Source organism: Macaca thibetana, chromosome 3, assembly GCF_024542745.1.
Source record: "Macaca thibetana thibetana isolate TM-01 chromosome 3, ASM2454274v1, whole genome shotgun sequence".
NCBI lineage: Eukaryota > Metazoa > Chordata > Mammalia > Primates > Cercopithecidae > Macaca > Macaca thibetana.
In genome coordinates this window covers 23,014,416-23,086,504 of record NC_065580.1, presented here as the reverse complement: position 1 = coordinate 23,086,504, position 72,089 = coordinate 23,014,416, and the positions used below count along the sequence as shown (strand labels likewise).

Sequence of the window (72,089 nt, the reverse complement as noted above, 5' to 3'; positions counted from 1 at the left end):
AGGAATTATCTGGGCTGCCCGGACTGTTGGATGCTAATCCCTACAATAATTACCCACAAAGCTTTCAGAGCCACAGAATCCACCAGCTGGGAGGGAGTGCGGCCATTGGTGGATGTCCATTGAGCTGTTTGTGTTGAAGCCGAGTTCTCTCTTTCTCTTTTGTGGACACAAACAGCTGACAGTCTTAAAATAAAGGCACTTTGCCCGCCTCTGATCTGGATGCCTGGAAATAGGCCAGCCCCCCCATCTCCCTTGTTGCAGACCCTGTGTTCCACATCTGTCTCCATTAAACCAGTTTTTACATCTGTTCTTTACTTTGAATCTTCCCAACTTCTGGGACAAAATGAAAGCATTGTTGATGATTTATTTCTTTACTCTCACCACTATTGCGTGGAATGTCATATGAAAGGACATTTAAAAACACTTTTTATTTTGGAATAATATTAGACTTGAGAAAAGTTGCAAAACAGCACAAAGCAGCTGGGTGCAGTAGCTCATGCCTGTAATCCCAGCACTTTAGGAGGCCGAGCTGGGTGGATCACCTGAGGTCAGGAGTGCAAGACTAGCCTGGCCAACATGGTGAAACCCCATCTCTACAAAAAATACAAAAATGAGCCGGGCATGGTGGCATGTACCTTTAATCCCAGCTACTGGGAGGCTGAGGCAGGAGAATCACTTGAACCAGGAGGCAGAGGTTACAGTGAGCTGAGATTGCGCTACTGCACTCCAGCCTGGGCGACAGAGCAAGACTTTAAAAAAACAAAAAACAAAAGAAAACAAAACCAAAATTTCCCCAGAACCAAAACAGCACAAAGCATTTTCCTATACCTTTCACCTGGCTGCCCTAATGTAAACAACATCTTCTAGAACCGTAGTACAATGGTCAAAACCAAGAAATTATCACTGGTACAATATTAGTAACTCAACTATAGACTTTATTTGGAATTCACCTGTTTTCCCATTCATGTCCTTTATCTGTTACAGGATTCCATCCAGCTCCAGTGTTGCATTTAACCGTCAGGTCTCCTCGTCTCCTTCAATCTGTGACAGTTCCTAGGTCTTTCCTTTTCTTTCATGGCCTTGACACTTTTGAAGAGGAATGGTCAGGTGTTCCGCAGACTATCCTTCAATTTGGGTTTGTGTATTGTTTTTCATGATTCGATTGTGGTTGTGTATTTTTGGCAAGAATATCTCAGAAGTGATGTGTCCTTCTCAGAGCGTTATGCCAGGGGGTACGTGGTGTTGATAGGGCTCATTCCTGGTGCTTTTTCCTTGAACACGGGTGAAGGTATGTCTGAAGGGCTTTTCCACTGTAAAGTTATTATGTTTCCTTTTGTAATCAATAAATATGAGGGAGATACTTTCAGATTATATATTTTGTTTTTCCTCAAACTTTTGCCTACTAATTTTGGCATCCTTTTTATTTTTTTTTTTATTTTTTATTTTTTATTTTTTTGCTCAGCCTGGAGTGCAGAGGCACAATCTCAGCTTACTGCAACCTCTGCCTCCCAGGTTCAAACAATTCTTGTGCCTCAGCCTCCTGAGTAGCTTGGACTATACATGTGTGCCACCACACCTGGCTAATTTTTGTATTTTTAGTAGAGATGAAGTTTCACCATGTTGGCCAGGCTGGTCTCCAATTCCTGACCTGAAATGATCTACCCCCCTCGGTCTCCCAAAGTGCTGGGATTACAGGTGTGAGCCACCATGCATGGCCATTACTGTGGAGTTTTAATGGTGATTGTTTATTTCTTTCTTCTATATTTATTAAATGAAGTTCTTTTGTAAGGAGGAGCTATGTCTTATTGCTAATTTTCTTATTCGGTTTCTTATTTATATTGGAGTAGATTCATGTATTCAAAAACCACAATTACTTTTGCACCAACCTAATTTTTTAAAATACTATGTATTATAATTCAGGATTATTGTTATTTATTTTATTGTGAAAATTGTTTTACCTTTGGCCTTTATGGTTTGGCCTTTCAGGTTGGTTTAAATGCCCTTTCAAGAGGGTCTCATCCATTTTTGAGCACTTCTTTACTTTTGGGTGCAAGATACTCCAGGATCGCATTTCAGTTTTCCTGTCCAGACCTAGAATTAACCACTCCTTCAAGGAGCCTTGGTTCTTTTACTGGAGAATGATGTTCAGAAACCAAGATCAGGGTGCTGGGTGTGCTCATAGCCACTGGGGTGCCATTGATCAAGGAACATTTTCCCCTTCTAAGTTTTTTTGTTTTTGTTTTTGCTCCCACCTGTCATATCGTGCCTAGAATTCTGGGTCTCCTATAAACTTGTGTAATCAAAGCCAAGTCATCCTGATACACTCCAGCTACCTCAGAGATGGACTGCTGAATCTGGAAGGTTGTGGAGTCTCCTTTTAAAACGCAATCGTGCCTGGATTATAGGATGATGTGATGATGTAACACTAAGTGGAAATAGGTTCCCTGTGAAGGAGAGGAGCAGTCCAGGGCTGAGGACAGCCATGGCCTTGGGGGCGGGAGGGGGACATTAAAGAGAAAGTGGGTAATCATATGCAGTTGTTCTATCTTACGTACTTCCCTAAGGGTAAATCTACCTTCAGTCCACCTTTTTACGTTTCCCACACAGAGAGCAGCCCTCTTTCATTCTTTCTTTTGGGAATGTGCAAAGTGTGTGAGTATTTTGGGTCAGAAAGTTGCTGAGGACAGAATATTGGCAAAAATATCTAGGGAATCCTTCAATTACCTATTTTGAGCCCACATAGGCCTCGATATCCGCTTTCCAAAATGAGTTTCCCTGTAAAAGTCTGTCCTAGACTTGACCTACTGCTGTAATTCTGGTCCTTTAATTGATCTCTACTCTTCTCTTCTTTCTCATGTGTATTTGATCAACTATAAACTTCCGATAATCTATACTTCCTTTCTTCTTTGGCTTCTGACCGCCTTCCAAGGTTGGATTCCCCCACACTGCACCCCTTTCCCCCATCCCAACCCTCCAACATCCAGTGGATGGTCAGAGCATTTGTATTCTGAGGGTCCAGGTGAAAACCAAGGGAATATCCATACATCTATCAAGGAGGCTCATTCCCAGCTTTGGAGATGGAGGAAGAAGAGGTGAGGTGGGAGGAAGAGGGGCAAATGACAGAATTGGAACAATGCTAACGATTTTCTGTTCCCCTTGCTGAATTCTGATGCCCCAGAGTCCTGCTGCAGCCCCTGAAGGTTCGCTGGGCACTGGCACCTCGGGGATCTGAATGGCTTACCTGCTGAGCAAAGGTCCTCCACCCTGCTAAGTCTTGGGCTATTTGAAAAGCACACTGTGTGGCCCTCTTTCCTGGAGACCAGTGACAGCACATTAGTCTGTCTGACTCTGTTGGAAGGAGCTGGCACTTTGAATTATCAAGTGTCTCTATGAATAGGAGAGGACAGGGGCTCTCCCACTTGGCATTTGTAGTGGCAAATCATGTCTTGGCAAGCTGTCAGGATTCTCAGCACTGACAAAGTGCTGGGGAAAGAAGACCAGCCAGCTATGATTTATTTATGCTTTCAAAGGGCTCTGGAAGCACAGGTAACGATGGGGGTGAAGGACAAGCCCTGTCATGTATTAATAAATAGGAAGCTGTTCACTGGGAGAAGGGCTCTCCTTTCAGATGGGTCATATGGACTAATAAGGCTTCCTGTGGCTCCAGGCCTGGACCTCCTAATGACTTATTAGTCAGAGGAAGCGAATGATATTTCTCCCCCAACCCCTTTTCACCAACTTTGTCTGTAGAACTTGAAGGATTTTCATTAGCAAGTTCTTTAAAAGAAGGCAGATATGATATTACCTGGGAGGGACCCAGAACTTATGCTTGGGGGCTGGATTTTAAAAAATAAACTAAATAAATTAAAAACCTTTATTGGATGTCCATGAAATGCCAGACACTGAGCTAGGCACTGGGGACACAAAGATTAGACTACTTCGTAGTCTAATTAGATTACACTGGCGTGTAGTTTGCTGTTGACCCAGGTGTTCCGGGTCAAGGGCAACGTTTGTGCAAAGACTACTGGATCAAGTCGTCTGTGAGTAGTTTTAGAGCGTTTGTGTACTCAGGGGAGATTGAAAATAAAAGTAATTCATGGCCCATTTTTCAAAGGGTGTATGGATTGATAGGGAAGGCAGAAAGAAACATACTTGATATGGTGGGAAGACACTTTAGTGGAGACTGAGGCAGCAGGACTTTGAAGAAGGGAGAGGCAAGTGCAGGCTGGAGTTTGGAGAAGGTCATGAGGAAATAGTGGGAGATACATTTGTGAAGAGGGGATGTGATGGGGGAGGGCAGGGCCTCCAGGGCCAGGCCAAAGAATTGAACATGACATGGTGGGGGATAGGCAGCCCCTGAAGGTTTAGAAAGGAAGGGGGATGCGTTAGTTTCCTGGGGCCGCCATAACAAAATACCACAACCTGGGTGGCTTAATACAACGGAAACATATTGTCTCACAGCTCTGGAGGCCAGAAGTCAGGAATCAAGGTGTTGGCAGGGCCACGCTCACGGAGACTCTGAGTGGAATCCTTCTTTGCCCTCTTCCTAGCTTCCGGTGGTGGCCTTCAATCCTTCACATTCCTTGGCTTGCAGTTGCATTGCTCCAGTCTCTGCCTCCATCTTTACATGGTGTCTTTCGTATCTTCACACTGACTTCTGATAAGAACTCAAGTTGTATTGGATTAAGAGCTCACCCTACACCAGTATGACCTCATCTTGTTAATTACATCAGCAATGACCCTATTTCCAAAGAAGATCACATTTGAGGTACTGGGGCTTAGGACTTCAACACATCTTTTTTTGGGACACAATTCAGCCCATAGCAATTGGGTAAGTTGGTACAAGTGGGATGTTGGTGAGATTCGTCTGAATGGAGTATGCTGATGACTGAGTGGGAAGGACTTCCTGCTGGGGATAGGGCAGCAGTGTGACTGGAGAGGTAAGGTTGGCCATGGTGCGGGTGGGTTATGAAAGAAATGCCCGCAGGTGAAGGTGAAACTAAGAGAGTAGTCACAGTTGAAATACAGGTTTTAAATCTCTGTGATTAAAAGAATGATACTGTGATGTACATTTAATTAATTAATTTAGTAAGCATTACATTTAGAAGGAAATAAATGTTTCCTTTGTGTGAGTAGGAGGACTGTGAAGATTGCAAGTTTAGCTTTGGATGTAGAAAGTAGTTGGAGGAAGCCGTGTGTGGTGGCTCATGCCTGTACCCCAGCACTTTGGGAGGCTGAGCTGGGCAGATCAAGAGGTCAGGAGATAAGAGATCATCCTGGCTAACACGGTGAAACCCCGTCTCTACTAGAAATACAAAAAGTTAGCTGGGCGTGGTGGCATGCACCTGTAGTCCCAGCTACTCAGGAGGCTGAGGCAGGAGGATCGCTTGAATGCGGGAGGCGGAGGTTGCAGTGAGCCGAGATCGTACCACTGCACTCCAGCCTGGGTGACAGAGCAAGACTCCATCTTAAGAAAAAAAGAGGTAGTTGGAGGTAAGGACCCAAAGCATGGGGAGTTTTCAAGAAAGATGTGGATGTAGGAATCTTCCCCTGGAGGTGGTAGTTAAGACCCATGAGGAGCCCTTGAGTTGTCACCTGCATCCTTATCTGGCATTTGGGTTGCTGTTTCTAGTTTTGATTTAGAGCATCTGTGTTGGAAACTCTTCTAATTGTGCACAACTTCTTTTTTCCAGTGGGGGCAAGACTTCTGTCATAATATGATGCACATTTGTTGAGGGTGCAATGGGCTTTTTTGGTGGGGATTGTCTCCTTAAGAATTAGATAAAAATGCCTTAGGAGTTGGGATGCAGGAGGACGATTTCAGGCTGGTCTAACATTCTTGTTTCCAGGATATTCTTGTTCATGCCTTCATACGCCTTGAACCTTCATTTGTTGGGATTGGAATCGGGGTGCTTTTAGATCTCCTAAAACTTAGCACAACTGCATTCTTGAAATAGATTGCTCATCTGTAAAGATCTTGAAATAGTTTTATACCTTTTCTTTTTGTGCTCCAAAATCGATGTGATGTCAGGGATCTCAGCGCTTTCTTCTTGCCTGATTATCTTTAAACATGCTTGACTCCTTTAGTAAGTGATATGGTTTGGCTGTGTCCCCACCCAAATCTTATTTTGAATTATAGCTCCCATAATTCCCATGTGTCATGAGAGGGACCCGGTGGGAGATAACCGAATCATGGGGGCAAGTTTTTCCCGTGCTGTTCTTGTGATATTGAATAAGTCTCAAGAGATCTGATGGTTTTAAAAAGGGGCGTTCCCCTGTATATGCCCTCTTGCCTGCCACCATGTAAGACGTCCCTTTGCTCTTCCTTCATCTTCCACCATGATTGTGAGGCGTCCCCAGCCAGGTGGAACTGTGAGTTCATTAAACCTCTTTCCTTTATAAATTACCCCCAGTCTCGGGTATGTCTTTATTAGCAGCATGAGAACAGACTAATACAGTAAGTCTAGTTGAAATTGGGCTCACTGTGCTGCTCATCAAGCCCTTGCATTATTCTGTGGAGATCTGGGTGGTCTTAATTATACCTCATTAGACCCATTAAGCATCCTCAGGAGAGGGAAGCAGGGGACGATGAGAATCTTTATATTTCATTTCCATTGGATGATGATGTGGTTTGGCTTTGCATCCCCACTCAAATCTCATCTCAAATTGTAATCCCCGTGTGATGAGGGAGGGACCAGGTGGGAAGTGATTGCATCATGTGGGCGGTTCCCCCCATGCTGTTCTTGGGATAAGGAGTGAGTTGTCACACAATCTGATGTTTTATGAGGGTTTGGCAGTTACTCTTTCTCTCTCCTGCCAGCTTGTGAAGAAGGTCTTTGCTTCCCCTTTGCTTTCTGCCATGACTATAAGTTTCCCGAGGCCTCCCAAGCCTCGGGAGCCAAGTTCACATGTGGAACTGTGAAGCAATTAAATCTCTTTCCTTTATAAATTATCCAGTCTTGGGTAGTATCTTTGCAGCAGTGTGAGAACAGACTAATACAGATGAATATAGTTATAGTTACCGGTATTAGAATTATCTCTGGGCCTCTGGGAAACACTTTACAACTCAGTCAAATGTGAGCACAAGAAACATGGACAAGTTTATTAAGGATGCAAATTCATCTGTGTGCTAAGGACTGACGTCTCAACGTGTGCAGGGGAGAACATAACACAGTTTGGAGGAAGGAAGTGCTCCTCCTCGGTGGCCAGCCCGAGCACACCTCCTGCAGCCCAGCATCCTGTATTTGGAATCTGCTTCCACGCCATCCCCTTTGACATAATGAGCCCACAGCCTTATGAAAGCATACCTGTGCTTTCTCGTTATAAACAACTTCAGAGGGAAAGAGTGGGAGCAAAATACAGACATGATTTTTGGCAAAATGGTTGTCAAGTTGATTCACTACGTGGCAAAACTCTAAACAAAATCCTTTCCTAAAAATGGGTCAGGAAACAAGAGGCAATCCTTAACCAAAATAAAGAACTGTGGCAAGAGAAAATTAACAATAAAAGATACTTTCTCTTCGTTTCATCCTTTCTAACTTAGCAGGCATATTAAGTAATGTATTTGACTCTCGTAATAAAAATCATGACTATTTCAGGAAAATGGAAATAAATTTCATCAAATGAGAATGTTCTGAGCCAGAGGTATGTGATTTTTTAAAAAAAACCCACTAATTTTTTTTTCTTTTTTTTTTTTTATTATACTTTAAGTTCTAGGGTACGTGTGCACAATGTGCAGGTTTGTTACATATGTATACATGTGCCATGTTGGTGTGCTGCACCCATTAACTCATCATTTACATTAGGTATATCTCCTAATGCTATCCCTCCCCCCACTCACAATAGGACCTGGTGTGTGATGATCCCCTTTCTGTGTCCAAGTGATCTCATTGTTCAGTTCCCACCTATGAGTGAGAACATGTGGTATTTGGTTTTCTGTTCTTGCGATAGTTTGCTGAGAATGATGGTTTCCAGCTGCATCCATGTCCCTACAAAGGACACGAACTCATCCTTTTTTATGGCTGCATAGTATTCCATGGTGTATATGTGCCACATTTTCTTAATCCAGTCTGTCACTGATGGACATTTGGGTAGATTCCAAGTCTTTGCTATTGTGAATAGTGCCGCAGTAAACATATGTGTGCATGTGTCTTTATAGCAGCATGACTTATAATCCTTTGAAACCCACTAATTTTTAACCAGTAAAACTTCCTTTTGAAGTTATGCCTTTTCAACTTTCTGAAATAAAGGAGTTTAAACTTTTAAAGGGTAACCTACCTGGGTCACACAACCAAAACATTCTGCATTTGGTTTGGTTATCCTCAGAGATGAATTCCTTTTCTCAGCACCATCAAAAACCACAGCAATACCTTTTCCCCTGGCTGTGGTCAAGGGGTGGCAGCTATCCAGGTTTTAACTGGGGTTTTTATTGATTATTACCAGTATGGAAAGAATTGCTAATAATGACATGAAATGAGATTTAAACTCATAGCTATGGAACAAGATGCACTACAGGATTTATGCAATGGTACATTCAAAAAGAAAAGGAAGGAGTGAGAAAAAAGTTGAAAACCAATCCCTGTTACCCCTGTGGTTGGGGAGACGATGAGATACTGGAAAACACAGCCTCTTGGTGTGACAAAGCCTGGGGACCATGTTCCTGTTCTGTAAGAGAGTGAAATGCAGGTGCAGCTCTCTTCCTGGATCTGAAGAAGTATTAGGTCGCTGCAGAGACCTGGGAGGGCTGGGCTTCTGTCTCCTGTGTGGTCCCATGAGGGCAGTCCAGTTGGAGAGCTCTGGAGCGGAACCCGTCAGTGTGGGGACCCGTTGCTGGCCCCTGATGAGTGGGTGCACCACAGCACAGAGCGATGGCTGGGGACCTTGCTTCCCGGGCCACCCTGCAGGAGGCGCACTAGCAAGGGCAGGCCATTCCCTGAAGGCTTGCTTAACCTTTCCTCTGGTCCCAATGCTGCTGCCATCTGCCACCTTCCCTCCCATCGCTCAGCCTGCATCAATGTTGCAACCCCATAAACTGAAATATGGAAGAGATTTAACCAAGTGGAGCTTAACTCTCTGAGGCTACAACATTGCATTCAAATGCAAACACTGTGAGAGGCACACACCTGAAGAAGACGTAGGCACTTACCCTCCAAGAGCAGGTGGCTCCTCTCTGCCATCCCATCTAGTTTGTTTCCTTACAGCACACATCATGACTTGTAATTATTTTATTTACAAATAGACTTTTTTCCCCCTCTCCTAGGAAATAAGCCCTACGTGGCAGGAGTCATATCAGAAATGCTGTATTGATTTGTAACATCTAAAGTGCCCACAATGGGGTCTGGCACACATTTAGACACTCCATGGATATTTCTCTTTCTCTCTCTCTCTCTCTCTTTTTTTTTTTTTTTGTGACAGAATCTCACTCTGTTACTCAGGCTGGAGTGCAGTGATGCAGTCTTGGCTCACTGCAACCTCTGCCTCCCAGGCTCAAGTGATCCTCCCTCCTTGGCCTCCCATATAGCTGAGACCAAAGGTGCACACCACCATGCCCGGCTAATTTTTTTTTATTTTGTAGGGACTGGGTTTCACCATGTTGCCCAGGGTGGTCTTGAACTCCTGGGCTCAAATGATCCACCTGCCTTGGCCTCCCAAAGTGCTGGGATTGCAGGCGTGAGCCACTGCACCCAGCCATGAATATTTGTTGAATGAATGAATGAGCTCACAATGTAGAGGCTGACTATCCTCACCAACTACCTCCATTAAATGCATTACAAGCTGAAATGGCCCAAGTTTGTTTTGTAGCTGTATTTTTTTGTAGCTGTTTGTTTTGTAGCTGTGTATAGTAGAAATTTTGGTTCCCTTTGTTATTTATGCTCCACAAATCATGCCTCTTCTTTCCCTGCCCTTTAACTTTTCTCTTCCTTCTCAGTCCTGTATCTGTAGGCAGTTTTTAGCTTCTAGGGTGACCATGGGCTAGTGTGGACCTCAAGGCAGCTGCTCTGAAATGACTGCACAGGTCTGGGTTGAGAGAGGAGGTGCTGAGATGAAGTGAAAGCATGAAGTGTGAGGGACCCCATGCTGCTGTGCTGTTCAGGACGCCACCTGCATGCTCATATGTGGCTGGCCATGGACAAGGCTCCCCTTGACTTCTCTTCCTCCAGCAGGAAGGCCAACAGGCTTGTCCTGTGGTAAGCATGGGACTCTTGGTGAGGATGTCAGCACTGTGGCTTGGCTTTGTTCCACAATGTGCTGCCCCCTCTTTGCACTCCATAACTGCTATTTAAGCCACAATCTTTTCTAATTATTACAATAATTTGCCTTAAAGTCACTGGCTTGTCAGTTACTTGGCTCATACTAGCTGTATTAGTCCATTTTCACACTGCTGATAAAGACATACCTGAGACTGGGTAATTTATAAAGAAAAAGAGATTTAATGGAATCACGGAGTTCTATGTGGCTGGGAAGGCCTCACAATCATGGTGAAAGGTGAAAGGCACATCTTACCTGGTGGCAGGCAAGAGAGAATGAGAGTCAAGTCAAAGGGGAAACCCCGTATAAAACCATCAGATCTGATGAGACTGACTCACTACCATGAGAACAATATGGAAACCACCCCCATGATTCAATTATCTCCCACTGGGTCCCTCCCACAACACATGGGAATTATGGGAGCTACAATTCAAGATGAGATTTGGGTGGGGACACAGCCAAGTCACATCACCAGCAAATCTCTGCTAGCCTTTGAATCATCCAGCAGGCAGAAAGAAAAATCTACAAGGACATGAGAGACTCTATTCTGTCTGGGTAGATACAGAGGGATAAAAAGAATTCCACAGAAAGAAACACAAGAGTTGATTATTTACAGGACCTCACCATTCCTAGATAGAAGGCAAAGGATTTTTGTTATTTAATCTATTTTTCTTTCCTTCAAGAGTTTAAAGGAAAGGAAATCCTGGGTCCTCAATGGTATTTGCTTGGTATCTCATGGGTATCATTTTTTGGATCATTTTCAATATTTAGACATGTTTTCCTATCTGTAAGTGATGCTCCTAATTCCTCATCAGATGTCCATCAGCTAGGGTGCTGTGTAAGGTTATCTATTGTTGCATAAGACACTATACCTACTTCTGGTGGCTTAACGTCACCTCTTTGTATTTGTTCACGGTCTGCAGTTTGGACTGAGCTCAGCTGCTGGTTCTCCTCCTGGTCTCACCTAGGGTCACTCATGCTGCTACAGTTATCTGGGGGATTGGCTGAGGCTAGATGGTTCAGGACAGCCCCACTTACATGTCTGGTGGTTATCTGGGGCTGTTGGCTGGGACACCTCAGTTCTTCGTGTGGCCTCTTCTGCAGTGTGACTCCAGACTTCGTTCCATGGTAAGATCCAGGAAGGCAAGCCCTAATGAGGGAAGCACTTGTCAAGCTTCTCCCGGCTTCATGTTTGATGGGCCAAGCAACTCACACAGCCAAAATCAAGAGTGAATATACAAGGGGATTATGTAAGGACACAGATACCCATAGGCATGATTCACTAGGGACCATTATTGTAACCGTCTACTTCAGACAGAAAGAGTGGTGTGTTATTCATGGGTTTGGCCTTTCATATGCTTCAACTAACTCATTACATTCTTTCATGATTTTGCTAACCCTTCTGTAATGAGGTGCTGGCCAATCCGTGGGAGTATTTCTCAACCTATGCCTTCTAAACATCTATATCTTGGGGTTAGCAAACTTTTTCTGTGAAGAGCCAGATAATAAATATTCTGGGCTTCATGAACTGCAGTATCTGTTGCAACTGCTCACCTTTGCTGTTGAAATGTGGAAGCGCAGTCATAGGTAATATGTAAGTGAATGAGCATGGCTGTGTTCCAATAAAACAAAATAGGCAATGGCTCAGATTCAGCCTGTGAACCATGGTGTGTCAATTCTTGATTATATCACAATTTTATAGACTGTCAAAAATTGTTTATTACACTAAAGTATTGTTACTTCTCAAACTTGAAAATTAAATGTTGTCTTTGTAGAATCTGATTTCATCCAGATCAATGCATAAGATTTTTCACCTAATTGTTTAAAATCATAAACAAGTCCATATAATATTTTCCAAGTATCTTTTAAAGAGTCTTAGAAAAAGCTGTGTTCATAGAATAAAATTTAATTCGTTGGTTCAGTGAGAGTTGGAGAGGCAATATAAGTGTAGAAAGCACAAACTTTACAGCCAGACTGCCTGACTTTACCACTAACTAGTTGTGTGACCATAAGCAAGTCACTTAACCTCTCTTTTTAGTTTGATCATCTAAAAATAGGGATGGCAATATTCCCACCTCATAGGATTATTAGGAAGATCAAATGAGTCAGTTCACACAAAATATTTAGAATGGTCCCCAGATCATAGTACATGTTCAGTTAAAATGGTGAAACAAACATCAAAATATCATAAAACCCTAACTCCCTTAAGTAATAATTTTTGTTAAGAATGGTTATATTACAGAGTTTCTAGGTTCGTAGTGTTGTGGTCTAATCTCATGAACCATTAATTGAAAAATTACCATAAATTAGTTTCGATCTGAAGACTTTCAAGCCTAATGAAATTTGACTAGCAAATCACAAAGTAGTAGCAAATCACAACGTAGTTAGATTTGGTAGCTTGCCACAGGGGATGTGTATAAACATACGGAGGATTATTAGATACTAGGAAGGGGATATAGGTGTACAAGACACTTCCAGATTTGTAAGTAAAATCTTAGAAAAATGGGTGTGGTGGCTCACGCCTATAATCCCAGCACTTTGGGAGGCTGAGCGGGGTGGATCACCTGAGGTCAGGAGTTCGAGGCCAACCTGGCAAACATGGCAAAACCCTGTCTCTACTGAAAATACAAAAATTAGCCAGGCGTGATGGTGGGTGCCTATAATCCCAGCTACTCAGGAGTCTGAGGCAGGGAGAATCACTTGAATCTGGGAGGCGGAGGTTGCAGTGAGCCAAGATTGAGCCATTGCATACTCCAGCCTGGGTGACAAAAGCAAGACTCTTGTCTCAAAAAAAAAAAAAAAAAAAAAAAAAAAAAAAGAAAGAAAAATACAAATTCTTTTAAAAAAACTCTAGTAGTATTCTCAAAACCAACATCTGGTGGCTAGGAATTGTCTATGTATTATTTTCCTTTGTGTCACAAGCTGCTGTTACCATGAGTGTTGCCAGACATGGGATCCACTGTTCTATCAAAACAGTGGAAATAAGACCATCCTTGCTGCTGCAGCTGCTGAATCATAGAAGTTGCTAGAGTGGCCAGACAATGCTTTGTTTTGCTTCGTCACGTATAGCTGTGCCCGAGTATGTGTCACGATGGCTCACAGTGACCCGCACTTGACCCCATGGTCAGCATTTCCTCAGTGAATTGTTGTGACTCTGTGGTATTTGTCTTCACTTCATTGATTTGGGTTTGCAATCATTATCAGCAGTACTTATGAGGCTGCATGGTCAATATTTGGGTCCATGGACACAGGTAGCTTAGTGGCTCTTCTAATAGTCTTTTGTAGGGCAGGATTTACTGAATCAAAGCTGTTTTCACATTTTACTGTATAATGTCATCATTTACGTCATCATTCAGAACAAACACAGTGAAACGTCTACCACGGGCCAGGTGCTATTAAAGCTGCTGTTAAATTCTCTTCTTAATCAGCAATCATATTTTAAGAAGTAAAAGCCTTGGAGAAAAATATCCCACGGCTGATGTGTGATGATCTGGCTGGTATCTGGAGAAGATCATTGACCTGACACGGGACCTATTTAGTTGGGTAGGATGAGTGGCCACCCAAAAAGAAAAACAGAGGGCAAAAGCCACTCCACTGTGTAGAGAAATTAGGACACACCACTCCAGGGCACCTGGCCCCAAGGCTGCTGTTCCCAAGCCAGTGGCACACCCACTGCAGCGGGGAATCCATCTTCACAGCACACTGTGATGGCAAACAGGGCATTGGGCTAAGAAAGCAGCCTTCGGCCTCCTCAGAGTGGCTCTGCCTGCCAGTCCACAATGACCTGCATGTAAAAAGCATGAGACCGCAGTTCATGCCATAGGTCCCAAGAAATCTTTGCATGTCTCTCCCAACCCTCCACTTTTTTTTTTTTTCTGAGACACAGTTTCACTCTGTCGCCCAGGCTGGAGTGCAGTGGTGCGATCTCGGCTCACTGCAACCTCTGCCTCCTGGGTTCAAGCGATTCTTGTGCCTCAGCCTCCTAAGTAGCTGCGACTACAGGCGTGTGCCATCACACCCAGCTAATTTTTATATTATTAGTAGAGATGGGGTTTCACCATGTTGGCCAGGCTGGTCTCAAACTCCTGACCTCAAGTGATCTGCCCACCTTGGCCTCCCAAAGTGCTGGGATTACAGGAATGAGCCACTGTGCCCGGCTTCCACTCTCCACTTTATTTTGGAATTCAAGGAAAGGTAAGGTAAGGGTAAGGCTTGAGTCTCAGGAATCCAGCTTTGGGGATATAAGGGGGAAAATCCCCTAAGAATAACTGAGGGTCATTTTCACCAGTGTTACATCTTTGGAACCATTGTTCCGTTTTCCCGACTTCTTTTGGCCGGAATATACCTTTGAAATTCATTTTTAAAGATTGTCCTAGGTGTCTGGAGCTTCAACACTTGTCCAGTTTTGCTACATTTCACGTGTTAAAGGCTTCCATTTACTTTCTCTTTAGGAAGTCATTTCTGATGGCATCTATATATAGGCTGACTACTTCTTGCTCTTATGGTCTTATTCAATGGTCCTCAAACTTCAGCATGCATCAGAATCACCTAGAGGGCTTGTTACAACACAGGCTGTTGGGTCCAGCCTGAGTTTGAGTCAGTAGGTCTTGGCTAGGGTCCAAAAGTTTGCATTTTTATCAAGTTTCCAGGTTATGGCGATGCTGTTGGTGTAGAGACCACATTTTGAGAATCAATGATGTTACAGAAAGAGGAAAAAAATAATCTCATGGTGGTCTGGTACACTGTGCTGCATGGAAGTCCTATGACAGCTATTCTCTAATCGCAAACTAATTCCCCTCTAAGCTCTTTCTTTCTACCAGATGTATGCCTTCCATCCATATATGTGGGTCTGTTCTTCAATCATTATATAAGGCGACTCTGTTCCCTTTAAAACGTATTTAACCAGATTTAAACTTTCTTTATAGAGCCCAATTCTTTTTTCTTCTTGAGACTGGGTCTCACTTTGTTGCCTAGACCGGAGTGCAGTGGCGCAAACACAGCTCACTCACTGTAGCCTCAAACCTCCCAAGCTCAAGCAATCCTCCCACCTCAGCCTCCCAAGTAGCTGGGTCTATAGGCACTTGCCACCATACCCAGCTAATTGTTTTTAAATTTTTTGCAGAGACTCAGTTTCCCTCTGTTGCCCAGGCTGGTCTCAAACTCCTGGGCTCAAGTGATGTCCCTTGCCTCAGCCTCCCAAAGTGCTGGGATTACAGGCGTGAGCCACTGCGCCGGTCCTAGATTCCAAGTCTTAAAATGAGAACTTCAAACATTTTCTGTAAACACTTCCCCCTAAAGCCGCACATGGTCCCCATTTATACTTCAGTCAACAACGTGAAAGTTCTAAAACAAAGCTTTTGCTATAACTTAGTATCTGCACATATTTTTTTCTATCATTAAAAGTAAACTGCGAATAGTCTCCTGGTGTTGACAAGATTACAACACAATCAAACTAATTTTGTATTTAATTTTGTTCAGTTTTAAGGTTCAAAGTGATCATCCTGAAAATTACACTCTAAAAAGGTGCTTGTAGTTGAGTTTGGGAAATGCAGATCTCCAAGAAATGTGGAGCAACTTAGATGAGCAATGAAAGGATCAAAGAGGTTTAACCACGACTTCATTTTCTTCAACCCCTCTGAAGATCCTGATGCTCTGGGATGTGTTGGCTATACCTTGTTCCCCGTCAACCAGGAGCATTACTGAAGTTATAGTAAAACAATGTCAGGAGACTGACACAAAAGCAAATCCTTTCAAAGACTGGTAAGGTTTACTTCAATTAAATCTATATTTTATTTTCTCTCCATTTTTTTTTTCTAGAAGTGGGATACATTAATTTAGATTAACTAAATGTTTGAGTCAATCAAGCTTCTGGTATAGTTTTAGAGATGACTACAAAACGAAATTGATAGTAACTGAGAAAAATGCTGCTGACACACTAGCTGTAGCACAATTCAAGTTTATTCCATTTGTTCTTGCAACACAAAACTTAAACACAGTATTATTTAGCATTCGGATGTACATGAACTAGGATACTTATGAGAAACCCAATTGTGTCAAAAGTATGACATTGTGGAAAAAATGAACTCAAATATATCAAAATGCACAAAGCACTAGTCTTCCTCCATTACTGCTTAGAAAGATATGATTGTTTCTCCATTTACAAAATAGAATCAGGACAATTTAAATTTTTTATATTTTGCATGCAAAACACTGCAATTGCTTATTTATGTAGGAGGGCACTCTCACCAGCTTCTTCTATACACAATTGAGTATACAATATTGCATGGAAGAAAACAGCAGCTCAATTGAAATATTAGAAAAAAAATCAAATAGATACATATAGATTTAAAATCCAGTACTTGGGAAAAGAAATCAATGAATAAAAGGCCTACTTGTCTGCAGCTTCCACACACTGCACCTACCTACTACCTCTCTTCCATGCTTAACTGGGTTTAGAAAGGTGAGCTATGCGTAGAAGAACTACTTGGGATATTCAAGTGCTGTATTTGAACGATAAGCCTATAGATACCAGTCTGAAGCTGCAAGGGAGACTTTGTTAGTACACTACTATAAACAGGTAAACTACCTGTTTGTACTTGATATAGTGCATATGAAATGACTGATTTAATACAAAACTACAGAACATGCAAGATTTTTTCTGAGATGTTAAGTATTACTTCAGTGGAGAACAAAACTTACTTAACCTTTTGCTAATGCATGTAGTACCAGAAAGCAAACATGGTTTTAGCTTCCTTTACTCAAAATATGAACATTAAGTGTTGTGAATTTGTCTGCCAAGTGGTTCAGAAATACATTATAAATAACCTAGTTAAAAAAAGAAACTGTGAACCATCTTGGTCAGTCTATTCTATTCTATGTTTATATGTTATTTTCTCAAGCAATAGCTTCATAATTATGGGGTTTACAAAAAGGTTGAGAAAGAAGAGGGAAGGCGAAATAGCCTCTACTGCATTACAAGGAACATCAGGATAAACTGTACAAAGAATTACATGGTTTCCATACCATGAATGTAGAAAGCAGACCAGGTTTAGGAATGATAGGACAATGCACTCTCTGCAATAGCCAACTACAACAAAACACTTCGAAAGTAAAGGTGAAAATTATGTAAAGGGAAAAAATTCAAGCCTTTAAATAGCATTATGTCAAGAGGTGAAAACAAAGGTATCAAAACACCCTGTTGCACTACGTTGATAGTTACAGACTGATAGAGTGCCCTCCCTTTTCAATGAGGATGTCTCCATATTTTAGTTCAGTGATGTAATGAAGTACTGATTACTGATTTTTAACCCAACTCTTAATAGGCTGCATTAAGACAGCAAAATTAGCCAAATACAACAAAGTATTGAAACCACTACTTTGTGATTGTGTTCTTGGATATAGGAAAATTACAGGGTTAGGCTAGTTGTAAGTGAAAAAGCCACAGGATTACAAAAAGGGCTCATGGGGAAAGATACACACACACACCCATACCCACACACACCTATACACCCACACGCCCACACGCCAACCAACCAATCAGCAACTGATCAGTAAAACTTGTTGTTAACCAGGGTGACTGCTCTTGGTAATAGTTTAACCCTGCTGTAGAATGCTACGTTGCCTTTAAAAATCAATTCAATTATTACCCACAATCTGAGTATCAGTCCCTAACCCACCCTCCCCTCTCTAAAAATTTGAGGTACATTCAATTATTGCATGACTTGGCTAAGAAAAAACTCTTAATATTTTTAGTAAGGTTATATGGATGGCAAGTCAAAGGAATCTTAACATTTTAAATGCAAGATATAAAATTTAAGCTTATATATTTTAATTAGCTGTACTGCTCATGAAATAAATATTTGGAAATACGTGTAAATATTTTCTGCAAGTCATAAGAACACCATTTTAGGGCACTGTATTCTAAGAACAGAGAATACATTCTGAAGTTGTCACACTTTATGCGATGCATGATTTATAAAAGCAACAAAAATATATTATGCAGGTGGGTTGGCATATGTTCAGCAGAAGCCTATCAACAACTCTGGGAAACCTGGTTACAAGTGTATTTTTGAAGGGATGGGGCTAAATTTGTCCAAACAGTAAATCTCACCCCAGTGATAGCTTTGGTGCAATAAGTAATCAGCATCCAAGATGGGTCTGAGAGAGGCATTCCAAAGAATGTTCCTTAATTTTCCACACATAACCAAGGTCAATCCATTCAAACAGCAAATAAAGAAAATCCATAGGTACTAAGATAACTGTTCTCTCTTTATATGATACTAACAGGCTTATGGCTATGATTCTATTTTTAAATCCCCTTTTACTACCAGCAGGAGTTTGAAAGTGTTTCAATGCTATATAAATGTATGAATCTAGAGGAGAAAAAAATATGCATACTGGAATGGTTTCTCCTTTAGACTTCCAAAACTTAAGATTTTATAAATAAAACTAGTCAGTTTTATCTAAAGAGACATGAAATCCATGTGAAAGGGGAGAGAAAATCCAAAGTTCAGTCATCCAGCAATTTAGGAGTGTGCCCCTCCTCACCTTAACTAAGCTTTCACATAAAGCTTAAAGTCACTGAGGAAAGATTTGGTCACCAACCTTATAGGCAGCGCTCTTAACTATGCCAGGAAATCCCCAGTAGAATGCATTCTTAAGGCAGAAGGCTAGAGCTAATTGCTTATCTCAGCACCCTAAGTTTACATCACAGCAGCCACTACTGCTCACACAGTTAGGGCTACCAAATATGTCGAGTTGGCCTTTGTAGAATCAGACCTTCAACACAATCAATTAATAAATTAGCTAGGGAGCTGAAAAGGTCAAATGATACTGGTGTATTTTGTCTTTGCTCTCCCTTGGGTATAAGGTGTATTAGAAAGGGAAGAGGCTTACTTGATCAGGAATCCCAGTAAAAGCCTGATCATGGTTCTTTTTGCCCCTCCTCCAAAACACTTTTTTTTTTTTTTCCGGTAGTCTGATTTGTTATGAATTTATCTCTCCCCTCACCCCTCTTAAAGTATTTAGCTGAAGAAGCTGGCAGATAGAGAGTGACAGACAGACAGGCAGCAGTGTGAGGCCACAGGAGAGTCATTCTTCCCAAGTTATCAGTCCATCCATCCATCACTGGAGAAGAGCTTTGATTGCCTGGTTGTCAGTGGCTTCAAAGGCGGTCAGTCCATCTGGGCCTTTCACAGTTTTATCAGCACCCTGGAAAAGAGAGGAAAGGGTCCTTATCATTAAATGAGCCCACAACTGGGGGAAGAAAATGTAAGACTAGATTGCATGGCACAGGTTAATGTTTACATCAAGAATTAAAAATTCCTTTACTAGTGGAGACTATTCTACTGCAGAAAAACAAAAAAGCTGGCAATGTTATGGATTAATGTTGTAAAAACGCCACATTATTTTTCAGGCACTAAGAATTGTAAGCTACAAAATTAACCCAGGCAATCACTGGCTTTTATTTATACTATCATATATTTATCTAATTAGGCTTTAAAAACAATATCCCTATGCACAGTATGAAACGGGGAAAAAGTAAATCACTTTGCTAAAGTATTTCTGTGACAAATTATTTTTTCTTATTTGAAACACTTTTTGTATATAATACTTAATGCACTCTACATCAAGAACATATACAGTATTGGTCATTTTACTTGTAAAAACTTCGCAGTAAATGAGAGGCAGACTATAAGAAGGTTCCCTGCAGTATTGTAGGGAAATATTCAGTGCAGATACCAGACCGCTCTGAACGCTTAACCTGCACAGTGCTGCCTTGGAACATTTTATCTGCAACACGGCATTCTGGTTTTGAGAGGGTGTGTGTGCCCTTTTGTGCCTGTATGTTTTGTCTGTCTGCCCTTTCTGGATGAAAGCTCCATGGGGGCAGTAATTCACCACTGTACTCCCAGGACCTGGAAAAGTGCCTAGGTGCATGGTAGGTTAATCTGCTCCCAAACCAGGTCTGATTCTTAACTCCCAGAGACAACATCCTACCATCTGAGGGTTCTCTTCACCAGCTCTAGCTCCAGCCAGTATTTATTCACCACACAATCTCTAGAGTCCTGACCCACTCCCCTTGCCAAATCTCACGCATTCTTCTGCTTGTTCCTGACGCCTACAGAATTGTTTAAACTTGGCATACATGGTCCTTTAGAGGCTAACACTGGTCAACTTTACCAGTCTCTTCTCCAGTTAACCTCTCCATGCTCTAATCCTACAGAATTTCCCACCAGTTCCTTCCTGCCATGTGTCACGCCTTTATCCATGCGGGCTCTACATGGGATGCCTTTCCCTTTTCTTTGGCAAATCCACCCATTCACTCAACAAATATTTACTGAACGTTTAATGTGCACATCCTGTGTAAAGGACTGGAGAATCAAAGGAAAATAAGACAAGAGTCTGCCAGTCTGGATGGTATGAGAGTCAGACAACTCAACCAACACACCACCATGAGAAGAGAACAGTAACAGGGATGAGTGGTCCATAATCAGAACAGGAGGTGGCAGGAGGGCATTTTAAGGGAGAAAGTCTTCCGAGATGAGGTAAAAAGCCTGAGCTGAGTCTTGACGAGGAGTACAGGCTAATTGGTTAGTAAATCAGGAAGGAGATGACATTCTAGGAAGTGTGAAATGATCACAAAGTCCTCCTCAGTATTATTATAAAAGTCTCTATTTCCTCATTTCTAAATGAATTTAACTGCTTCATGGAAGACACGGAATTCAGGGTCAAGTGGAAGAGACATCAGTGCATGAGAACTTCAATGCTATGAGTCCCACCACAAGGGTTAAGGGACAACTGGGATAAGTTATTTCTTATTCATTTTGATGGCTGTTTTTATGACTAGCATTATAAACTGTAATTCTGCATTAGCAGTTACATATTACAGTGAACTTCTATTGCTTTTTAGCTACCGGAGTTTATTTCCCTCCATTTGATGGCAGCACCCTAATTTCATCTCGGGGAATCATCTGTCCCCTATTGTTTTTTAACATTTTAATTTTTAATTATCATGGGTACAGAACAGTTCTATATATTGATGGGGTATGTGATGTTGTGATACAGTCATACAATGTGTAATGATCAAATCAGGGCCCTTATCACGTCTTTATGTGTTAGAACATTCTAATTCCGCTCTTTTACTTATTTTAAAATACACAGTAAATTGTTAACAATTGTAAACAATAAGTTGTTAATAACAGTTAACAATTTACTGTAGCCCTGTTGTGCTACCCAATACTAGATCATATTCATGGTAAGTGTATTTCTGTTCCCCTTACCCATTCCCAGTGTCCTCTGTAGTCCTAGGATTGTAAAATGGAGATGCTTATTTTCCTCACCAAATTTCAAAGATTTATTTAACTCAAGCGGAATACTCTCTCCTAGATTCTGAATCTTGACTGAAGAGATCAAAAGAGGGAAGAGAAGAAGTCAGAGCTCATTTCTGGGGCATCACCTTCGATGAGCCAGCTGAGAAGTTCCCGCTACCCAGAGCCCTGCAGTTGCCACAGCTCAGTCTCTTCTCAGCCTGGTTCCCAGGTTTTCCTGTCGATTTTTCAAAAATTCCTTTTTTGAAAGGAATTTTCAAAAATTCCTTTGAAAATTTTTCAGTAGCTTTTCAAAAATTCCTTTTCTGCTTGTTGACTTATCTCTGCTATTTGCAACCAGAAGTATTTATTTAAAATATTTTTAAAATGTGCATGTCACCTTTTTCCTAATTATGATGCAAACTTAGAAAACTCATAATTCTATAGGTTAGATACAAGTAATGTTAACATCTTAGTCTTTCCTTCTACTCTTCTGTTCTAAATATGTATACATATATACTTGTTTAAAAAATGATCCGAGTAATTATAAGTAGAGTGACTATATTTATATCAGACAAAAGAAGCCTTAAGATAAAAAAAATTACTAGAGACAAAGAGGACATTTCATAATGATAAAAGGTTCACAATTCAAAAATGTAATTTAAAAATTCCATTTGTAGTAGCATCAGAAAGGATAAAATACTTAAGAATAAATTTAAGGCCAGGCGTAGTGGCTCACAGCTGTAATTCCAGCACTTTGGGAGGCCTATGCAGGTGGATCACCTGAGGCCAGGAGTTCCAGACCAGCCTAGCCAACATGGCAAAACCCCATCTCTACTAAAAACACAAAAATTAGCCTCATGTGGTGGCACACGCCTGTAATCGTAGCTACTCCGTAGGCTAAGGCATGAAAATCACCTGAACCCAGGAGGCGGAGGTTGCAGTAAGCTGAGATGAGATCATGACGCTGCACTCCAGCCTGGGCAACTAAGCAAGACTCAGTCTAAAATAAAATAAAATAAAATAAAAGAAAGAAAGAAAGAAAGAAAGAAAAAGAAAGAAAGAAAGAAAGAAAGAATGAATTTAATAAAGTAAAACCAGTTGCTCTAAAAAAGTAAAAGATGAACCGGTTTTGTCAATATAGGTAAGAATATTAAAACAACTTTTTTTGGTACTTGATACAGTAACTGAAGAATTTAAGTGTATTTGGCCCTATCCCTTCCTTGAAGAAAACATTTTAAAATTGTTTTTAATTATTTGCATAACTTTAAATAATATACTCATGCTGATATTTGAGCTATAACTTTAGATTTTATCTTTTGACTTCCTGCTACATAGATAAGCCTTTAGCTCATCACTACCACCCTTCCCTAGACCCTCACAATTTCTTATACTTAAAATACTTTCTTTATAAATGTAAACGATATTTATTTAAACCTCTATTTCTTGTTCCATCAGTTCTCATAAAATAATTTTATAAGATACTTTCTCAACCTTCCCATCACTCCCTTCACCTTCTAATTTGCCAGCTTTTCTATTTTGTCAAGATTAACTTTTATATTCTGGCATGTAAAAACTATGTTTTTATCAATTCTTATAGTTAAAATAAGTGATGTTCAAATTATTTCTAGGTAAATACTGCTCATGGTGGCACCTAGCAGCCTAATATGACTTGTCATTTTCTGTTGTTCCAATACTGCAACCCTGTGCAATTCTCACAAATGACAGAATCAGAAGGTAACACTTACAGTAGCAGCCTGAGTTTTCCCCAGTCCCACAAACTTATGAATTAAAATGATTTGGCTCTGTGTCCCCACCCAAATCTCAAGTCTAACTGTAATTCCCAATGTTGGAGGTGGGGCCTGGTGGGAGGTGACTGGATCACGGGTGCTAATGGTTTGGCACCACCCCCCACCCTCCTAGTGCTGTCCTGTGATAGAGTTCTCATGAGATCTGGTTGCTTAAAAGTGTGTAGCACCTCCCCCTTCACACTGTCTCCTGCCACCATGAGAAGATATGACTGCTTCCCCTTTGCCTCCTGCCAGGACTGTAAGTTTCCTGAGGCCTCCCCAGCCATGCCTCCTGTACAGCCTGAGGAACTGTGAGTGAATTAAACCTCTTCTCTTCATAAATTACCCAGTCTCAGGTAGTTCTTTATAGCAGTGTGAGAACAGACTAATTCATGAACCAATTTGTTACTCTTAAGGTAAATTGCTACCACAGAGAGAATCTAAAACACAATGAATTGAACTAAGTTAATTTATTTCTTGCTCATAAAACAGTCTCAGTGCTAAGCACACAGAGGTTGGCAGGGTGGCTCTGTCCTTTAAGGTCATCTAAGGACCTAAGTTCCTTCCATTCTGTTGATCTTCCATGGGTACACTCCTCATCCATATGCTGGAGCTGGCTCATCCTACATCTCTTTTTAGCCTTCTAGATAAGGAGAAAAGTCCATAGCAAGTGGATTCATATTTTGTAATGATTTGGAAGTGACACACATCATTTGTGCACATCCCATTAGCCTAAAAGTTAGACACACAGCCATAATTAAAACTGCAAGGAAAGCTGAGACACAAGGACTACTTAGGCTGCCATGTGGACAACTACAACCCGGGGTTTTCTTTCTAAAGCACAAGGAAAAATCAGACATGGCAGACAATTTGCAACCTGACCTATACTGCTCTGAAAACACTTTGAAATAAGTCACTAACATCCTCTAAATGCCAAGTCTAGTCAATATATATGGTATCTGAACAGTGATGATAGTCTTATTCCCAACTCATTATTGTCCTAACTCTGAAGACAGTATTATCTCCACATTCTCCTGCCTAGCCTGCCTCTCCCTCCTGCACCAACTCCTTCTACTCTCCCCTGCCTCCCTTTACTTTCTCTGGCTATCCTTTATACAAGGTTCAGGTCTTTAACACTCTTCATAACTTGCTCAACATGCTCTTCCTAATCATCTCATCCATGTCCAACCTTTATTGTCCTCATTCTGAGGACTGGCTTTGAGACTTACCTACTTTAAGTTCCATAAATACCTTGAATTCAACCTCTCCCAAAAGGAATCTGTAATCATCTTTTCCTATAAACCTTGCTCCTTTTTCAATATTCTCTAACAAGGTGAAGAACACCACTATCTTCCAGAAGATGTGGAGGACAGTATGCAGTTCTTGTTTACTTAGTCTTCAGACCATACTATTAACATTTCCCATCTGTCCTTGGTTCTCCATTGCTACCATCACTTTTTTAGTTCAGGTATAAACATTTTGATGCAATGATATTTTATTTTATTTTATTATTATTATTATTTTATTATTTTATTTGAGATGGAGTCTCGCTCTGTCACCCAGGCTGGAGTGCAGTGGCACAATCTTGGCTCACTGCAACCTCCGCCTCCTGGGTTCAAGCAATTCTTCTGCCTCAGCCTCCTGAGTAGGTGGGATTACAGGCCTGTAACACCATGCCTGGCTAATTTTTTTTTTGTATTTTTCGTAGAGATGGGGTTTCACTGTGTTAGCCAGGCTGGCCTCGATCTCCTGACCTCACGATCCACCCGCCTCGGCCTCCCAAGGTGCTGGGATTACAGGCGTGAGTCACTGTGCCCAGCCTTTTTTTTTTTTTTTTTTAAATTATACAACTGTAATTCAGACTCCACATGTTTGGATGTTCTTTCTCAAATGCCAGTCTGATCATACTGTTCATAATACCTAAAAGCCCTTAATGGCATTCTCATGAAACAGAATAAAGATAAATGACATGACACATGAAGGCAGAATCTGTTCCCTACCTACCTCTTTAGTCATAGGCCTTGCTAAATCCTTTCTACTTGACTGTGTGGCTATGCCAAACAACGTGCTGTACTCTAATACATCATGGTTTCTTTCTTGTCCCTGTGACTTTTCTCGTTGTTGCTTCTGCTTGGGACGGTGCCCCAATTCTCTACTGGACTCTTAGACACTCAGTTTCTAAGGTTCAGCTCAAGTGTCAACTGCTTTATGAAATTACAATTGTGGTACCTGGAGCTGTAATGACATTCTTATTCATAACACACTATCCCCTTAACTTCCTAAGACCACAACTGCCCTCTTCTTCAGGTCTTTACATATTGCATATAACTCTTGTCACAGCAACCACAATGCTTCAATGCACTGACTGTTCTACATATTTGTCTCCCTTTACCAGACTATGCTGAGGGCAGGAACACGGCTTATTAGTCTTTGCAATCCCAAGGCCTTGCACAGGCCCAATAAGAAGTAATCTATAAATGTTTATTAAATGATACAGGCCGAGCAAAGTGGCTCACACCTGTAATCTCGACACTTTTGGAGGCTGAGGTGGGCAGATCACCTGAGGTCAGGAGTTCGAGACCAGCCTGGTCAACATGGCGAAACCCCTTCTCTACAAAAAATACAAAAATTAGCCAGGCATGGTGGCAGGCACCTGTAATCCCAGCTACTGGGGAGGCTGAGGCAGAAGAATCACTTGAACCCAGGAGGTGGAGGCTGCAGTGAGCCGAGATTGCGCCACTGCACTCCAGCCTGGGTGACAGAGTGAGACTCCATCTCAAAACAAAACAAAACAAAAATGGATACAAATGGGAACTAAAAATATATGATAAGGAACTTGATAAAATAATTACAGTATTGAATCAGGCAGATTTAAAGACAGACTGCTGTGAATAGATCAACAAAGCATTTCCATTGTGAATAGGCCGCCTGCCTACTAGCACACTATATAACATACTTATTTTCAGGTAATTTCAACATAGAAGTCCCTTTATTGCTGACATCTGATGAGAATCAGAACTAGGTTCATTTATCTATATTTAGAGCATGATTCTGCTGATTTTTCTGAAGTTTTCTGGGGGAGAAAAAGGTTGCTATCGCCAAGTTAAAGCGACCCAAACAGACAGGTTGTTTGTCATTCTAGGCAGTAAATGTTTTTAAGACATTGCAAGTAATTTATTGATCTTCAGATGCCACACTTGTAGATAATCAAGTATTATTTGATAGTGTGAGTTCAAACATGGAGAATGTTTTAAAAAACTTCAAGTCATGCTATCTCCACCCATAAATAATTTACAATCTAGCTGGAAAGATAAGATATACCCACATGAAACAACAAGAACGTATCTTTACCTGCTTGTCACCTTTATCTACTTCTTACTTCAGATAGCCTAATTCCACTGAACATTATCAGTTGTTAGCATGTACAAATAGGCCAAGAGAACTGGACTAGTAACATTTTAAGGATGAAACTCTCAAACTCCTACAGATAACTCCTACAGAGAGTTATCTGACGTTCTATTGACAAAAGGCTTTTGTCAAGGTTTTTGAAGATGCTGCTTAGAGTTATACTGATAAAATGACAGAATAACCAGCAGCTTTGTTTCCATGCAAAATTTATAAAATCAGGCAGAAAATTAGTGCGCACATGCACGCACACATATATACATATCCAAGTGCTAACTGGATACACACACACACACACCTCTCTCTCTCTCTCTCTCTCTCTGGAACCACATATAAATACAGTCATCTATATATATAGTCATCCCTCTGTGTGTGAGGGGGATTGGTTCCTGACTCCCTCTTGGATACTCAAATCCCTTATATAAAATAGCTTAGGATTTGCATATAACATACACACATCCTCTTGTATATTTTAAATTATCTATAGATTACTTATAATACCTAATACAATGTAAATGCTATATAAATACAGTTGAACCTTGAACAACATGGGTTTGAACTGTGCAGGTCCAATTATAAGGAGATTTTTTTCAATAAAAGTTACATGGAGTGTGCCTGCCTCTTCTGTTCCTCCTTCCACCTCTTCCTCCTCTGAGACAGCAAGACTAACCCCCAATTCCTCCTCCTCAAGCTACCTGAAGCAAAGAAAATGAGGATAAAGACAAAAGGTCTTTATGGTAACCCACTTCCACTTAATGAATAGTAAATTTTGTCTTTGTAATGATTTTCTTAATAGTCTTTTCTCCAGCTTACTTTACTGTAACAATGCAGTATATAATACATACAAAAAATATGTGTTGACTGTTTATGTCATCATATGCTTCCAGTCAACAGGAATCTATTAGTTTTTTGGGAGTCAAAAATTCTGTGTGGATTTTTGACTGTGCAGGGATTGGCAACCCTAAGCCCCTGCACTGTTCAAGGCTCACCTAGTTGTTACACTGTATTGCTTTTTAAATTTATATTATTTTTAATTACTGTGCTATTATTTTTTCTGAATCTATTTTTGATCTGTGGTTGAATCCATGGATGCAAAACCTATGGCTATGGAGGGCAAACTGTGTGTTCTCTCTATATATGCATATGGATTTACCTATCGACATATACACATAAACACACACATACCCTTCCCCCTTGGAATATAACCAATTACTTCAGAAAATTTTCTTTAGCAAGCATGGTTTTGAATGGTCAATTCACTTTGGAAAGAAAGCAATTTAGAATCAAATACAAAAAGGACTAAGACTGCAGTTGAGGATTAAAGGCAATTCAAGGAATATTTGCAATGTTTCTAGTTTAAGGTTTTATGACAGATACTTATCAGGTAAGGATTCCAGCAACCTTATGTTGATTTGAACTGATAGCATGTGAATATAAAACTTTAAAAAACCATTGAAACAGCTTTACAGAGTTTAAGCTCTTTATCATTCCATAGAAGCATGCTGGCATCCTCACGCAGAAATTTTTATTTCAAATACAGACTTTCTCAGTCAAAATAAAATCAGAAACAGAAAATAGAAAGGAGACAGGGCCTACTGAAGACGGTCACACTAACAACAATAACATCTGACAAGAGCTTGACATGACTATAGTAAGAAAGAAACCAAGATTGAGCCCTGCTAAAGCTTAGCTAGTGTCAGGACAATTAACCAAAACTTCAACAGACCCCCTCGAGGGTTGCATGCTGGTAAGGCTTCAAGGAAATCACCATGCCGTTACTCATTACTCTGCTTAAGAGAAAAGTATATAATACCCTTAAGAAATTTTCTATCCAAAATAGTTATTTTTTACCCTTACAAAGGTTTCTTCCCCCCCCACCACAGTACTTGTTACTACCTGAAATTAAGTTACATTTATTTGTATACCTGTTTACTCTGTCTTCCCTCTAGAAAATGAGGTGTCCAAGAGCAGAGGATCTGTTTACCTTGTTAACTCCTATATCCCCAGTATTTAAATGAATACAGTGTGTACTTCCTTTTGATATTAAATGTCTCATGAAGACTTCGAAAAATGTAAAGGATCAAAGACATTCTTTGTTCTTTCCCTGGAACCACCCAATTACCTCTCATTCAATTGTTAGATTCTCTGTGAAGCCTGCTGGGATTTCCCAGGCAGCTGGTGCCCTGGAGATCACAGGTCAATACTGTAGCTCACTCAGCATCTGACACAACCCACTTCCAATCTGTTCTTCCTTGCTATCCTCTACTACAGAGGTTGAAAAAAAATGAAATCCTCAGACTCCCTTCAAGCTACAGGTGGCTATCTGACCTAATTTTGGCCTGTCCTATGCAGTGTGGGCTAGCAACAACATACACAGTGGAGCCAGTCACTTGGCCTTGGACTGCACACCTTCAGACTTTCGCGTTTAGATCACTGCAGTAAGGGTTTTTGTTACTCATGGCTAAACTCCACCTCTCTTAGGGAACTTACCACAGTCTGTAATTAACTGTTAACAGGTATGTCTTCCCCAAATTAGGCTGAGCTCCATGAAGGAAGGGGTCCTGTTATATTTGTCCCTGTGGCTTTAATACCTAGGATAATGCCTGGTAGCCAGCAGATGCTCAATGAATATTAAATAAATGAAAAAAATTCACATCTGGGTCATAGTAACAGAAATCTTACCCTTAGTGAACACAAGCGTTCAAATTAAAATGAAAAATTAATTTTTTAAAAATACTATCTTGTCTAAGTATGTAATACTGTATCATGAGAATATTGTCAATTATTCTGAATCAATTTATATGCATTTTAGAACAGTCTTGAGAAACTGTACTATACTCACAAAGAACTCCATTATCTCATGATTTGGGGCAACTGTAGTTCCCTGGTACTATGAGAAAAATATTCAGAATCTTAAAACCTTACACTGTTTAAATATATACTTAAATATTACCATTACCATAGAACTCACATGTATAATTCAATTTCGGAAACTACTAAAAATGGATTTGGTACTTAGTGACATTAAAAAATTATTCAAATACCTACAATTATACATACTTTGCAGTTTTATCTACTGGTGCAAGATGATTTCATAGTACACTTAATTTCATATTTAATTTACATATTGATACAGGAGACAGTAAAGACAATTTCTGGATACCCTATAACGTCTAATATAATACAAAACACAGTGATTGTTATATCCCTTACATTTTTTGTAGCAGTTTTGAGTTTTTAATGTCACAGTACAAATATGTAACAACATTTTTCTCACAGCAGTCCCCTGAAGTAGGCATTGTTAACTCCATTTTGTAGACAGGCTCTCAAGCTCAGTTAAGAAACTTGCCCAAGGTCAGTCAAAAAAATCTAAACAGGCAGATACTTCAAGTTTTCCAAGCAGCTGCTCAAACTTTGTCTAAATGACAAAAACTAACAAATGAGACTCACACACATGTGAGGAATGAGACACATTTTATGTTTCGTTTTATTCCTTATTTGAACAGTTAACTATAGTTCATTTTCAGTTGCATATATAATGGTATTGGATTTGTTCTCATGGTACCCCTAGTAAAAATATGATTTTAACATCTCTATAGCAATCATATTTAGCATGAGTAGAAAGATCATTTCAAGGTTTCAGAGAAAAATTCATCATGGAATTAAGAGGATGGGTTAAAGCACAAATGAGCCTTCAAATTGCTCCTCTTCAAGGACATTCAGATACTGAGCTGTTACATTACTTTTTTTTTTTTTTTTTGAGGCGGAGTTTCACTCTCGTTGCTCAGACTGGGGTGCAATGGCATGATCTCCGCTCACTGCAACTCCACCTCCCTGGTTCAAGCTATTCTCCTGCCTCAGCCTCCTGAGTGGCTGGGATTACAGGCGCCTGCCACCACGCCTGGCTAATTTTTTTTGCATTTTTAGTAGACATGGGGTTTAACCATGTTGGCCAAGCTGGTCTCGAACTCCTGACCTCAGGTGATTCACCTGCCTCGGCCTCCCAAAGTGCTGGGATTACAGGCGTGAGCCACTGTGCCCGGCTGCAGTTATATTACTTAAGAGGTGGCACATCCTAAGTTTCAGATGAAAAAGTATGTCCACGCTTGAAACAAAGTTCTTCTCATAAAGCTTATTTTCTTCAGGGAACCCTCATTCGTATAGCAAGTCTTTCCTTTCCTGAGAAGCCCATCAATCCTGAACAGTCCTAATACTTGCTGAGAATTTATGATGTGCTCGGCATTTCAACAAGTGGCTTATACACATTATCTCACTTGAGTACTTGGCTATACTGAGAGGCAGTATAATGTAATGGTTACAGACACAGGCTCTAGAGCAAAATTGACTGGATTTGAATTCCAACTCCCCTTCTTGCTAGTTCTGTGATGCTGGGCAAATTTCCTAAATTGCTTTGTGCCTGTTTCCCCAATGGTAAAATGGATAAAAAAATACTTACTCTATAAGACTACTGTGGTGATTAAATGAGTTCATATACACAAAGTCCTCAAAACTGTACTTGTACATTGGAAATGTCATCTGACTGTGAGCTATTTTATCCTCGTATCAACTCTATGTGATAAGTACAGGCCTATGTTACAGAAGAGAAAGCTTAGGCTGAGATATTAAACTTGCTCATACCCACAGAGTTATTAAGAAGCAGAACTGGGAACTAACCTTGTGTATGTGTAGGTGTGTGGCGCCCCAGCACATAGCACAGATCACTAACAGAAGCTAAAATGATGTGCTGTAGTCTAAAAAAGCTAAATAGTTAACAACAATGAACTTACACAGTGGGCACACTTGGGTATGACATTTGTGAAACCTATCAAAACAGTCTAACAATTGGTTCTTCAGTTATTTATGGCGCAAATCTTGTAGATATATCATTCTGGTAGGCCCTTTATGACACGGTTTCTTAAAAATCAGACAATTCAGTAAGGCACTGCTGAGTTCTTTGAGGAATACCAGTCCTAAAACTTTTTTGAAACCCAACTTGACCATGTTATATGGAACAGAATTTTGGGGTTCCAAATACTCCTAAAATGTGAGCGTGAGAATATCTGAAGCTATTCAGATTTTATTGGAGGTATGGTAGTAATTCAAGTAACAAATAGTAATTCAAGTAAATATTTGTTCTGCCTGCAAGCACACCAATTTGCTTGTGCTGAAAAGGGCTGACTTTCAGCCCTTATATCTTACACAATTTGATTCCCAATTCAAGTAGCACATTCTGCACCACAGACACTTCCCTGAGGAGTCAACAATGCTGATACTTGAGAGGGGTATTCAAGTTTTACTAACTGGCTGCTTGATTAAAAAGAAAAAGCACAGAAAATATATTTATCAAAAACATGAATGTTGCCAGACAAGATGGTTTTTTCTATTTCCTCAGCAGACTGAATTTCAGTATTTTTAATCTCTATAGCAATTATACATAAGACATAAAACATTTGGACTTCCTTTAAGTAAGAATGCAGTTGAGTATACCTTTGTTCTCAAGCCAGGAATAGTTAACTTACAGAGTGGCCTGAAGCAGCTGAGTCACTAAAATTAGCGTTGCATAACCATCAGTGGTATATATACACATATAGTTGTGTTGTAAGATTAGAGTTGGCTTCCTGAGGAGATAAATTCTTCTGACACAGAAGCAGAGGAAAAAAAGGAAAACAAAAAAGCTATTCTTTTGGGCTTTCTCCTCTTAGGCATAGCTCAGTATGCTAAATATCACTAGTAACAAAATGATAGCTTATTAATAACAAGTATGCTGTCAGCTTATTTTTGTAACCTAAGAATAAAACTAATTACAATGTTTTGAAACTTTCATTAAATTCTCAACTCATGAGATTTTGATTCTCTCATGCTGGGGTACAATTTTTCCTATTTATTTATAAAAATTCGTATTTCTACAGGCTACTGAGAGGTCATTTTAAATAGCAGTATATACCACACAAGGCATGGAGTGTAAACACATCAGCATAAATGACTGAAAGCTTATCTGTCTAAATTCTAAATTATAGCAAATATAACATCTTTAAATGATTGATAAAAGAAGTAAATATTTAGGATGTTTCCCCATAATACCCCATAGTTGATTATTTAGAAATAGTATCCCTTAGGATTAGGAATACTGAACTACTTAAAATTCTTTATTAAAATTACAAGGAATTATATAAATTATATGGAATTTTAATAAGTATTATAGAAAATAAAATCTTAAATATTGTATGTATTGTTAGTATTAGAAATGTACAACATGAGGCCAGGCGTGGTGGCTCACGCCTGTAATCCCAGCACTTTGGGAGGCCGAGGCAGGCGGATCACCTGAGGTCAGGAGTTCGAGATCAGCCTGGCCAACATGGCGAAACCTCATCTCTACTAAAAATATAAAAATTAGCTGGGTGTGGTAATCCCAGCTACTCGGGAGGCTGAGGCAGGAGAATTGCCTGAACCTGCGAGGCAGAGGTTGCAGTGAGCCGAGATCACGCCATTGCACTCCAGCCTGGGGGACGGAGGGAGACTCGTCTCAAAAAAACAAACAAACAAAAAAATGAAAATAAATGTGCCACATGATAGTGTATTAATGCTATAGGCAAACTACTATTATTTCTCTTAAAGAATTTTCTTAAAGTATAAAACTATATTAAGATGTCCAATTATATGTAACTGTGAAAAATACAGTAGTCTCCTTTTATCTGCAGGAGACATATCTCAAGACCTCCAATGGATGCCTTGAAACCACAGACAGTAATGAACCCTAATATATACAGCCACATGTCACTTAACAAGGGGATTTCGTCATTGTGTGAACATCATAGAGTGTCCTTACATAAACCTAGATGATACGGCCTACTACACATGTAGGATATATGGTATAGCCTATTGCTCCTAGGCTACAAACCTATATCCAGTATGTTACTGTACTGAATATAGGCAGTTGTAACACAATGGTAACTATTTGTGTATCTAAACATAGAAAAGGTATGGTAAAAATACAGTATAAAAGATAAAAATGGTACATCTGTATAAGGCACTCATCATCAATGAAGCCTGCAGGACTGGAGGTTGTTCTGAGTGAGACGAGTGGTGAGTGAAGGTGAAGGCTTAAGACATTACTACACACTACTATAGACTTTACCAACACTGTATACTTAGGCTACACTAAATTTATAACAAAAATTTTGTTTTTTCAGCAATAAATTAACTTTAGCTCATTGTAATTTTTTTACTTTATAAACTTTTAAATGTTTTTAACATTTTAACTGTTTTGTAATAAATCTTAGCTTAAAACACAAATACATTGTACAGCTGTACAAAAATATTTTCTTTCTTTATATCCTTATTCTGTAAGTTTTTTTCTAATTAAAAAAATTTTTTTAAACTTTGTTGTTGAAAACTCACACACACACACACACGAGCCTAGACCTACACACGGTCAGGATCATCAATATCACTTTTTCCACCTCCACATCTTGTTCCGTTGGAAGGTTTTCAGGGGCAAGAGAATACATGGAGCTGTCAACTCCTATGATAAAAATGCCTTTTTCTAGAATACCTCCTGAAGTACATGCCTGAGGTTCTTTTACACTAACTTTTTTTTTAATAAGTAGAAGAAACTCTAGTCTAAAATAATAATAAAAAGCCTAGTATAGTAAATACATAAACATATAACATAGTCATTACCAAGTATTATGTATGACCAGCAGTGAGGTAGGTTTGTTCACACCAGCACCTCCATAAACACACTGTTGACTGAAATGACATTATATGGCACATGACTGCACTATGTTTTTTCCTATACATACATACCTATGATAAAGTTTAATTTATAAACTAGGCACAGTAAGAAATAATAGTAAAATAGAACAATTATAACACGTTAATAAAAGTTAACTGTAATAAAATTATGGGAATGTGGTGTCTGTCTCACAAAGTATCTTAGTAACGTACTCATCATGACCATGGGTAACTGCAGAAAAGGGGGATTACTGTAAATGAACTCTGAACTTGGGAAAGTCCATCAGCTAATACTATTCAAGAATATGATTTCATGTTTAGCCCCCTTCTAATGTGTTTGTGCAACCTTGCTATTATTCAAGCGTTTAAGATTTTAATCAGAAAGACCAGTTTAGTAATGAACAATGAAAATCCCAGATAAGTGTCCTATAAACTCTTGTTTGGCTACATTAAAAAGAGTGCTAGCATAGTCTAATAAAAGCATCCAGAAGGATACACACTCACCTTGTAGCACTTAGGAAGCATCATCTTACCACTGAGGGTCAGGGTTTTAAAACAATGTGCCTTATAAATTCCAAACTATTTATGAGCTAGAGCAGGGGTTGGCAAACTATGGCCTGGGTATTTGTTTTTGTATGTAAGTTGTACTGGGATGCAGCCATGCCCATCCGTTTATGTATTGTCTGTGGCAATGTTACGTCAGTGACCATATGGTTTGCAAAGGCACACCTTTGCAAAAAGGGTATGCCTAAGAAAAAGTGTGCCAACTTTTGAACTGAAGGACTTTTTAATACCACCTTTTAAGTACCCTTTTCATTCCAAAAACTTCTTGGTTAAGATTTTTTAGGGCAAATAAAGGGGAACCTTATTTCACTGAGATAATTACAATTCTAAATGACACGATTATACAGGCTGCCTATTATTGCTTTGATAAAAACAGGCATTGGGCTTGGCCTCTCCACAGACTGCTGTACTGGTCAGTTGCTACTTTTCTATTATGGGTGTCTGTTTCACACACTCACATCAGCTTCTTCACACTCTCATTCCTCTGCTGCTGCTATCTCTTCTAGGACGCTTCTTGAGGCTGCATTATCTGCCTCCTTTCCCTTGTTTGTTCTTGCTAGTTTTACCATGTTTCTCAGGTACTCTGGATTCGGTGAAAATACCAGAAGCTTTGATCATCTCATATTATTTACCTTATTTGGTTCCAGCTTATTTTTTAAAAACTTCAGTGTTAAATATTTGTTTAGAGTTATCCACATACTAATTCATACGAACTTCTTGCTTATCATTCCCCTTCTTGCATCTCAGTCTTTCCTTTTGGGTTTAATTTGCTTCTTCCTGAAGTGCATCCGAGTTATCACTCCATTTGTTGTTTGGGGGTACTGGGCACCTCTGGGAGTGGCCTTGGATCAGCTCTTACCATTTGCAACAATACTCTCTTGCTCATATTTGGGAATTTCTTCTTTGGCCCTACCTTGCCTGTTTTCTATCTTTCAAGGTTTCCTTATAATTTCTTGTTTGATGGATCCAATTCTTCTGGTCCAAAGTAGATACTGATCAACTCAGTTTAAAAACATCTTTTCTGTCATTGGGGGCAAAAAGGGAATACCACAGAATGTGCTCAGACCTAAACTTGGAAATGGAAGCCTCCCATCTGTTGATCTCTACATTTTTCTCATTTACCAGCTTGCCAATTAAAAATGAGGTCACAAGTCTTTTTACCTGCAGATATGTACATGTTCCATTTCTCATTAACTGTCCTGACAGTAATTCTGAAAGGCAATTTCAAGTATAGTAAGAACACGGGCTGCTGAATCCTACATCTTGGAACAAATCTTGATTCCACTGCATTGTATTTGACTTTCAAGCAGTTAGACCACCCTGAGATAAATCGTTTCCTTGTCCATAAAAGAGAGATAATAATACCTAAGTATTTGGGTTTATAATTTATAAATGATACAGCATATCATATAAAGTTTGATTTCAAATATTCTAGCAATCATGTTTGTTTTTCTGATTTCTCCCTCATTAGTTGTATACTGAGTTTCTAAATCCCTGTTTATTATTTTGCCTTTTTTCCTATGCTAAGGATAAATCAACTGGATAATATATTGGAAATGTCAATGAATCTGGAAAGTTCTTAAATCAAGTCTTTTCAAGTGAAGTCATAATAATCCATAAGAATTCTACTTTTGATAAAAGGTAGAACAAACTAGACTTAATATAAACACTGATTATAACTTTTAAAAGATGCACTGGAACAGCTCTGTTTTAACAACTAAGAATTTTTGAAAGCGTACAATCAATTTTCAAAAAAAATCTGCCTAACAAAACTACAGGGTATCCATTAAAGAAGCTTATGCAATAATAAAATCAAAGTAATTAATTTTGAAAAAGCAGAACTAAAATGTACTATGCTGATTTCAAAAAGGTAAGAAGAAAATCTCTTTCATATAATACAACAGCTCTACATGGTTACAAATGGTCTGCTACCAACATAGCTATCTCCAAATGTCACTTATTTGGCTAAAAAAAGTCAAGGTTCAGACACAAAAGAACAAAATGGGCATACGCAAAAGAAAAAACAAACTAGTTAAAAGTAAGACAATTCACAATCAATAATTTAGTAACACAGTACACACATAGAGAACCTTCTGGGATGACATCTTAGGGCCTAATGTACATGCAAATCAAGCCAACTTTTCAGGAACTCATTTAATGTTTTCAACTCTTTAACAATGGAAACTTACAACCACAAGGTCTCAATGACCTGAAGCCTCATGTTTTGGGAATAAGGAATACAGAACAATGGTTTGGGTTCTCTATAGCATAAAAATTATATCCTGTTTTGTTTTTCCTAGGAGGAGAGAGAGGTCTAACACAAAGAAAAATTGTTCTGATCTACAGTTTGAGATATGGTTAGAAGGAAAGAGTATATTGAGGGCAGCTCATTGAGTAAATGACCAGGGACCTAAGCAAAAAATGATCCCATGGAGGTTTTTATTTTCAGAGAACAAAACCCTTGGCTGGGTGAAAAAAAGGTCAGGAAGAGAGAGGGAAAGAAGGGTAAGGAGGGAGTCCTCCATTTCTTTTGAGAGCTAGCAGATAGGCTGAAGCCATGGCACTAAAGCCAATGCTGAGGAAGAGACCTGAGACAGGCCAAAAATAAAAATAAAAAAATCAGATCATGGTCATGTATCTTAAATACAGGGTCAAGCTGTGCCTCAACTGTACAGTTATATAAATTAATAAGATCTCTTTACTGTTTAAGCCTGTCTGAGCTGGGTTCAGTTACTTGCAAGACAGAGTCCTAACTAATACAATATTGAAATTATATAAATCTTTCATAAACAGCAAATCTGTTTTTGATACAGTAAGCAAAAATATTTCCCAGGGATGAAATTATCTAGCAGCTTTCAAGGGTACTTTGTAATCCTTTCACGGATCTTGGGGAGGGATGAAGAGTAAAGAGAAAGACAGTGACTGGAAATCTTTGTGAGCACACCCTATCACAGATGCTGGATCCACTAGTGGCAAAGAATAATATTTCCATTTATTTTGGCTTTTGGACAAATGCATCATTCATATCAGTAAGGTATAAAAATTGCTCTTGATATATAACCCAAACCCAAACAACAAACATATTTAAAGAAATCCAGCAATTGTGGTTAACATGAAGCTATGCATAGAAAAACCCTAGTTCTCATTAGAGGACTCAAATTAACTGTGTTTAGAACCATGTCTTTACAAAGTTGTCAATAAAGTGTTGAGATAAATGTGCTATCTTCTTTCCCAATTTTCTTCGTATCTTATTGAAGCTGACACTACAAAGCATAAAATCCTCTTCAGCCTTAGTTACAATAAAAGCTACTACTTATTGAGTACTTACTATGTATCAGGCACTGTGGCAAAATGCTTTATATACATCTACTCATTTAATTTCTGTTTTTCTCTTGCTTCTTTTAGCAGGGCTTAAGATCCCAAATGAAATATTATAAACAACACTTTCCAGAGTATGGTCATAAAATGACAAGTTGGAAGATGACTGCACTTTCTGACCACTTGCCCATTGACAAGGCTGGAATTAAATACTAGTGATAATACTATAACTGGTAATATTTTCTGAAGATTTATTGCTTTCCAACATCTGTAGGATCCATCTAATACACCTAGAATGGCTGCAACTAAATGGTTAATTTCTGAGTCTGGATTTTGAACTCCATCTAAGGGCTTATAATAGCAAAGACAAAAAAGGTAGGAAAACTCCGAATTTACCACTATCTTAAGCATATCAAGAAACCAGATAACTTGGAGAGTCCTTACTTATAGCAAACTACCTCTAAACCATTTTGCTTGGTATATATTCCAGAAAATGAAATGTATACATTTCAAACCAGTGCTACTCAAAGCGTGGTGTATGAACCTGGTGTCAGTCCACAAAGTGTTACTGTCCAAAATGACATTCTTCTATATCATCAAGTACAATGGTTATTTCAAGCTGATTTCTGTGTGTGTAAAATATTTTCTTGACAAAGGAGACTGATGATTTATATTCACCCAAGCTCCTTACGTACCACAAACTGGTAACAGTTTAGGGGCTATTCTGAGTAGCAAGCATTAGACCTCAATTTTGTATATTGCTTCCAGTTTTCTGTCCCAGCTGCCACACAAAATTCAAATAAATTAACAAGCAAATACTTGGCTTAAACACAGTAATAGAAAAAGCAATACAATTAGCAATTGACCTCACCTTTGACAGAAGCAATTTCACACAGGAAACATGACCCTCATAGACAGCAGACAGAAGAGGAGTAATATGATGTTTATCTGGAGCCTACGAAATAATAAACAGAGATAACCTTATCCGTTTTTCATTTCTTCCTACTTTCTAGTTTTAACTAGAAAACTCTTACTAGATTTACCTATTTGCCTTTCTACAAATAAATAAATAAATCCACAGAGTCAAGTGTCTAGTCTCTTAGAGCCACCAGAGACCCAGGCCCATGAGCAATGTCTTTCCTTAGGAGTCAGAGTAGTAGAGCATAGGGAGCAGGGCTTTGACCTCAGCTCAAATCTTGGCTCTGCCACTTACTGTGGTACTGTTATTTAGCCTCTCTAAGCCTTGATTCCCCACAACTGTAGAAATGCCAATGTGGTCCAGTAAAGGAAGACGGGGTAAAACACAGCCAATGACTAGGTAAAAAGGCCAGACAGCATGGCATCCCTTGAAATACAGAAGCTACAAAAGGCTAAAGTTGGAAGATGACTGCACTTTTCTGACCACTTGCCCATTGACCTTTGTCCAATAATCCAGTTCAGATTTAGCCTATGACTGCAGAGTCCTATGCTTTATTACATCATAGCCATTTGTTACCCACAGATAGTGCTAAATCCCCAAGCTTTAGAACTTGAAAAGCAACAGCCATGGGGGAAACATCCTAACCTTCAATTTTTGTCAGCTTTAAAAAGTCAGTTTTTTTGGCTTATTTTTAAAAATCCCACCTCTGTATTTCTAAGTTATAGGCAATTTGGCATAATTTCAGACTGTATTCTTATTTAAAATGAAGTTTCTACAAATAACTATTTTATAATCTATAGAAAACAATTACCTATAGCATATTAACAGAAATTTTTTTCAAGAATGATCATGTCCTCTACATACATTAATATCTGCTCCTTTCAGCAGCAGAAATTCCAGGATTTCAAGCTGCCCACAATCTGCTGCATAATGAAGAGGCTTCCTTCCACCTTCTAGTGTCCGGTTGACATCTTCTCCCTTATAAGAAAAGCAAATGAAAACAATACTTATATGAATGGAAGACTGAAGAAGTGAAATGAGGCACCAGATATTTTTACTTTCTTAAAGCCGTGTTTCATGAAACAATTAACATTTCTTGCAAAATAAAATAACCAAAAACTTGAAATTCTGCACAAGAGTTAACATACAGTATGATGGAAATTCAAGCCACGATTAGTTAAGCTGAAAACAATATACAACAATGATAAATGTAATGAAATACATTACTGTCCTCCATTTCTAAGGAGTTCAATCAGCATAATGTCAATATGTGACCACAAAAGACTAGTGAGTTCATGCACTGATGTTTTACACAGTTCATATTACATGTATTTTAATTCTTCAAAGAAAGTATTCCCATTTTGATGTAGGCAGTCATCAATATCACAATGTAATTTCAGTATTAGGTATTAAGAATTTATTTCATTTAACATGCAGTAAAGTCCAATTGTGTTGCAGGCACTGTGCTAGACAGTAGGAAGACAGTGGTCAGCAAAATCAGACATGACTCCTGACTGTATGAAGCTTACCATCTGGGGTTGGGGGGCAGATACTAATAATCACATAATTAAACATATAATTTCAAAATACAAGTGCTATAAAAAAAGGACCTCGGGGCTTTCAGAAGAACATGACAATCCTGGTGATGAATGGAGGTACAGTGCCAGAAAAATGAACTTAAGTCTAAAAAAGTCATTTTCATTCACTGAAGATTAACAGAGACTAAAAATGATGACTACTTTCTCTATGGACCAGCTGCAACACATCTGGCACTGTGGTACACCCATTATTTCTAATCTTCAAACTACCCCAAGAAGAGAAAACCTCCATCTAATATATGAAAAGTCTAAAGCTGAAAGAGGTTAAATAACTTTTTGTGGTTCAGCTAGTAACAGAGATTTAAACCCATTCTCTTTCTGTACCAACATGCTGCTTCTATTTCAGTATTTGCCCCTTCCCTCTTAGGAGAGTTCAGATTTTACTGAGGAGCAAAACATTCTGAAGAGTTTATCCTCTCAGCCGGGTGTGGTGGCTCACACCTGCAATCTCAGCACTTTGGGAGGCCAAGACTGGTGCATCACTTGAGCCTAGGAGTTCAAGACCAGCATGGGAAACGTGGCAACACCCCATTTCTACTAAAAACATGAAATCAGCCAGGTGTGATGGCATGCTCTTGTGATCCATCTACTTGGGAGGTGAGGTAGGAGGATCACCTGAGCCCAGGAAGTTGAGGCTGCAGTGAGCCATGACCCTGCCACTACACTCCAGCCTTGGTTATAGGAGTGAGACCCTGGCTCAAACAAACAAAGTTTATTTTCTCAACAATTTTATTACTCACTTAGCATATTTTGGTCATCAAGCCATACCCTGAATCAAGATGTTCAGAGCCCTATCATTTTACAGCCACTATAAACCATTCTTTCAAACACACATACTCCAAACTCCCCCTCCCCTTTGTCACTTACCTTCCCATTAATTTAAATACTATAGGTCCTACAAACCTCAATCAAATTTAAGATTTACTCTGTCTATGAAATTTTCCATGATAGTAATAGTAAGCTCTCCTTCTCGTAAAACTCACAAGAATCAGTTAGTATTTAAATATATGGTACCCTTACAACTTTGTGTATGCCTTCTTTCCCAACAGAATGCAAATTCCTTGACAGTAGAAATTATATGTTTTCTTCTTTATATTTTCCTACAGTATGATGTGGGAGTTAAGAACAGGTTCTCCATCACCATTAGACCTTGGGCAAGTTACTTTCTATGTGCAGAGATGACAGTACCTACGGCTCATGGAGTTGTTAGGGTTAAACTACATGATTCATGTAAAGCACTTAAATATCATATTAGCTAATATAGAAATACGGTTAGCTATTATCTATAAGTATTATCTATGTACACAATAGGTATACTCAAATATGAATTCACTTATTTTTAAGCATTCTGAGAGAAGGGTGATATCAACTGTCTACCATAGCAACCAATGGTGTCAGTGAGGCACAAGGGAACTACATTATAGAGTGTTTCCAAATTCTAGCCCACATGTGTATTTCAAATATATATATTTTTGGAGGATCAAGAGTTTCATCAGAAAGCATTTTCCTATTCTGAAATATTAGATGATAAAACAATCTAAGACTACTTCAATAATTCAAAGCAATAATTTCTAATGGATTGTTTACTTAAGTCAGTATCTGATATATGCATTACAACAGGGCCTCCTATAAATCAGGATATAGAAGGAATGCATAATGTATATACATGTAATTTGTATATATATAAGGTATATATAAGGATGTATAATGTGCCTAAAATCACTGGAGACCAGGTTAGCACTCCAACTCTACCATTCAGTTGTGGGACCAGAGACCAGGTACTTTCTAAATTTTAGTTTCCTTATCTGTAAATTGGGAATAGAAATACCTACACTTCACAGGGTTTCAGTGTTTCATTAGAAGAGATAACTCATGCAAAGTGTTTAGCATAGTGCCTGACACATTGTTTAATAAATGTTTAATGAAGGCTATTATATTTAATAAAGGTTAACTACTACTTTTGTAGATTCCTGGTACTGGCTTATACTAGATATAAAAGATTATTCAAAATAGGATTAAGGCAGGTTTCTGTATAATGAAATATGAATAATTAAAGACATTATTTATTGTAACATTCTTTATATTCAAAATCAAATTTAAATAGGAAGGGCAAACTGGCACACCACCTCAGTCTTTATTCACAACTACAAAAATATTGTTGAGGCAAGGAATGCTTAACAATTCAGATAAAATTAGTTTTCCTCCCATTATTAACATTTCCTTTCTATTAATATTAGCTGGACAGGATTAACTGGATGAGACTTTAGAGTGAGACAAAGCAAATAAACAAGTGCAATAAATCATCAATAAGATCTTTGTCAAAGATACTTCCGTGAATCAAAAATGTTACATCCTCCAGGGCCAGGTGCAGTGGCTCACGCCTGTAATCCCAGCACTTTGGGAGGCCGAGGTGGGAGGATCACGAGGTCAGGAGATCGAGACCAGCCTGGCTAACACGGTGAAACTCTGTCTCAACTAAAAAACACAAAAAATTAGCCAGGCATGGTAGCGGGCACCTGTAGTCTCAGCTACTTGGGAGGCTGAGGCAGAAGAATGGCGTGAACCCGGGAGGCAGAGCCTGCAGTGAGCTGAGATTGCACCACTGCACTCCTGCCTGGGCGACAGAGCGAGACTCCATCTCAAAAAATAAAAAATGTTATATCCTCCCTTGCACTTTTAATACGAGTGCAAAATGCCTATGAAATGGAGCTGTGAGTTTAAACTTTCTCCTTTATCCCTTCAGACATTTACATTACAATTCTTATTTTAGCAGACAAAAAGATGATGAGACTGAAAAGGCTTTGTGTGACTGACAGAAAAAAATCCTTGTCAGCAGGGCCTTAGCAAAGTGGTACTTATAGAGAAATTTATAGCACTAAATGCCTGTACTGGAAAAACAGAAAGATTTCAAATGAATAATCTTTGTATTTCCATCATAAGAAACTAGAAAAAAATTAAATCCAAAATAAGCAGAGAAAAGAATAAAGATCAGGGTAAAAATCAAAGAAACAGAAAACAGAAAAATGAGAGGAATCAAAAGCTGATTCTTCAAGATCAATACAACTGATAAGCCTCTAGCAAACGTCATCAGGAAAAGGGCGAAGAGACAAAGTACCAATATCGGTCGACAGACAGCCAGATTACCTCCCCACAAAGAGACCTTCAGACTCCAGATGGCACCACCGTAAATTCTACCAGACATTTAAGGGAAGAAGTAATACCAATTCTACCCACTCTTCCTGAAAATGGAAGAGATGGGATGTTATCTCAACTCATTCTATGAGTTCAGCATTACTTTGATTCTAAAACAAGACAAAGATGTTATAAGAAAATACTGTATGCCAATGTTCCTCATGAAAAGTGATGGAAAAATTTTAGACAAAATTTTAGCAAATGTAATCCAACACTATGTAAAAAGGATGATATACCATGACCCAGTGGCGTTTATCCCAGGAATAAGGTTGATTTAATACTCGAAAAGTCAGTGAATATAATTTACCATTCTAACAAACAGAGAAAGCCATATGATTGATCATCTCAATGGATTAAAAAAAACTCCAATATGCATTTCTCATCAGAATTTAGCAAACTGGGATAAGAAGGAAACTTCCTTGGCCTACAAAAAACCTACATTTAAGATCATACTTAATCGGTGAAAGACTGAATGCTTTCCTCCTAAGATCAGGAACAAGACAACGATGTCTGTTCTTACAACTTCAGTGTTGCACTAGCAGTTCTAATCAGTACAACCAGGCATGAAAAGAAATAAAAGGCATCCATTTTGAAAAGGAAGAATTAAAGCTGTCTTTATCTGCAGATCCCATGGTTAGGGCGTGCTGAATGACAATTTCACCAGGTTTTCAGCAGTCTTGATGGGTGGCAGGTCCAACAGTAGTGATGAAATAGGAAAGGAAGATATTGCTCTATATAGTTCCTTTCTTCCCTGCCTCCAGCCTATACTCTAGGCCTTAGTGACATCAGCAGAGATAAAGTCATCTATTCTGTAATCTTCATTCTAACTTCATAAAACGTTACTGGCTACAGAGAAAAACAAAACCTAATTTTCTTTCCCAAATTCTGGGGATAGAGAAGAGAGATACGCAATCCCAACACGTTCATTAGCTCACATGGAAATGTTACATGTTTTCCTTTTCCTCTGGCTCTTCCACTTTCCACAGAGACTATTTTAAACCTCTTCTACTTATTATAGGCCTTAGACTTTTCTGTATTCTCTTTCCCCTTCATTCTCAGCAGATAAGCCCATATCCTTCTTTATACAGAAGACTGCCTTCAGACATGATCTCCCTCATGAACTTCTACCACACCTTTTTGGAACTGACCCATCCTCTCATCCTATCAAAAGCCACCCCTCACCTATGTTCTGTATATCGTCCCTTCTTTCTTTTTTTGGGGAAACTTCATCTTTATTTCTTTTCTTGATGGTGTTTTCAACCTCTCCTGTTTCATTGGCTCCTTCTCACCAGCATGTGCCATTCACAGCTCTTCCACTAAGAAAGCAACAGCAGCAACCTCTCATGGGACTTGACATCTGCCCTTCAGTTACTGTTCTCTTTCCTCCCTTCCAGGGCTAAACTTTACAAAAGGATTGTCTCTATTTGCTATCTCCAGTGTTTCACTGTCCACTCTAATTTGGCTTCCACCCTCAACACTATTACCATAACCATTTATGCTGAGGTCAGGGGTCTCCATGTTGCAAATACAAAGCTTCCCTTTACTCTTAAAACTCTTTCCTTTCATTGCAAAATGAAGTCTGTCAGTTATTAAATACACAACCTAGACTGTATTATATTAAAACATACTAAGTTGTTTTGAAGCTATTTTCTCTAAATATGGTATATTCCATATATGTAAGTAACATATGTAATAATACACATATGAAACTCTACTACTTCATAGCCTATTCTGGTGAGTAGTTTAAATTAAATACATACACTCTATCTGGAACCACCATAGAAACCATAACATGCTATAGGATGGGTTGACTTCTGGTGCCTCTAAGAGTAAGATGAGGATTTAGATTATAGTGGAAAGGAGAAAGTCTATGTGAAATTCTAAACCAAATGGAACCCAAGAAAGGTCTTAAGATTACATTCTGGCAACCTGAGATTAGCTTCTCTGAGTCTTCCTCGGTCCTAACCTGAATTCCTCTTACTGTTAAAAAATTAAAAAAAAAAAAAAAGGTGACAATGCATGACCAGTTTACATCAATAAGTTGGTGAGTTCCACGTCAGAGGAGAAACTAATTATTGTATCATTTATTCCAATGCCAAAGCGTAGCGCTATAATTTTGATGTGTGTCCAGGAAAATCTCATGTTGAAATTTGATCCCAATATTAGAGGTGGGGGCCTAAAGAGAGGTGTTTGGGTCATGGGAGCGGGATCTCTGATGAACAGATTAATGTTCTCACTGGGTACGGGATAAGTGAGTTCTTATCCCATTAGTTCTTGTGAAAGCTGGTGTTAATAAGAGCCTGGTACCTCCTCCCTCCCTTGCTTCCTCTCTCACCATGTGACCTCTCCACACCTGGCTCCCCTTAACTTTCTGCCATGAGTGGAGGCAGCCTGTGGCCCTTCACAGATGCAGGTGCCCAAGCTTAAACTTTGCTAGACAACTGAATCATGAACCAAATAAACCTTGTTCTTTATCAAGTATTCAGCCTCAGATATTCCTTTATAACAACCCTAAACTGACTAAGACACGTGGCATTTTAGGATTGGGCACTGGACAGGTTTTTCAACTTAAAAACGTTAAATATTATTGGTATTTTCCTAATATTCTTGATATATAATTGCCTTCCTTTAATCCTCATAGTTCTTGTTTATATGTATCTCATTACATTTACCTTTATTCGATCAGGTATTTGTTATTTATATACTTTAATAAAAACTTCATTAAAGAAAGGACAATGAAAGAGCAATGTCTTACTTGTTTATACACTGCCTACAATGTCTGTGGGTGACTTGTGCATAGCAGTCTTATTTTAATAATTCCCACAGACACTTACAACAGCTTTGTCACAATGCAACCTGTTGCCTACCAAACAGCTATTACTTCAAAAAGTGGTATTTTAAAAACGTTATTAGGGTCTCTGAAAGTTATACAATCTCGGTGTTGGAAGGGGCTCTGAATGTCATCTCATTCAGCCACCCATTCTATGTTTCAATACTTGCCTGTGTCTGCCCAACCTATAACTGAGTATCTCTAATGAAAGGTAATTCAGAACCTTGCTGATCAGTCCATTCCTGCTCTCAGTACTGGAAACTTCACTGTTTACTAGTTATGGTTCCATCCCTTGCAGACACACAGCATAAGCAATTCTTATTTTTACATTAGGTTATTAATTGTGTTTGGCAGTCACAATACACTGTAACTAAACTAAATATTTTCATTGATTTGCTGTTATCCTGAATTTGAGTCACTAATGGGTCAGAGAGACCTATCATGTGCTGATCCCTGATTTAGTTCATGACACTTTGAGCCAATCATCCTTCCCCATCATTTCCCCAAGGATATCTTTGAAACATTCAAATTTCAGTAAGTATTTCAGATTATCTTTATAACAGTCTAGAAACTTCAAAAAAAGAAAATCAGTATAGCATGATTTCTAACTGATCCCCTGATAAGTGTTATACACCACCCCATTGCCACCACATACCCACTTATAAAATAAAATCTAGAAATTACAAATTATTTTAGCAAGGCCTACCATCCAAAATACAACCATTGTTACCACTCTGCTATAATTGTGTTTAATCCTTTTCTATGAAAATAGTTGCTTTAAAAAGTTGTCATCACACTATGTATTCTTTCACGAGACATCATTCTTGAAAGATACATATATTCTATCAAATGGATGTACCATAGTTTACTTATTCTAATTCTAGACATGTAATAAATATCAAATATCCTGTAACACTAAAATTCTTATTTTATACAACATAACAGTTCCATATTTCATTGATTCCAAAGCACACATTTTTCTGTATTTTAATGTCCCTAAAATAGGGTCACAGACACCACTTTGCCTTGGAGTTTGGGGGAAAAGTACTTATGGGTTGATTATGTACTTTGTGGAAACACTAACACTCATTGCCTATGCCTGGCTTTGCTACTGAAACCTATTCTTGGATGGGTTAAGATGTTAAGAGTGTAAAGTATAGAATTAGATTAAGCTGACTCTGAAGAACATAAATGGTGAAATTCACTGATTCAACCTGATGATATTATTCTCATGAAAATTTGGTGAGTGTGCCATCAACTATTTTTAATCCAGAGAAGAGAAATTAAATATTAAATAGAACACGTCTTAGATCTAATTTCTGAAAGCAATGTTATTGGCTGTACAGGGAATATCCCTAGAGCTTAATATATGCTACCTGGCTATCCCCACTGAGTTATTTGCTTTTTTTTAACAGTACTACAAGCAAGGGAAGATTTTTCTACTTTGTCAGTATTATTCAGGAGGAACATCTGCTTTTTTTTTTTTTAATGGAACATCTGTATTTTTAAGATCAAGATAAACGAAATGTATTGCCTCCTGCTTTACTGCAACAACAGAATGAAATGAAACTTATATGGTATACTTTCCTCTTTACAATGCCAAGTTGTTTTTTCCTTCTAGTATTTTATGCTTATTAAATGGTTTATTCTAATATTTTCCAAAGACATCAATTTGGTTACTCAATCATTCATGAAACATTTACCGATAGCTTATAAAGTTTTGGGAATTGTGGCAAGCATCTGAGATAGTGATGAAAAAGGAGTCATTCCCCACAAGGAATTTGTAGCCATAAAAGGCAAGACAACAAGTAAACCATTCATACAATGTGATTAAATTATATCAAGTGATTAAAGCTGCGGTACAGGCTATGAGTTTGTTTTGGGAATACAGAAAAGGAGATGTAGCCCAGCCTGGGAGGGGTCTAATCAAGCTACCATGAAGAGGTAATAAAGCTTGGGCTAAGCCTAACACTTTTTTTCTTTAAAAAAAAATTATCTTTTTCAGTCTTCATGATTTCATGTTTTTTCTTAAACAATGTAATGAAGTTATGCCTTAGGCAATAGAGAACATAAAAGAACCACCAGCACTAGGATTCTTCTAGTACATAAGCACGTTTTAAGTGTGGTCAGAGGCAATCCTCACATCCTAACTGCTAGCACACCCTAACTCTGGATAGTATTTCCCCTTTAAAGGATAGGTAACGAAGAAAACCAATATGGAGGTAGGTGTATAAAAACTAATCATAGGGCAAAAGAAATATATTGAAAATTATTTCCTCTAAAATGTAGTAGAAAAAGAAAATAAAGAAAAAAAAACTCTAAGGAAATACATACCTCTGAAATGATTTAATATAAGAAACTTAACTTCAGTGTTTGCCTTGGCAGCACATATATTAAAATTGGAACGATACACAGAAGATTAGCACAGCCTCTCTGCAAGGGAGACACGCAAATTCATGAAGCAGTCCCCATTTTTTTGGTTTTTAATTAAAAAAAAGAAAAGAAACTTAACTTTAGAAAACATCTACAGAGTAATCAAAATGGAATCCAAAAGACATGGGCTCAATAAGTAAGGGTGTCTTAAGAAGAGAACAGGCAAACACACAAAGTAAACAAACTGAGGTACAGGCTGATAGGAAAGGGAAGCTGCAGAGAAAGTGACATATAGCAAGGAAATTAAAACTGCAATTGCAAAATTAAAATATGTACCATAGTCAGTAGAGTTGGGAAACACTATTCAAATTAAGAAAACTCAAGCAAAGACTTGAGAACAAACTTAAGAAATTTTCCCAGAATACCGAGGTAATAAAGTCGTACAAATGTTTAAAGAAAAAGATGATTGGTATTAGGAGTGTAAAGTTCTAACTTACAAATGATACAGAACCAGAACGGGAATAGAAAGTTTTAAAAAATTTTCTGAACTCAGGAAAGGCCTTAGCTGATAGATTGTAAGAACTCAGTGTGTTATAGGCAAAAATTCAGTTGATTTTCCCCCTCCCAAAAATACAGTTTTAGAATTTCTTTAGATAAAGCAAAAAGACCCCCAAAATTAAAAAGTCAAAATCACATTAATGCCAAAAAAATTAAATTAGACTGGTCTCATATTTGTGGCTTCCTCAGAACACCAAATTCCAGAGGACTACAGAGAGAAACTATCTATAGCAATGATATTTGGAGAGAGTTTGAGATATATACCTCTTTTTTTCTTTCTTTCTTTTTTTTTTTTTTTGAGACAACATCTCACTGCCTTGTCCAGGCTGGATTTGAACTCCTGGGCTCAAGCAATCCTCCTGCCCCAGCCTCCCCAGTAGCTGGGATTACAGGTTCAATGTGCTAGGCTCTTAACGTCTAATTTAAAGATAAAGAAGAATCTTGAATTTTGTTAAACAACAACAAAAAGAGAAGCAAACAAATTGCCAACCAGAAGCTGCTATTGAGAGATACCTAAAAGCAAAATATGAAAATGTGAAAAAAAAATTTTAATGGTCAAAAACATACTAGGCACGGCCGGGCGTGGTGGTTCAAGCCTGTAATCCCAGCACTTTGGGAGGCTGAGACGGGTGGATCACAAGGTCAGAAGATCGAGACCATCCTGGCCAACACACTGAAACCCCGTCTCTACTAAAAAATACAAAAAAAAAAAAACCCCAAAAAAACAACTAGCTGGGCGAGGTGGCGGGCGCCTGTAGTCCCAGCTACTCAGGAGGCTGAGGCAGGAGAATGGCGTAAACCTGGGAGGCGGAGCTTGCGGTGAGCTGAGCTAAGATCCAGCCACTGCACTCCAGCCTGGGTGACAGAGCGAGAGACTGTCTCAAAAAAAAAAAATATATATATATATACACACACACACACACACACACACACACACACACACACGGCACATAAATCTAAAAAGCTAGGAAGAGTAGTATTAGTACATGATAAAGTAGAATCAAAGCAAAAAAAGTAAATGGAAAAGGTGTTCATTTTACATTTAAAAAATGTGAAGCCAGTTATGAATTGTCTGAAGAATGGCAAGAAAACAACTGACAAAAGTAGCACTGCACAGAGAGACTATGATAATCATCTCAGTCTTTGGCAGGTAAGGACATAGCAGGCATGATTAATAATTAATGATACTGTTAATGTATATTAACTTTGTGCTCTATGGAAATTGTACGTTATTATTTCACTGAATATTAATAAAATATAATTCTAACAGAACAAAGAAAACTTCAGTACATTCCAAAGTCTAAAACCTTATAGAACCCATTATCTAAGCCTAATGCAATAAAGCAAAATTAATACCAAAAGCTTTAGCACAAAGTAAACATAAGAAAAAAAACCCAAATGAATGAACAAAAATAACACACAAAACACACAGAACCAAACCAATACTAAATCTTCTAAATTACTGATGGAGCAAAGAACTCAATACTAGAATTGCAGACCATTTTGAAAATAAAGGTTAAAATATTAAAGTATTCTATTAATGGCAAGAATATTACTTAGGGACAGAACCAAATCTGTGAAAAACCAATCTGGAGGCGGTTAAATTAATATGAAATTACATGGTTTTTAAAAGACTGCCACTGTTCACTCCATTTTTCCCACCTTTTTTCAATTTTTTTCTCCCTTACTCTCCTAGTTTTAAAATGAAACACAAACATATTAACAAATAAGTGGTATGCTTTTAACAGTTTCAGAATTTCTCTTCAACAGCAAAATCTTTTCATGCTCCTCCACAGTGTGGCTTGGTGGGGATTATTCACTAGACTAGTACTTCTTACAGGCCTCTATTATATAGCATTAGGTTTATTTGAATAATAAACACTACAATGAAATAGTACTCTTTATGCTATTTCTAAGTGAAATGGCCGACTCCTACACAGAATGTTTTTTAGGCCTTTCTTCAGGTGAAAAGAAACAAATAATACTCTTCCTTTGATCTGTAAGGTATGTACACATGTACACATTGCTGCATTGCTGCCACTGAGTTCCAAGGCATAGGTACATACCGTACTGTCACAAGAGATCAGTGTCCCAAAAGCTACCTAACAAACAGTAGACTAAATTAGCATATGTGTAACCACTTTGTACCACAGCATGTAAATTAAATATTGGACACTTGACAATAGAAAGCAGCAAAAGTATTAAATTTACAAAATTCTATATAGTTGAGTCGAAGTCCCCAATAATTTCAATTACAGTTAAGTATTATTCTTCCCCACTGGGAATTCAGAATTCCTTAAGACTGCAGTGTTTAATAAAAATGACAGATCCATTTGAGATGAATGTTATAATATAGTCCCTCCTTTCCTAATTCTCTCTGTCCTCCTCCCTACCCAATCCCCCAGGTTAAAAGTCCTTATTTAGGATATAACTTTGCAAAAAAGAATCACATATTACTGTACCGGGGACTAATATCAGTGTGTCAAACAATACCACAATTATAAATTACAACACAGCAATGGGTTTATATGTAAAATCTACCACTGAGGGGGCAAAGCAAACAAGGTGACAACACATTAATACTTTATTTGGAACTTTACAATACAGAAAAACAGATGGCACAACAGAAAGAAAGAAAGTCTGAAAGGACAAAGTTATAACATCAACCTGCTCTTACTTGACGTATTCTGAAATGTTAACGTCACACCAAATGAACTTTCTCTTGCTGATGTCATCCTCCCAAATGCATCAAACTTTCAATGATATAAATATGAACTCATTTTAAATAATGAGTAACTGTTATCCCATCTATACATTTACTTGCAACCTTCAACTTAGGCATTTTTTTCTTTCAAAAATGACTACTTCAGTCATTCAAATTATAGAAATTTTAGTTTTAGTTTTCAGCTGATTTACTATTAAATACACACAATTTTTCTTCTTTGGAAGGTTTAGAAGCAATTAATTACACTTAGACATTTTCTAACTGAAAATGGTGAAGTATTTTCTAAAAGCTTACTTGTGGGAAATTAAAATTTTAATAACAAAACACACGTGTTTATATAAAGACTATCAAAATTAAGAAAATCCATTTAAAACATTATGGTAGTATGTCAATTTGGAAAAAAGACTGACAACCACAAAGTACCTTCATTTATAAGATTCTAATTCATGGCTCCACAGTTGGATGGGAGGGAAAGAAGAGAGGAGAAAGGAACCAAATATAACTTTATCTTAACAAACTTTATAGCTGCTTTCTAAGTTTTATCCACATTTCATGTATTAAATAAGGGAAATAATGTATTTAGAATCCATACAACCATCTTATCTGCTGCTTGTTCTCTAACCCTTTTAACTAAACCTACCAAAGAAAACTCATCTGAGTGGCTAACACTGTAGGTGCTCAAATGGTATTTGCTGCATGAATTATGAATGAACCAGTGAAAACTGCTAACTAGCCTTCTCTTTCACTTCTGGAGTTGGAAATCAAGCCAGGGATGGGACTCACACTAGGGCTAGGAAGAAAATTCTGGAACGTTTTTGGTGAAGGGTGATCTCATGCAGCTGAAAAGATTTTGCAGAATCTACTTTCAGTTTAAGACTCTAAATTAGTTCCTGTTTGTATATTACAGTAATGATTCCTCGTTTTCAGAAATCTAGGCCTCTTGCCTAAGGTTCAAATTTAGTATAAAAATTCTGTGCTTTTTCTTTTAGAGAATTTCATTCAAACTCCCTCTCTCTTCTATCTGTCCACAAGCAGCTTTCCATGCCTTGCTTTTCCAGTCCAACATCTTTCAATCATAAAGATTTCTGAATAATGTTTTTGGAAATGCTGACCCCCAAAATAAGTTTTATATTATACATTTTAATTTTTTTATATCTCAAAAACTTGAGAATAAAGTGAAACTTATAGTAGACAAAGTAGTTTTACTAACTTCAATGTTATGTAGAGGTGTGCACCCTATGGCTCACGGGTCAAAGTCAGCATGCTGTTTCTGTAAATAAAGTTTTATTGGAACTCAGACAGACTCATTTGTTGACATATCATCTATGATTGCTTTTGCACAACACCAGAGATGAATAGTTATGATAGAGACTGTGTGACTGCCAAGGCCTAAAATATTTACTAGCTGCCCCTTTACAAAACATGTCTGCCAACTCTTGCTATTAAGCATTGGCCTCTCTAATCCTCCTCTGAGATCTATACAGACAATAATACAAACAGCAAATACATACTACAGAATTTCAGTGTATTAAGCAATGCTTTGCAAATTTTACATTTACATTATCTTTTAAAACTTGGACACAACATGAATTATTATCACAATCCCTATTTACAGATACAAAGCTGAGGTTTGATGAAATTGAATAACATGGTCAAGGTTAGTAAGTGGACAGAGCTGGGAATCAAGCCCAGGTCTACTGAAATCCAAAATGAAAGTGTAGTATCTCTTATAGAGAACTTGAAAATAATAAATAATAATAAATGTTTTCTAAGGACTTAGTTTTAGGGTCCATATGCTTTTATATTGTTCTAAGTAACGTGGTGTTAAGCATAGGTTTTAACATTTGTTTCTTAATACCAAGGTAAAAAGCACGGATGATTCTTATTTTTCACAAGGAAGCATGCACAAAACTATCTTTACTTTTAGTGAGACTGTATAGTGTTAAAAATTCTTAACTGAAATTCTAAAATGATAGTCATGAGAGGTTACACGTGGAAGTTGCTGTTATACTAATACAACTGCTGTCACTACAACAGTGTGGAAAGTTGGACAAAGTTCATTGGGTTTAAAACAACAAAGAGCTTGAAAATTTAGAACTATTTCTAAGAGAGGAAATGAAAGAACATCATTTACACTAACAACATCTGTTAACATATAAAGCAGTGTATGGTAAACCAACTTTGAAAACAAAGGAAGGGATAGTTTCTGCAAATACCAATTAAATACAAATGTAACAAACTGTATTGCAGATAACAGGCAATGTGATAACTATTGAGGATACAAAGATAATTGCTATCTTCAACAAACCCACAGCATATGAGGTGAGATGAATAGGTAAAAATTAGTATAGGGTTCTTAATTTCAAGCAACAGAAACCAAATTAGGCTGATTAATAGATATGTAATACATTAACAGATATTAAAAGTAGCTCCCAGAACTGCGAGGAGGACTGAAGAACAAAACTCAGTAAATGGACAGAAAACAAGGATGCTTAAAAGCAAGAAATACAAGTGCTCCTCTACTTATGATCGGGTTACATTGAAAATGCATTTAATACACCTAAACTGCCATCAGAGCTTAGCCTAGCCCGCCTTGAATGTGCTCAGAACACTACCATTGGTCAAAAACAGCTGGCATTACAATACACAGCAGAGTACCAGTTATTTACCCTCATGATTGAGTGGCTGACTGGGAGCTGCGGCTCCCTGCACCATGACAGTACCATAATGCATATCCCTAAGCAATGATATGATTTTGACTTTGAAAGCTTTGATTCTGAAAGATCAAAATTCAAAATCTGAAGTACAGTTTCTACTGAATATGTATCACTTTTGCATCATTGTAATGTCAAAAAAAAAAAAATTAAGTCTGGGACTATCTGTGAAATCAAAATCTGTCACAAGAACCACCTGGGCACAGAAGAGATGCTACAAGTGGCACATCACGACCTCTGCTGTTTTCGGAAAGTGGTGTTTTACTGTTGCCACTACATCTTTTATTGTGCCTGAGCATTTGTATCAGCTCTGGATAGATGCATCCCATTAGTCATGTTTGGGTTATGAGCTCTTTTCCTGTGTGGGCAAGAGAAAGCAATTTATTTGCCCTTTTTGGCTTTTGTTGTGGTGAGCACCAGACCTTGCCTTTGATCAAGATTCATACTATGTAAGTAGGGAACTCCTCAAGCACAGGAAGACGCTTCAAGTGCTATGACCCCTGTCAACAGAAAAATGCCCCAATATAAGCACCGTAGCTTAAGGATCTGCAGACATTTTTTTAGGGGGCTGGAGGGGGCGGTGGAGAAGAGCCTCTGAATTCTCAAGTTTGTGAGGCACTATTTAAGTGACTAAATGGTAATAACTGATCCATATTTAGAAATGTACCTTGGTTTTTTCTTAACCAGTCATTAAGACGAAACTCATTTTAGCAGTTTAAAAATTAAAGACATACCGCACAGAACAAGATTTAAGTTTATTAAGCCACTGTTTTTCAAATTCAAGTCTAATAACTTGTTAGTCGAGCCAGAAGCCCATAAGCTCTCAAATTTAAGAAACTACAACAGAACATAAACACAACAAGCAAGTTCTATATTAGATGTCACCAAGAAATGATAAATTGCACAAGCAGTCAGGGAAAGTTATGCAGAACAAAATAGACCTGAACATAAAACTTCAAGAATAAGAAGAAATTTGCCAAGCAGATGTAGTAGGACGAAAAAGAATAATTTATTAAAGGTAACATCTAGCATAAGATGACTTCATTAGGAAACACAATGGTGTAGTGGAAAACCAACCAACCAACCAACCAACCCACCCTCATCCAAGTTCAGGAAAACTGCATTTAAATTTCAATCTCAATTAGCAGTATGATACTGGTCAAGGGCTTTCACACCTAATTTTTCCTTACCTATAAAATAAGGGAGCTGGACTAGTTGCTCTGTAAGTAATCTTGCTTCTAAACAAATTTATGAGGATGCTGATTAGTAACAACAGCTAACATTTACTAGCACTTACCATATGTCAGGCACAATGGTACACAGCTTACACTTCTTATGTAGGCATTACAATCATTCCCATTTTCACCAATTGAAGAAACTCAAGCTCTGAGTGCTTAATTCACCCAGAGTGTCTAGTTAGTAAGAAGGCCAGACCTGGAAGATCTAATTCCAAAGCCAACACATTTAGCTTCTATGCTATGGTTTCACCAATAATGCAATTCCAAATCCCTAAAGGACAGCGCCATAATGAGCATCTATTGTACTATGTTTAGTGTTTACTACCTATAATTTTTTTGTTGTTGAGATGGAAGTCTTGCTATGTTGCCCGGGCTGGTCTTGAACTCCTGGGCTCAAATGATAGATCCTCCTGCCTTAGCCTCCCAAAATGTTGGGATTACAGACATGATTCATCATGCCTGGCCTACAATTTTTTTTTTATTATCTACATTTTTCAGTATTTTTCAGATACTTACTTTAGGCCTAAGTATCAAAATGCTCATTATTTTTTATATGTCAAATTGAAATCTTCCTAAAATATGTTATACATGTCTCTGACTTTGTAAATAAGGGAAAGGTAACCAAGTTTAAACTTTCCGTGAAGCTCAAGGTTACACTTATACATATTAATTATTGCCTGGGGCCTCTGAAACTTTAAGGTAAATATGGCTCTTTGCCCTTCACTTTCTTGGGTCAGCTTCTTACATTTTGGTTTCTTTCCTTTCAGTAATCACAGCTCCTTTTTACAATGGTAATTTTCTGCGGACTGAAAAAAAAAAAAAATCAAGCTTCTAAGCTTATCAGAATTATTTAGTAAAGATATAGCTGCAAAAAAATTACTTTCAGTCATTTTTCTTATTACAAGGTGGCCTTTGATGTAATACCATAAAGTAACTTTAATTACCAACTTTGCTGTGATTTGATTATCTAAACACACTTCTTCTGTTTCAAATCTTTGACATGGCATAGTCTCACAGTGCATGACAACCTCCTATCCTAAGATGATTCATAAAGAATTAAAAGTTAAAGTATTATGTTCCACAGATCACATGATCCCAGCATTCCAGAAAAAAAAAAAAATGCTTAATGCTTATTAAAAGATACAGGTTAAGTTTTAGGTAGGTTCAAATCATCCTATTTTTCTTGAGATTATGGGAAAAAAAAATTGTAACGAATCACTTGCAAAAATCCTAAAGAGAATGTGAGAGGGAGATACTAAAACATACTTTGAAACTGCACATCATTAAATCAGTTTGGTACAGATAGAAAAAGAGCAAGAAATCTGTTTATGATAAAGATGATGGTTCAAATTATTAGTAAAGAGGAACTATAATAATAAATGGTATGAGAACTGTCAAAAAAAAAACCCAAAAAAAACTATATACTTATTTCATGCCTTACTTCAAAATAAATAATGGAAAGGTCAAATGTCCAAAATGGAAGAAAAAATGAAGTTCCAGAAGAGCTAATTTATTTGTAATTTTACAGAGGAGAATAGGTCTTTGTAAACAGGATACAAAATCCAAGTCACAAATGAGAGAAAAAAAGTGATACATTTAACCCCACAAAAAGTAAAAGACCATTGTAGAACAAGAAAATAAATGAAGTCAAGAGACTAATTGGGAACAGTATTTGCAAAACATGATAAAAAACTGATTTCCCTAATTTATAGAGTTTATACAAACCAATAAGAAACAGTCCAACTAAAAGAAAAATAAACAAAATACATAAACAATCATTTTTCACCTATCCAAATGGCAAAATCTAAAAAGTCTGATGATGCTCAGTGCTGTTGATGGTGTGAGGGGACCATCAGTTTTATGTCTGCCAATGTGTGCCTAAGCTGATGAAACTCATGAAGACAGTCATGCAGATACAGTCTCCAGAGTTGTCAAGGTATATGTACAAAGGTGATCACTATAATCCTGTTTAATTGCAAAGATTCACTGGAAACAAAATGTTTATCACACAGGAATAGTTAAATGAACATCCAGAAAATGGAATACTACTCACCATTTAAAAAGGGAAGAATAAATACACTTCAATGTGGAAAGCAAAGTGCAGAAGTGTTTACAGAGCTTTTTAAGTGGGAAAAACAGATGAGTAAGTAAATTTTCAATGGTTTTCTGAAATTAATTACATGGACCTGTTAAGAATGGCTGATTTGTTCACAGGCACTGGGAAGGGGAGACCTTTACCTTTCAGTCCTAACTGTGGCATTTTAAAATCCATATCTGAATTAATTTAATTTTACTTTTTAAAAGTTAGGAGTTATCTAAATAGTAAAATTTTGGCCAATTTTTGTCTTCTTTATTCTTTTCTGTTTTAAAAACACCTAATCAATTTTATATTTTAAAGAGAGGAACCACATAGGAATAATAGTCAATGGGATATTTTACTTTATTCAATACAGCTTTGCTTTTTAAAATAACAAGCACATAATATTTTCATAATTTAAATCAGCTTTAATTCATTACAATTTTAATTATCTGTGCTAATAAAAGGACAATGCTTAGAATCTCAAACCAAAACACTCTATATAGCCTCTGTACATCTGAATGAACATTTATGTTCCAATGTAAAAAAGATCTTCCTCTATTTTATATATTTTTTAAAAAGACTAAAATCATTAATAATTAGAAAAGAATCTATACTAAAGTTTCTCTGTCTACTGAGGACACTTGTGTCTTATACAAGCTGACATATGCTTTCTGAATGGGTCACCAGCCCTTCCGTAGAAAGGGCAACACATAGTGATATATTTTTATAAGAAAGAAACTAATAATTTAAAGAAGAAGAAAAAAAGGAAGCTGCCTAAAACCAATAAATGCGAAGTAGACTGAATCAGGGCCTCTTTTAAATTGGCTATTTTATTAGGAAAGTGAAAAGTGATCTCAATAACTCTTGCAATTTCTAAAGATTAGAACTGATATCTTTCTCAGGTTCAAGAGATTCTATCCTTTCACATGGTGCACAATTGTTGCTTTTCAAGTCTATTAGAGTGTCAATGGCAGATGTAATTAGAATGGAGGCTGGAGGGAAAGGAAACCACAGAGAAAGGGAAGTTAGAGACCAGGCTTCTATTTCACAGCAAGTGAAACAGAAGTACATGTAAACAAGAGAGTACATCTATTAGACCTGCTGAAGATTATAAGGGGCTATTTATCAAGGCAACTCACAAGCACTCACCTGTAAGGGCGTTGGATCTTCAAAATCCACCACAAAGCTCACCTTTTAGTAGTCTCAATGTATAATTACCATCCTGCTGTGATTGTTTATCTTTACTATTTACTCCATATTATAGTACTCCCCTAGTTATCTGGCCTTATTGAGAAATGAAGGTCAAGGGTATGCTGAAGTAGTAACAGCATGGGGCTTTGAAACTCCTTCAGAACCCAAGGAAGTGAGTTCAAATCTCAGCTTTACCACTTAAGAACTTTATGATCTTGAGCAAGTTATTTAATCTCTGCCTCTAAAATCTCTAAAATAGGGTTAACATTGTTAATAATGCTCATGGCTTACTGTTGATAAGTAAATGAAATACCTGTATACTGCATCACAATCCTCAAATACATAAAATTTTATAAACACACTTTTTTCAAAGTGTTACTGGTATTATTTAAATAATTATGAATATAAATCTCAATAATTTAGTTATTTTTCTTTCTAAAAAGGCAAACAAAATTTAACCTTTTCTGGACTGTGTAGGATCACAATTAGGAACATAAATTATAAGGTAAGATTATATGTGACTATAAATACAAAAAAACATTCTGCAGGCTATCAGTCACTCTTACGGACACGTCTTGAGTGATGACAGTCTCTGATGAGAGTTTAAGTTTACAGAGATGTTTGCCTCTATGCTAATTATTTCTGAATTGTTACATTTACAATTTTTAAAATATGGTCGCCATTTTTGTCTTCATTCACAGTCAGAGCTAATTAGTTGTGCCTACTTCTTACAAGCCTCTTTCTCATTTTCTTAATTCCGAAGTGCTGTTAGCTAAAAACAACCATTTTAAAGCAAACTGATCTGGTTATAAATACACACACACACACAGAGCCTATAGATTCAGACAGTTCTGGGTTTAAATTCCAGTTATGCTACTTAATTTGTGACCCTGTCAAGTTACTTCAGTTCTCTAAGCCTCAGGTTCTTCACCCTTAAAATGAGATTATTACCTATACTGAAACACTGTGGTAAGAAGCAAATAAAAACTTAGCTAAAACATCTTGCAGAGTGCTTTCTAGTACCTGACAATGTAAGTCATCCAGTCAATGGTAATTATTATTCTGTAATTAAAGAAGTATGTTGAAATTATTGCTAAGTTAAGAATAAAATGAATTTCTTACTAGAAACATGCTTTTAATGGGTAAAATTCCTTGGCGCTATGCTGGAGACAGAAAGATGAAAAAGAATATATTATCTACCCTCCAGGAGTTCAGAGCCTAATGAAGACAGATGTAAACAAAATCACAGCAATCTGATGAGCAAAACAGTAAAAGCAGCAGCACTCTATGTGAAGTCAAAATGTTTTTCTGGAAGAGGTGATACTTACCTAGGAGGGTAAACAGGAGTTTACCAGGTTGGGGGTTAGGGACTGAGGTGAGCAGACTTGGTCAAGGAGTTGAAAGAACACATGAAAAGATCTACAAAGAAGAAACAGGATGGTAGGATCTGGAGCAGAGTGCTTACAGAGAGGCAAGTGTAGAAAAGCAAGCCCAGATGAGATAATAGTGGTCTAGTACACCAAACCAACCAGGAGTTGGCCCTTTTAAAATAAGCAATGAGAAATCACAGAAGTATTAATATTTTAAGGGCAGTGAAGGAGACTGGCTGAAAAAGATTGCATGCTTACATTCATGTTATAAAGAGATCCCTCCACCTACACTGTGTAAACTGACCAGGAAGGGGTCAATTTTTCCTGCTTCTTTCCAGCCTGGACTATATTTTTCTTGACTATAAGAAAATAATCAAGAAAGAAAATATAGTCCAGGTTGGAAAGAAGCAGTAACTGATCTAAAGTAGTGAGAAGAAGAAAGGAGAGTGAGGAATGGATGAGGGAGACTAAGAAGGTAGTCTTGGTAACCCTCAGAAATCTAGGAAAATTTCCCAGTTTCCAGTTTGGGAAAATGGTTGGGTCATGATGCCATTAGTCAAAATGAAGACACAATAGGAATAAAAACAGTTTTTGAGAGAAAAACAGCTCAATTTGGAATTTGTCTGAACAGAGCTTATGCAGTCTGAAACTCAGGTAAGACTAGAATTAACTCCAACAGGAGAACATAAAGGCAGAAATGTAAGACAAAGTCAAAAATAATGTCACCCAAAACAAACATCCAGATCAAAAATGGGGCTATGAATATCTCTTATAGCTGCTCATGAATACCTTATTTTCTGACTTTCCCTTGTTTTCCAGTTGGACAACAGAATTTTATGAAAATGAGACGTTATTTATAATTTGCATACTACTATAAAAGTCTGAATTTTTTTTCATGTAGGTCTGCTAAATATAGATGTTTATGTTTCCCGAAAATTGTGCCCAACTTCTTTACTATCATCCTGAGACTACTAAAGTGTTTAAGACCTGAAAGATGCCCAGTAAAAATGAATGAATTAACTAAATGTGGTCCTTAAGTCAGTCAAGAAGCCAAATATAGTGCTGAAAGACTTTAAAATTGCTTTAGGTATTGACTTAAAGTTATAAATGAACATTTAATGTAGTAATCTAAATTTTTCTCTAAATACTGTCTTTTCCATTTCAAAACACAATTTTCAGTGGTTTGGGAACTGTGAACTGACTTTTCTAAGTTCAAGAACTCACCTAAAACTAATGATTTAGGGATATTCACACTTCAAATTTCAAGAGAAGTCAGAAGCAGGTAGAAAAATGTAATTATTGATTTTTAAAAATACTAATTTATAAAGGAAAAAGGGGCTGGGCCCAGTGATTCACACCTGTAATCCCAGTACTTCGGGAGGCAGAGGCCAGAAGATCGCTTGAGACTAGAAGTTTGAGACCAGCTTGTGCAACAAAGTAAGATCCAATCTCTACAAAAAATAAAATTTGCGGGGTGTTGTGGTGCACACCTATGGTCCCAGCTGCTCAGGAGGCTGAGGCAGGAGGACCACTTGAGCCCAGAAGTCTGAAGTTACAGTGAGCTATGATCATGACACTGCACTCTAGCTTGGGCGACAAAGCAAAGACCCTGTCTCCAAAAAAACAAAAACAAAAAACCCTGTTTCCAAAAAAAAAAAAAAAAAAAAAAAAAAAGACAGAGAGAGAAGGAGGAGGGCCATACTAAAACGCTTCTCTTACTCTTACAGGTAGATTCTTATGTTAACAATATGAGAGCTCTTCACAGGAATGTTGAGGAGAGATTTTTAAATAGCCTCTCACCCTGAGAATGATGACTACACAGGTCTAAGTGTTTCTTCGGTATTTTCTTTGTACATGCCTACTCAGATAGATGCACGTTACAGAAACTCAAAAAGTGAGTGTTCACAAATTGGTAGATGAAAAAGGTGAGTCAATAAAGAAGCAGGGAAGACAGCTGTGGGGCAGAAGAAACTGTAATAAGGACCTGAAAGTATAAATAGGCACCATAAGGGAGCTGAGTCAGTACAAACTTCAGTGCTTGTTACTATTTCTCATTAATGAATTGAAAGATACTTTATGAAATCTTCAAAACTAAGAAAGGATAAAGCTCAATGCTCTGTACATCAGATTACATTACAGTTACAGTCATATCTTTTCAGAGTCCAACTTTCAATACTTCCTTTCGCTTTTTCTGAATGTCAACCCTCCCTCTTATGCACATTTTTTTATATTAATGAAGGACAGGCTATGGTAGTAATATAGGGAAAATAATCAAATTGAACATGATAACCTAACTTAATTATAAAACTAATTGGAAATAAATTAATCCATCTTTATTGGCACATATTTTCTTATAAACTTTTTTTGTGTAGTTGACAATTCTTTGGGCACAATTTACCTGCCTGAATGTGGACCTTGGGAATGTCCTACTAGAAATCTTCGTATGATATGCTTTCACAATTAGATCTTAGACTGAGAGAGAGTGCGTGGAGCAGGTAAAGAGTTTCAGTTTTGGAGTCAGCAGTTTAGTTCTCGCTTCACACTATACCATCTCCATAACTTAAGTATCCTGCATCTCAGTAATCTGTAAAATGGGACCAATAATAGAACTTACTTCACAATATTCACAAGGATGACATAAAATAATGTGTCAGGAAAACACTAAATACATTGTGTTATTTTGGTAGCTGTAAGTTCAGTTAGTACTTAATCAATTTTCGTATTTCAAGTATATCAAACAACCTAGGTTCCACCATGACAGGAAAACAAAAGTCCACTCACTTCCAGAGTATTGCAGTGTCCCACCACTGGTAAGTGTACCAAATAATTTCTTCTTTTTAGCTTTTTATTGAAATAGCCAAAAAGTCAAGTTTCAGTCGGCTACCAGATGAGAAGGCAGTATCTAGAAGATAGCCTGTCCTAAAACTCCACTGCAAATAACTAAGCAGGTAAGCAGTATCCAGAAAGTCTAAATTGTAACGGCATTAAATAAAGCAAAAACCATCAGCAGTTTGCCCTACACAATCCTGTAAGTTTAAAGAAACTGCTTCTGGTTACTTGCTTCCTAACACAGTCTCTGAAGCAAAAACCCAGGTCAGGTCGTATTCTTTGAAGAATTAAAATCTAGACTGGGTTCTCACACTTTTAGAAGGTGAGCAAGATGCCATCCATGGTTGTCATAAAATTATCCTTGCTTTGGAAAATTCTTTTTAGATATCACTAAATTAAAATCACATGTTAAGTTCTCTCATAATTAGAAAGGCACAGTTTCAGGATGGAAAGGCAGACTAGCTTGGAATTTCAAGTTTCCCACTCTGCCACAATGTGGATGCAGTTTTATATTTGGGGCTGAGGTTTGACTTTGGCTTTCTTCATTATGATTTTACCCCCCAAATACACTGCCACTAAACTGCATTGCTATTTACTACATATGCAAGCATTTCAGGTGAAATCAGGAAGAATGGAATAACTGAAGTTAACATGCTTGTTTAAAAACTATTCAGACATCTCAAACATTCCCAGATGCCAGCTGACAATCTTACCACTTGAAGCAAATATGCATTTGTTGTGGTGGGTGAAAGGAAAAAGGCCACACCCAAAGTTAAGACACCACAGTGAAGTGATACCCAGTTTCAGAATTTTAACTATTGCTATTTTCGGTACTCTTTTCACGGTCAATGAATTCTTTAACTTCACACCAGGCCCAGCGTTAAAAAAAAAAAAGTTCCACTGTTCCTAATTACTTAGATTACTTCATTTAGTAATAGGTAAGTCCAAGACGGAGAATGACCTCATTCAAAGAAAGGTTCAAACTTTGGTGTAGAAGAGGGCCAAACTCAAATGATCAGTGCGCAGAAGAAACTCTGGATGAGCCAGACACCATTCCTCCCCTCCCCCAAGAGGCCAAGAAGTCAGGTAGAGCCTGACTGTATTAACACAGCACTTACCTGACACAGAACGCTACCAAGTTACCTGGACCCTTCTTTCAGTTTAGCTCCTCCCTAGACGCCCCTCTATCCTTGGTGCCGCCTCCACCCAGGAAGTCTCTCCCCCCCGCCCACCCCCATCCCCGCAGTCCAGCTCCCATGAGCTTCTTCAGCCACATCTCCAGCCCACCTCCGTGTTCTCGCCTACTCTTCTCATCCCCGCTTACCTTCGCCACATAGTCTTTCACCTCATCCAAGTCTCCGTTTTTCAGGGCCCACATGAACTCCTTGTCGCACATCACTGCAGCGGGGCAGGCCGGTTGGCCGGGCAGAAGATGAGGAGGCGGTGGCAGCAGCAAGCGGATGCCGCCGGGCGAGAGGGAGGCAGGGCCGCGCGAAGCCGGAGAGGAGAAGAAGAGAAGGCAGGTTAGGCTGCCAGGCGGGCGAGGCAGATGGCCGCGGCGACCGTTCGGGCGGGAGAAAGAAAGTTCTTTTGCGGCCACCGGGCCCAGCAGAGCAGGTTCCGCCTGGCCGAGGAGAGGCAGGAACCTTTACACTTCCGGTTCACTCCCCGCTAGGACCCTCCCCCAACTTCCTCTTCCTCTTCTCCTCCGCGGAACGCCCCTCTCTGGGTCCGCGGCGCGAGCGCCACTAGTGCGCATGCGCAGTATACAGGCTGCCGGGAGTCCAGAGTGGAGGAGTGGGCGGGACTGGGAGGCTGAGTGAAGGGGACCCAGGGGAGGTCAAGACAGTGGAGTAGTGGAGGAAGAGTGAGAGTAGTTTCGATGGGGTTATGTCGCTTCTGCACCACCATTAATGGAAAAAACTTTACTTTTTAAAAAACATAATCTTGGAGGGCATCTTGCTCAGCTTCTAAAAATGTACAGTAAGAGTGTTTGATTTGAATTCCTTCCTTCTTGCCTTCCCTTCCCCTTCCCTCCCTCCCTTTCATCCTCCCTCTCTCCATTATCCAGTATTACTGGGCTGAAAACGGTGGAATAACTCTATTCCTGCCCTCCAGGAAATCTTAAACACTTAAAACTACAATGTAAATTGAGCGTGTTAACCCTGTGTATAATGTTCTCTGGAGCGAAAAACTTTAGTGTGTGGCAGGGAAAAAAAAAAAAAAAAAAAAAAAAATAACTCATCTTCCTGACCAGCAAATGACGTCCAGGACTAGGAATTCAGTTTGATGCCATAAAGCGGAACAAATCAAACTGTCTAGTACAATTTGCGTTTTTTAAATTTACTGTTTTTAATGGTTTGAAACTTCAGGACTGTTCTGGTGAAGTCAGTTCTGTTCTCCTAGTGTTTAGTTGTAATGCCATACTGCACAGCTACCACCTGAATTATTCCTCACAACCCTAATGATCCAGGCATGCGCACATGAACATAGATCCAATAAAAGCTTATTGGAACTAGAAATACATATACATATATAACTTACTGTTTATATAACTCATATATAATCTATTATTTGTAACCCACAAAAACACATTAACCAAGCTACTTTATCACCATTGCCATGCAGTGTAGGGGTTCCAAACAGACTCTGGAGTCAAATTGCTTAGTTTGTGATACAGGCCCCACTTCTTGCTAATTTTGTGTCATCTTGGACAAGTTACTGAACTCCCTTCTGCTTCATTTTTCCACATGTGTAAAATGGGGATGTCAACAGTGTTTGGAAATGTTTTTTTTTCTTTGCTATCAGAATAGCAAATAGGTTTCAAATCAAAAGAAATCCCTCCAAATTTTAACAGCTATCTAGATTGTTCTTTGTTAATTTTACTCCCTGACAATTAGAAACACAAGTCCACATACCCAATAGTGATACATTTCCAGAAACAAATCTCAAAGGGGAGTTTGTTAGGCAAGTCCTAGAATCTTCATCCCTTCTCCAACACACTCCACCTGTGTGATTTCTGAGTTACATCATGCTGAGAGCTCTTGATTTATATCTTTGGCCGGGTGCAGTGGTTCATACCTGTAATCCTAGCACTTTGGGAGGACAAGGCTGGAAGATCGCTTGAAGCCAGGAGTTGGAGAGCAGCCAGGGCAACAAAATGAGACACCGTCTCTACAAAACACAAAGATTAAAAAAATTAGCTGGGTACAGTGGCAGACATCTGCCTTCCCAGCTACTTGGGAAGCTGAGGTGGGAAGATTACTTGAGCTCTGGAGTTTGAGGCTGCAGTGAGCTATGATGACACCACTGCACTCCAGCCTGGGTGACAGAGCAAGATCATCTAAAAAAAATAAAAATAAATAAAAAATAAAAAATAAACCATTAACCAGACTTTTCCTATGTGATCTATTCTTATATATAACTTCTTACTCATTTGGATTTCTCAAACTTAACATGTCCAGAATAGGATCTGGTCTCCTGTACATGTTAAACCTAGTTGTCCCCCACCCATCACTGTAAATGGCGCTGCCAGCCTCCCTATCACTAAAACCAGAAACAGGGGAGTCATAATTGCTCTTCCCATTCTCAACTTTTCTCTTATTCAATCCATCAGTAAATCTTTCAAAAATACGTCTTAAATGTGTTCATTTCTTGCCATCTTCACTATTACTACTCCCTGCACCCTCACATATCCCCCACCCCTGCCACTGTCATCTGTGTCTACACTGCTATGATGTTTTGCTGTGATAGCCTCCCAGTTGGTGTCCTATTTTCACTCATCCTTTTCTAGAGAATTCCCCACATTGGGAGTTACTCTTTTAAAACTTAAACATGCACTTGTTGTCCTAAGATCTTTCAAAGACTTCCTATTGCAGGTAGGTTAAAATCCTAACTACTTGATATGGTCTTCAGGGCCTTCTATGCACTGACTGCTGATGGTAGTTGATAGTATCTCCTATCTCATGACACTCTCTTGCCACCCCCATTGTTTCTTTGATTTTGAAATACCTTGTCTTCTGTAAGTTTCAAGCTAAACCAAGCTCATTCCACCCTAAGGCCTTTATGTTTCTTGTTTCTTCTCTGGAATGTCCTTCGTCTAAGTCTTGTTCATTCCGTCTGACTTTTGAGGTTTCAATGCAAACCTTCAGAGAGACCTCCCAGACCACCTACTTTAAATAGGTCCCTCAATTATGTAGCCCAGCTTTTCCCCCATTTACAGCACATATCACAAGTATTTTAGTTATCTTTTTTGTTTACCTATTTTGGTAAGTATTCATGGTGTTAAACAAATAATTCCTTTGTCTGCCATTCTGGGCTCAAGAGAGAATTGCTCTTCCTGGCTTGCAGTTGAATAATATCATGTAACTAATTTTGGCCTATTAGTTATGAGCAGACGTGAAATGAGTCACTTCCAGGCTTGTCATTGTAAGACCCTTCAGAACTCTTTCCTTCTACTACAGCAACAGCAACATGCAAGATACTGGCTACACAGTTAGTTTGGGTTCCTGTGTAGCTACAATGAGCAGAGCTCCCTCACCATCCCATAATGGATATATACGATGAATATGAATTTAACTTTTATTGTTTTCTGCCATTTAAATTGTGGTGTTTATTACTAGAGGAACACTGAACCAATCTTGACTAACAGAAATTAGTGTCAGAATGGGGATGTTACTAGAACAAAACCTTTAAATAAATGGCATTGGCTCAGTGTCTGGGGAGTACACAGCAAAGGAAGTGATAGGAGAAACTGTAAAGATGGTGATTCATATTCACAGGAGTGAAACCTTTGGCAAAACTCCTGTGATAATATGGGGAAGCTCTAGTAGTTCTGGAGGAAAAGGCCAGAAAATGGAAAGCTGGTGGCATGTATCAGTAACTATTGACTATATAAAATACAGTTACTGGTGGAGGGTGTCCAGGTTCTTGGCATTGTGAACAAAGAATTGGACAAAATGCATAAAGCAAGGAAAGAATGAAGCAACAAAAGCAGAGGTTTATTGAAAATGAAAGCACACTACGTGGGGTACGAACGGGCTGCAGAAAGCGGCTCAAGGACCCCATTACAGAATTTTCTGGGGTTTAAATACCCTCTAGAGGTTTCCCATTGGTTACTTGGTGTACACCCTGTGCAAATGAAGTATTGGCCTACAATCAGTCTGATTGGTTGCAGGAGGGGACCAATCAGAGACTGAAGCAAAGTTACAGTTACACCCTATGCAAATGTCTAATTGGTTGCAGAAAATGACGAATCAGAGGCTGAAGTGAAGTTACAAAGTTATACTCCTATGCAAAGGAAGACTTGGCCTGTGATCAGCCTGATTGGTTGCAGGAGGGGATCAATCAGAGGTACTTACAATTTTTTTATCAGCCACCCGGAAAAGATGGAGGTTGCAAAGGGAGTAGCCTTGAGTCCTTTCGTTACTTGGGCGTGGGAAGTTGGGGTTTTCCTTTTGATTTAGTTTTACGAAGTCAGTGTGAATCAGCCTTAGATAATTAAAAAAGATTTAATTAATCTCCCTGCCTCCAGACCCTATTTTCCTGCCTCAATACTACAGGAAACGATGAGTTCAGAAAATAATTGTCCAGCTTGCAGTTAGGAATGAAAGTGATTATAGGGCGCTATAAACTTGGAGACATGCACGGTTAGAAGATGCAAGTGATTCTCATTATTATTCATTAAAAAACAAAACTGAGATAAGCAACAAAGGCTGATTAGAACTCAACCTCTTGGCAAGGATCAAATTACGGGTGTGATAGTCACACATGTGACTAAAACCTCCATACAGATTAAAGTGGTACCCCAGAATCTTTTCAGTTGAACAACATGGCACAGGTCTTCCCATGACAGAGCTTGATAGATTCAAGGTACCTACAAGAATGAAGTAAAAGAGAAAGTTGTGACTTACTACAATGGAGACACACAATCAAGGTATGTAGAGCTAGCTTGAATCAAATATGGAAGAAGCTGGCTAAATTTTTGAGAGACATGCCAAAATAGCTATCAGTCAAGACTAAAGGAAATTGTAAATAGACTCCAAGTGGGAGTGGGTATTCAACCTTCTGTGGACAGGGAGTTGTCTGAGAAAGCTGCTCAGACTCTAAGGAGAACACATTTTCCAGTGCTCACTTAAGATAAGGACAAGGAGTCCTAGTATAGTGGCTCACACCTGTAATCCCAGCATTTTGGGAGGTCGAGCAGGTGAATCACGAGGTCAGGAGTTTGAGACCAGCCTGGCCAACATAGTGAAACCCCGTCTTTACTAAAAATACAAAAAATTAGCCAGGCGTGGTGGCAGGTGCCTGTAAAATCTCAACTACTGGGGAGGCTGAGGCAAGATAATTGCTTGAACCTGGGAGGTGGAAGTTGCAGTGAGGTGACATTGTGCCACCGCACTCCAGCCCAGGTGACAGTGCAAGAATCCGTCTCTAAAAAAAAAAAAGATAAGGACAGGGATAATGTGGTGTAAACCCAAAAGTATCTGAGACAGGTCCTCAATCAATTTAGGAGTTTAGAGAGAAAGAAAACAACGAACAAACAAAAAGTGAAAACAGTTTTGGAAAACTGACATAGGTCATATTACTCTGAAGTCCACACATCAGTAGGCAGGTTAAGGACATACCTGGAACAAATGAACATGGAATCGCAGAAACAGTCTGTGGTCTGTGCCTTTCTTCAAAGATGATTTTGAGGGTTTCATTATTTAAAGGGGAAAGGTGGGCTGGAGGAGAGAAAGGGAGGGTATGATAATCCACATGTTGCAAGAGAAAAGGAGCAGATAGAGAAATAGTCAATTGTGTATTTGTCTCATACTCAGTAAACCAGCATATTTTACATAAGTGAACATAGAGAAGCTACCTGTGGAGATATAACCTTTTATCTGTTGCTATCTTCTTAGGAACAAAAAGGAAAGTCAGCTTTTTGCATGACTCAGCTTTCAGCTTAATTTTTTTTTCTTTTAGTATAGTGAATTGGAGTTGTTTTTATTTTCCTTTCACATTTCGCTGCCCTTTTCTTTTTAAAATCTTTTGGAGAAAGCATTTTAGAAGAAAATGAATCTCTGGTTTTGTCTAGGACAGTTTATGCCTAGACAGACAGTTCCCACATTGTTAGGAAAGCTCATTTTTAGCAGGTTGTAAGGTCTCACATCCCACAAAGAAAAAAAATGGGAGAGGAAGAGAGAAAGAAAACAGCAAACAAACAAAAAGCGAAAACAGTTTTGGAAAACTGACATAGGCCATATTACTCTGACGTCCACACATCAGTAGGCAGGTATAAAAGTGGTTTATGTAAATAAATAGGTTGCTGTTATTTTCTTGCAAAATTTAAGTTGTCCAGCTTCAGTTTGCATGGCTTTAAGAAGAGCACAGCTTAATTCCTAGTGATTTCAATCAGGAAAAATGGACAAAAAAGGAAAAAAAGGAGGGGAAAAAATTGAAAAGATTATTTTGGAGACTTGTAGTCAGGAAAAATTTTAGAATTCAGGCTAAATTGTGGAAAATAATAAAAATCAGAAACATTAGGCAAGACTAGAATCTAATAACAGGTGTACTATAGTTTAGTTTGAAATGTAATTTTTCTATCTCCAAAAGTTCAAATTTTATTAAAGACAAAATCATAGTAGGACCAATTTATGTTTAAAATAAGTTTTAGTTCTACTATATTTGGCTTGATTATTTGCATAAAGTGCAGCAAGAATAATCCTTTGCCGTGTAGGTTCTCTCTTTCTCTTTATAAAATTGGCTTTGTTGGAAGCTTTTCATAAGGAATCTAAGATTTGAGCTTTTTAAAGCCTTGAGCCCAGCTAAGGATTTACTGTGCCTGCAGACACCTGTGTGAATTGGGTGAATTCCTCTTTTTTCAAGGTCCCAAGAAAACTTGAGTTTCCTGGGCCTGTCAGAAAGTGACACTTTACTTACCACAGGTCAGGACTCTGCAAATAACAATGTATGATCCCAAATTTTCCAAGGGGCTTTTATTGGCTTTATAGGTCAGCCTCATTTTCTCAAGGCAGTCTGAAAATGTCATTACAGTCAAAGTCTTGATAAAATCACCAGTGTCTCCAATTATGTCCTGTTATAAAAGAAAATAGATTCTTAT

At 38.4% G+C, this 72,089-nt stretch overlaps 1 protein-coding gene and 1 non-coding gene across 2 annotated transcripts; one reads left to right on the top strand and one right to left on the bottom strand.

Moving 5' to 3' along the window:
* Positions 1-16,188: 16,188 nt before the first annotated feature.
* Positions 16,189-65,738, bottom strand: MTPN (myotrophin). The gene is made up of 4 exons (XM_050782432.1): positions 65,310-65,738; positions 40,152-40,265; positions 39,240-39,323; positions 16,189-19,458 (listed from the first exon to the last, which is right to left on the bottom strand). Exons 1-4 carry the CDS (start codon positions 65,379-65,381, stop codon positions 19,372-19,374), a joined length of 357 nt encoding a protein of 118 aa, XP_050638389.1. The 5' UTR covers positions 65,382-65,738; the 3' UTR covers positions 16,189-19,371.
* LOC126951751 (U6 spliceosomal RNA) lies at positions 49,277-49,383 on the top strand. The gene has a single exon (XR_007724620.1). It is a non-coding gene; the product is annotated as a U6 spliceosomal RNA (small nuclear RNA).
* Positions 65,739-72,089: the final 6,351 nt, after the last annotated feature.

Excerpts from the sequence above, each read along its gene's own strand:
- MTPN (XM_050782432.1), bottom strand. The coding sequence starts at position 65,381 with ATGTGCGACAAGGAGTTCATGTGGGCCCTGAAAAACGGAGACTTGGAT. Across the intron at positions 40,266-65,309 it reads TGAAAGACTATGTGGCGAAG|GGAGAAGATGTCAACCGGAC; the intron begins GTAAGCGGGGAT and ends TTTTCTTATAAG. Across the intron at positions 19,459-39,239 it reads TGAAATTGCTTCTGTCAAAG|GGTGCTGATAAAACTGTGAA; the intron begins GTGAGGTCAATT and ends TCTCTTTTCCAG.